Raw genomic sequence first — 72,089 nt, 5'->3', positions numbered from 1 at the left:
AAAATTTTCCATAGTGTTCCTATCATCTAGTTTTAACAGTTATCTTTAAAAAGTATCCAGAGGGCAACCAAACATGATTTTAGACCTTGTTTATGGAAAGTGTTTAGTCTGTAGTGCAATTGCTGCAACTTGCAGGAAATTGTCCACAGTGTCCCTATCATCTAGTTTGACCAATTATGTGTAAAACATTGTATCCAGAGTGCATCAAACATGATTTTAGACCTTGTTTATGGAAAAGTGGTTATTTCTGTATTTCAATGCTGCAACTTGCAGAAAATTGTCCACAGTGTCAATATCAGTCTGGTTTGAACAGTTATGTTTAAAACATTGTATCCAGAGTGCATCAAACATGATTTTAGACCTTGTTTATGGAAAAGTGGTTATTTCTGTAGTGTAATTGCTGCAACTTGCTGAAAATTGTCCACAGTGTCAATATCAGTCTGGTTTGTACAGTTTTAAGTTTAAAACATTGTATCCAGAGTGCATCAAACATGATTTTAGACCTTGTTTATGGAAAAGTGTTTAGTCTGTAGTGCAATTGCTGCAACTTGCAGAAAATTGTCCACAGTGTCAATATCAGTCTGGTTGGAACAGTTATGTTTAAAACATTGTATCCAGAGTGCATCAAACATGATTTTATACCTTGTTTATGGAAAAGTGGTTATTTCTGTATTTCAATGCTGCAACTTGCTGAAAATTGTCCACAGTGTCAATATCAGTCTGGTTTGAACAGTTATGTTTAAAACATTGTATCCAGAGTGCATCAAACGTGATTTTAGACCTTGTTTATGGAAAAGTGGTTATTTCTGTAGTGCAATTGCTGCAACTTGCTGAAAATTGTCCACAGTGTCCCTACCATCTAGTTTGACCAATTATGTGTAAAACATTGTATCCAGAGTGCATCAAACATGATTTTAGACCTTGTTTATGGAAAAGTGGTTATTTCTGTATTTCAATGCTGCAACTTGCAGAAAATTGTCCACAGTGTCAATATCAGTCTGGTTTGAACAGTTATGTTTAAAACATTGCATCCAGAGTGCATCAAACGAGATTTTAGACCTTGTTTATGGAAAAGTGGTTATTTCTGTAGTGCAATTGCTGCAACTTGCTGAAAATTGTCCACAGTGTCCCTACCATCTAGTTTGACCAATTATGTGTAAAACATTGTATCCAGAGTGCATCAAACATGATTTTAGACCTTGTTTATGGAAAAGTGGTTATTTCTGTATTTCAATGCTGCAACTTGCTGAAAATTGTCCACAGTGTCAATATCAGTCTGGTTTGAACAGTTATGTTTAAAACATTGTATCCAGAGTGCATCAAACATGATTTTAGACCTTGTTTATGGAAAAGTGGTTATTTCTGTAGTGTAATTGCTGCAACTTGCTGAAAATTGTCCACAGTGTCAATATCAGTCTGGTTTGTACAGTTTTATGTTTAAAACATTGTATCCAGAGTGCATCAAACATGATTTTAGACCTTGTTTATGGAAAAGTGTTTAGTCTGTAGTGCAATTGCTGCAACTTGCAGAAAATTGTCCACAGTGTCCCTATCATCTAGTTTGAACAATTATGTTTAAAACATTGATCCAGAGTGCATCAAACATGATTTTAGACCTTGTTTATGGAAAAGTGGTTATTTCTGTATTTCAATGCTGCAACTTGCTGAAAATTGTCCACAGTGTCAATATCAGTCTGGTTTGAACAGTTATGTTTAAAACATTGTATCCAGAGTGCATCAAACATGATTTTAGACCTTGTTTATGGAAAAATTGTTATTTCTGTATTTCAAATGCTGCAACTTGCTGAAAATTGTCCACAGTGTCAATATATCAGTCTGGTTTGAACAGTTATGTTTAAAACATTGTATCCAGAGTGCATCAAACATGATTTTAGACCTTGTTTATGGAAAAGTGGTTATTTCTGTATTTCAATGCTGCAACTTGCAGAAAATTGTCCACAGTGTCAATATCAGTCTGGTTTTAACAGTTATGTTTATAACATTGTATCCAGAGTGCATCAAACATGATTTTAGACCTTGTTTATGGAAAAGTGGTTATTTCTGTATTTCAATGCTGCAACTTGCAGAAAATTGTCCACAGTGTCAATATCAGTCTGGTTTGAACACTTATGTTTAAAACATTGTATCCAGAGTGCATCAAACATGATTTTAGACCTTGTTTATGGAAAAGTGGTTATTTCTGTAGTGCAATTGCTGCAACTTGCTAAAAATGGTCCACAGTGTCCCTATCATCTAGTTTGAACAATTATGTCTAAAACATTGTATCCAGAGTGCATCAAACTTGATTTTTAGACCTTGTTAATGGAAAAATTGTTATTTCTGTATTTCAATGCTGCAACTTGCAGAAAATTGTCCACAGTGTCAATATCAGTCTGGTTTTAACAGTTATGTTTATAACATTGTATCCAGAGTGCATCAAACATGATTTCATACCTTGTTTATGGAAAAGTGGTTACTTCTGTATTTCAATGCTGCAACTTGCTGAAAATTGTCCACAGTGTCAATATCAGTCTGGTTTGAACACTTATGTTTAAAACATTGTATCCAGAGTGCATCAAACATGATTTTAGACCTTGTTTATGGAAAAGTGGTTATTTCTGTAGTGCAATTGCTGCAACTTGCTGAAAATTGTCCACAGTGTCCCTATCATCTAGTTTGAACAATTATGTCTAAAACATTGTATCCAGAGTGCATCAAACTTGATTTTAGACCTTGTTTATGGAAAAATGGTTATTTCTGTATTTCAAATGCTGCAACTTGCAGAAAATTGTCCACAGTGTCAAATATCAGTCTGGTTTGAACAGTTATGTTTAAAACATTCTATCCAGAGTGCATCAAACATGATTTTAGACCTTGTTTATGGAAAAGTGGTTATTTCTGTATTTCAAATGCTGCAACTTGCTGAAAATTGTCCACAGTGTCCCTATCATCTAGTTTGAACAATTATGTTTAAAACATTGATCCAGAGTGCATCAAACATGATTTTAGACCTTGTTTATGGAAAAGTGGTTATTTCTGTATTTCAATGCTGCAACTTGCTGAAAATTGTCCACAGTGTCAATATCAGTCTGGTTTGAACAGTTATGTTTAAAACATTGTATCCAGAGTGCATCAAACATGATTTTAGACCTTGTTTATGGAAAAATTGTTATTTCTGTATTTCAAATGCTGCAACTTGCTGAAAATTGTCCACAGTGTCAATATATCAGTCTGGTTTGAACAGTTATGTTTAAAACATTGTATCCAGAGTGCATCAAACATGATTTTAGACCTTGTTTATGGAAAAGTGGTTATTTCTGTATTTCAATGCTGCAACTTGCAGAAAATTGTCCACAGTGTCAATATCAGTCTGGTTTTAACAGTTATGTTTATAACATTGTATCCAGAGTGCATCAAACATGATTTTAGACCTTGTTTATGGAAAAGTGGTTATTTCTGTATTTCAATGCTGCAACTTGCAGAAAATTGTCCACAGTGTCAATATCAGTCTGGTTTGAACACTTATGTTTAAAACATTGTATCCAGAGTGCATCAAACATGATTTTAGACCTTGTTTATGGAAAAGTGGTTATTTCTGTAGTGCAATTGCTGCAACTTGCTAAAAATGGTCCACAGTGTCCCTATCATCTAGTTTGAACAATTATGTCTAAAACATTGTATCCAGAGTGCATCAAACTTGATTTTTAGACCTTGTTAATGGAAAAATTGTTATTTCTGTATTTCAATGCTGCAACTTGCAGAAAATTGTCCACAGTGTCAATATCAGTCTGGTTTTAACAGTTATGTTTATAACATTGTATCCAGAGTGCATCAAACATGATTTCATACCTTGTTTATGGAAAAGTGGTTACTTCTGTATTTCAATGCTGCAACTTGCTGAAAATTGTCCACAGTGTCAATATCAGTCTGGTTTGAACACTTATGTTTAAAACATTGTATCCAGAGTGCATCAAACATGATTTTAGACCTTGTTTATGGAAAAGTGGTTATTTCTGTAGTGCAATTGCTGCAACTTGCTGAAAATTGTCCACAGTGTCCCTATCATCTAGTTTGAACAATTATGTCTAAAACATTGTATCCAGAGTGCATCAAACTTGATTTTAGACCTTGTTTATGGAAAAATGGTTATTTCTGTATTTCAAATGCTGCAACTTGCAGAAAATTGTCCACAGTGTCAAATATCAGTCTGGTTTGAACAGTTATGTTTAAAACATTCTATCCAGAGTGCATCAAACATGATTTTAGACCTTGTTTATGGAAAAGTGGTTATTTCTGTATTTCAAATGCTGCAACTTGCAGAAAATTGTCCACAGTGTCAAATATCAGTCTGGTTTGAACAGTTATGTTTAAAACATTCTATCCAGAGTGCATCAAACATGATTTTAGACCTTGTTTATGGAAAAGTGGTTATTTCTGTATTTCTAATGCTGCAACTTGCAGAAAATTGTCCACAGTGTCAATATCAGTCTGGTTTGAACAGTTATGTTTAAAACATTGTATCCAGAGTGCATCAAACATGATTTTAGACCTTGTTTATGGAAAAGTGGTTATTTCTGTAGTGCAATTGCTGCAACTTGCTGAAAATTGTCCACAGTGTCCCTATCATCTAGTTTGAACAATTATGTCTAAAACATTGTATCCAGAGTGCATCAAACTTGATTTTAGACCTTGTTTATGGAAAAATTGTTATTTCTGTATTTCAAATGCTGCAACTTGCAGAAAATTGTCCACAGTGTCAAATATCAGTCTGGTTTGAACAGTTATGTTTAAAACATTCTATCCAGAGTGCATCAAACATGATTTTAGACCTTGTTTATGGAAAAGTGGTTATTTCTGTATTTCAAATGCTGCAACTTGCAGAAATTTGTCCACAGTGTCAATATCAGTCTGGTTTGAACAGTTATGTTTAAAACATTGTATCCAGAGTGCATCAAACATGATTTTAGACCTTGTTTATGGAAAAGTGGTTATTTCTGTATTTCAATGCTGCAACTTGCAGAAAAGTGTCCACAGTGTCAATATAAGTCTAGTTTGAACAATTATGTTTAAAACATTGTATCCAGAGTGCATCAAACATGATTTTAGACCTTGTTTATGGAAAAGTGGTTATTTCTGTAGTTCAATTGCTGCAACTTTGCTGAAAATTGTCCACAGTGTTCCTAATCATCTAGTTTGAACAATTCTGTAGAAAATGTACTTCCAGAGTGCATCAAAGATTATTTTAGACCTTGTTTTATGGACAAGTGGTTATTTCTGTATTTCAATGCTGCAACTTGCTGAAAATTGTCCATAGTGTTCCTATCATCTAGTTTTAACAGTTATCTTTAAAAAGTATCCAGAGGGCAACCAAACATGATTTTAGACCTTGTTTATGGAAAAGTGGTTATTTCTGTATTTCAATGCTGCAACTTGCAGAAAATTGTCCACAGTGTCAATATCAGTCTGGATTGAACAGTTATGTTTAAAACATTGTATCCAGAGTGCATCAAACATGATTTTAGACCTTGTTTATGGAAAAGTGGTTATTTCTGTATTTCAAATGCTGCAACTTGCAGAAATTTGTCCACAGTGTCAATATCAGTCTGGTTTGAACAGTTATGTTTAAAACATTGTATCCAGAGTGCATCAAACATGATTTTAGACCTTGTTTATGGAAAAGTGGTTATTTCTGTAGTGCAATTGCTGCAACTTGCTGAAAATTGTCCACAGTGTCCCTATCATCTAGTTTGAACAATTATGTCTAAAACATTGTATCCAGAGTGCATCAAACATGATTTTAGACCTTGTTTATGGAAAAGTGGTTATTTCTGTATTTCAATGCTGCAACTTGCAGAAAATTGTCCACAGTGTCAATATCAGTCTGGATTGAACAGTTATGTTTAAAACATTGTATCCAGAGTGCATCAAACATGATTTTAGACCTTGTTTATGGAAAAGTGGTTATTTCTGTATTTCAATGCTGCAACTTGCAGAAAAGTGTCCACAGTGTCAATATAAGTCTAGTTTGAACAATTATGTTTAAAACATTGTATCCAGAGTGCATCAAACATGATTTTAGACCTTGTTTATGGAAAAGTGGTTATTTCTGTAGTTCAATTGCTGCAACTTTGCTGAAAATTGTCCACAGTGTTCCTAATCATCTAGTTTGAACAATTCTGTAGAAAATGTACTTCCAGAGTGCATCAAAGATTATTTTAGACCTTGTTTTATGGACAAGTGGTTATTTCTGTATTTCAATGCTGCAACTTGCTGAAAATTGTCCATAGTGTTCCTATCATCTAGTTTTAACAGTTATCTTTAAAAAGTATCCAGAGGGCAACCAAACATGATTTTAGACCTTGTTTATGGAAAAGTGGTTATTTCTGTATTTCAATGCTGCAACTTGCAGAAAATTGTCCACAGTGTCAATATCAGTCTGGATTGAACAGTTATGTTTAAAACATTGTATCCAGAGTGCATCAAACATGATTTTAGACCTTGTTTATGGAAAAAGTGGTTATTTCTGTATTTCAATGCTGCAACTTGCAGAAAATTGTCCACAGTGTCAATATAAGTCTAGTTTGAACAATTATGTTTAAAACATTGTATCCAGAGTGCATCAAACATGATTTTAGACCTTGTTTATGGAAAAGTGGTTATTTCTGTAGTTCAATTGCTGCAACTTTGCTGAAAATTGTCCACAGTGTTCCTAATCATCTAGTTTGAACAATTCTGTAGAAAATGTACTTCCAGAGTGCATCAAAGATTATTTTAGACCTTGTTTTATGGACAAGTGGTTATTTCTGTATTTCAATGCTGCAACTTGCTGAAAATTGTCCATAGTGTCCCTATCATCTAGTTTTAACAGTTATCTTTAAAAAGTATCCAGAGGGCAACCAAACATGATTTTAGACCTTGTTTATGGAAAAGTGGTTATTTCTGTATTTCAATGCTGCAACTTGCAGAAAATTGTCCACAGTGTCAATATCAGTCTGGATTGAACAGTTATGTTTAAAACATTGTATCCAGAGTGCATCAAACATGATTTTAGACCTTGTTTATGGAAAAAGTGGTTATTTCTGTATTTCAATGCTGCAACTTGCAGAAAATTGTCCACAGTGTCAATATAAGTCTAGTTTGAACAATTATGTTTAAAACATTGTATCCAGAGTGCATCAAACATGATTTTAGACCTTGTTTATGGAAAAGTGGTTATTTCTGTAGTTCAATTGCTGCAACTTTGCTGAAAATTGTCCACAGTGTTCCTAATCATCTAGTTTGAACAATTCTGTAGAAAATGTACTTCCAGAGTGCATCAAAGATTATTTTAGACCTTGTTTTATGGACAAGTGGTTATTTCTGTATTTCAATGCTGCAACTTGCTGAAAATTGTCCATAGTGTTCCTATCATCTAGTTTTAACAGTTATCTTTAAAAAGTATCCAGAGGGCAACCAAACATGATTTTAGACCTTGTTTATGGAAAAGTGGTTATTTCTGTATTTCAATGCTGCAACTTGCAGAAACTGGTCCACAGTGTCAAATATCAGTCTGGTTTGAACAGTTATGTTTAAAACATTCTATCCAGAGTGCATCAAACATGATTTTAGACCTTGTTTATGGAAAAGTGGTTATTTCTGTATTTCAATTGCTGCAACTTTCTGAAAATTGTCCACAGTGTCAATATCAGTCTGGTTTGTACAGTTTTATGTTTAAAACATTGTATCCAGAGTGCATCAAACATGATTTTAGACCTTGTTTATGGAAAGTGTTTAGTCTGTAGTGCAATTGCTGCAACTTGCAGGAAATTGTCCACAGTGTCCCTATCATCTAGTTTGACCAATTATGTGTAAAACATTGTATCCAGAGTGCATCAAACATGATTTTAGACCTTGTTTATGGAAAAGTGGTTATTTCTGTATTTCAATGCTGCAACTTGCAGAAAATTGTCCACAGTGTCAATATCAGTCTGGTTTGAACAGTTATGTTTAAAACATTGTATCCAGAGTGCATCAAACATGATTTTAGACCTTGTTTATGGAAAAGTGGTTATTTCTGTAGTGTAATTGCTGCAACTTGCTGAAAATTGTCCACAGTGTCAATATCAGTCTGGTTTGTACAGTTTTAAGTTTAAAACATTGTATCCAGAGTGCATCAAACATGATTTTAGACCTTGTTTATGGAAAAGTGTTTAGTCTGTAGTGCAATTGCTGCAACTTGCAGAAAATTGTCCACAGTGTCAATATCAGTCTGGTTTGAACAGTTATGTTTAAAACATTGTATCCAGAGTGCATCAAACATGATTTTATACCTTGTTTATGGAAAAGTGGTTATTTCTGTATTTCAATGCTGCAACTTGCTGAAAATTGTCCACAGTGTCAATATCAGTCTGGTTTGAACAGTTATGTTTAAAACATTGTATCCAGAGTGCATCAAACGTGATTTTAGACCTTGTTTATGGAAAAGTGGTTATTTCTGTAGTGCAATTGCTGCAACTTGCTGAAAATTGTCCACAGTGTCCCTACCATCTAGTTTGACCAATTATGTGTAAAACATTGTATCCAGAGTGCATCAAACATGATTTTAGACCTTGTTTATGGAAAAGTGGTTATTTCTGTATTTCAATGCTGCAACTTGCTGAAAATTGTCCACAGTGTCAATATCAGTCTGGTTTGAACAGTTATGTTTAAAACATTGTATCCAGAGTGCATCAAACGAGATTTTAGACCTTGTTTATGGAAAAGTGGTTATTTCTGTAGTGCAATTGCTGCAACTTGCTGAAAATTGTCCACAGTGTCCCTACCATCTAGTTTGACCAATTATGTGTAAAACATTGTATCCAGAGTGCATCAAACATGATTTTAGACCTTGTTTATGGAAAAGTGGTTATTTCTGTATTTCAATGCTGCAACTTGCTGAAAATTGTCCACAGTGTCAATATCAGTCTGGTTTGAACAGTTATGTTTAAAACATTGTATCCAGAGTGCATCAAACATGATTTTAGACCTTGTTTATGGAAAAGTGGTTATTTCTGTAGTGCAATTGCTGCAACTTGCTGAAAATTGTCCACAGTGTCCCTACCATCTAGTTTGACCAATTATGTGTAAAACATTGTATCCAGAGTGCATCAAACATGATTTTAGACCTTGTTTATGGAAAAGTGGTTATTTCTGTATTTCAATGCTGCAACTTGCTGAAAATTGTCCACAGTGTCAATATCAGTCTGGTTTGAACAGTTATGTTTAAAACATTGTATCCAGAGTGCATCAAACATGATTTTAGACCTTGTTTATGGAAAAGTGGTTATTTCTGTAGTGCAATTGCTGCAACTTGCTGAAAATTGTCCACAGTGTCCCTATCATCTAGTTTGAACATTTATGTTTAAAACATTGTATCCAGAGTGCAACCAAACATGATTTTAGACCTTGTTTATGGAAAAGTGGTTATTTCTGTACAATGCTGCAACTTGCAGAAAATTGTCCACAGTGTTCCTAATCATTCTAGTTTGAACAGTTCTGTAAAAAAACATTGTATTCAGAGTGTATCAAACATGATTTTAGACCTTGTTTATGGAAAAGTGGTTATTTCTGTATTTCAATGCTGCAACTTGCTGATAAAGGTCCATTAGTGTTCCTATTCATCGAGTTTGAACAGTTCTGTAAAGAATGTACTTCCAGAGTGCAACCAAACATGATTTAGACCTTGTTTATGGAAAAGTGGTTATTTCTGTATTTCAATTGCTGCAACTTGCTGAAAATTGTCCACAGTGTCAATATCAGTCTGGTTTTAACAGTTATGTTTAAAACATTGTATCCAGAGTGCATCAAACATGATTTTATACCTTGTTTATGGAAAAGTGGTTATTTCTGTATTTCAATGCTGCAACTTGCTGAAAATTGTCCACAGTGTCAATATCAGTCTGGTTTGAACAGTTATGTTTAAAACATTGTATCCAGAGTGCATCAAACATGATTTTAGACCTTGTTTATGGAAAAGTGGTTATTTCTGTAGTGCAATTGCTGCAACTTGCTGAAAATTGTCCACAGTGTCCCTATCATCTAGTTTGAACAATTATGTCTAAAACATTGTATCCAGAGTGCATCAAACTTGATTTTAGACCTTGTTTATGGAAAAATGGTTATTTCTGTATTTCAATGCTGCAACTTGCAGAAAATTGTCCACAGTGTCAATATCAGTCTGGTTTTAACAGTTATGTTTAAAACATTGTATCCAGAGTGCATCAAACATGATTTTATACCTTGTTTATGGAAAAGTGGTTACTTCTGTATTTCAATGCTGCAACTTGCTGAAAATTGTCCACAGTGTCAATATCAGTCTGGTTTGAACACTTATGTTTAAAACATTGTATCCAGAGTCCATCAAACATGATTTTAGACCTTGTTTATGGAAAAGTGGTTATTTCTGTATTTCAATGCTGCAACTTGCTGAAAATTGTCCACAGTGTCCCTATCATCTAGTTTGAACATTTATGTTTAAAACATTGTATCCAGAGTGCATCAAACATGATTTTAGACCTTGTTTATGGAAAAGTGGTTATTTCTGTAGTGCAATTGCTGCAAACTTGCTGAAAATTGTCCACAGTGTCCCTATCATCTAGTTTGAACATTTATGTTTAAAACATTGTATCCAGAGTGCATCAAACATGATTTTAGACCTTGTTTATGGAAAAGTGGTTATTTCTGTACAATGCTGCAACTTGCAGAAAATTGTCCACAGTGTTCCTAATCATTCTAGTTTGAACAGTTCTGTAAAAAAAACATTGTATCCAGAGTGTATCAAACTTGATTTTAGACCTTGTTTATGGAAAAGTGGTTATTTCTGTAGTGCAATTGCTGCAACTTGCTGAAAATTGTCCATAGTGTTCCTATCATCTAGTTTGAACAGTTATGTAAAAAATGTACTTCCAGAGTGCAACCAAACATGATTTAGACCTTGTTTATGGAAAAGTGTTTTTTTCTGTATTTCAATGCTGCAACTTGCTGAAAATTGTCCACAGTGTTCCTATCATCTAGTTTGAACAGTTATGTTTAAAACATTGTATCCAGAGTGCATCAAACATGATTTTAGACCTTGTTTATGGAAAAGTGGTTATTTCTGTAGTGTAATTGCTGCAACTTGCTGAAAATTGTCCACAGTGTCAATATCAGTCTGGTTTGTACAGTTTTATGTTTAAAACATTGTATCCAGAGTGCATCAAACATGATTTTAGACCTTGTTTATGGAAAAGTGTTTAGTCTGTAGTGCAATTGCTGCAACTTGCAGAAAATTGTCCACAGTGTCCCTATCATCTAGTTTGAACAATTATGTTTAAAACATTGATCCAGAGTGCATCAAACATGATTTTAGACCTTGTTTATGGAAAAGTGTTTTTTTCTGTATTTCAATGCTGCAACTTGCAGAAAATTGTCCACAGTGTCAATATCAGTCTGGTTTGAACAGTTATGTTTAAAACATTGTATCCAGAGTGCATCAAACATGATTTTATACCTTGTTTATGGAAAAGTGGTTATTTCTGTATTTCAATGCTGCAACTTGCTGAAAATTGTCCACAGTGTCAATATCAGTCTGGTTTGAACAGTTATGTTTAAAACATTGTATCCAGAGTGCATCAAACGTGATTTTAGACCTTGTTTATGGAAAAGTGGTTATTTCTGTAGTGCAATTGCTGCAACTTGCTGAAAATTGTCCACAGTGTCCCTACCATCTAGTTTTACCAATTATGTGTAAAACATTGTATCCAGAGTGCATCAAACATGATTTTAGACCTTGTTTATGGAAAAGTGGTTATTTCTGTATTTCAATGCTGCAACTTGCAGAAAATTGTCCACCGTGTCAATATCAGTCTGGTTTGAACAGTTATGTTTAAAACATTGTATCCAGAGTGCATCAAACATGATTTTAGACCTTGTTTATGGAAAAGTGGTTATTTCTGTAGTGCAATTGCTGCAACTTGCTGAAAATTGTCCACAGTGTCCCTATCATCTAGTTTGAACATTTATGTTTAAAACATTGTATCCAGAGAGCAACCAAACATGATTTTAGACCTTGTTTATGGAAAAGTGGTTATTTCTGTACAATGCTGCAACTTGCAGAAAATTGTCCACAGTGTTCCTAATCATTCTAGTTTGAACAGTTCTGTAAAAAAACATTGTATTCAGAGTGTATCAAACATGATTTTAGACCTTGTTTATGGAAAAGTGGTTATTTCTGTATTTCAATGCTGCAACTTGCTGATAAAGGTCCATTAGTGTTCCTATTCATCGAGTTTGAACAGTTCTGTAAAGAATGTACTTCCAGAGTGCAACCAAACATGATTTAGACCTTGTTTATGGAAAAGTGGTTATTTCTGTATTTCAATTGCTGCAACTTGCTGAAAATTGTCCACAGTGTCAATATCAGTCTGGTTTGAACACTTATGTTTAAAACATTGTATCCAGAGTGCATCAAACTTGATTTTAGACCTTGTTTATGGAAAAGTGGTTATTTCTGTAGTGCAATTGCTGCAACTTGCTGAAAATTGTCCACAGTGTCCCTATCATCTAGTTTGAACAATTATGTCTAAAACATTGTATCCAGAGTGCATCAAACATGATTTTAGACCTTGTTTATGGAAAAGTGGTTATTTCTGTAGTTCAATTGCTGCAACTTGCTGAAAATTGTCCACAGTGTTCCTAATCATCTAGTTTGAACAATTCTGTAGAAAATGTACTTCCAGAGTGCATCAAAGATTATTTTAGACCTTGTTTTATGGACAAGTGGTTATTTCTGTATTTCAATGCTGCAACTTGCTGAAAATTGTCCATAGTGTTCCTATCATCTAGTGTTAACAGTTATCTTTAAAAATATCCAGAGGGCAACCAAACATGATTTTAGACCTTGTTTATGGAAAGTGGTTATTTCTGTATTTCAATGCTGCAACTTGCAGAAACTGGTCCACAGTGTCAAATATCAGTCTGGTTTGAACAGTTATGTTTAAAACATTGTATCCAGAGTGCATCAAACATGATTTTAGACCTTGTTTATGGAAAAGTGGTTATTTTTGTATTTCAATGCTGCAACTTGCTGAAAATTGTCCACAGTGTCAAATATCAGTCTGGTTTTAACAGTTATGTTTAAAACATTGTATCCAGAGTGCATCAAACATGATTTTATACCTTGTTTATGGAAAAGTGGTTATTTCTGTATTTCAATGCTGCAACTTGCTGAAAATTGTCCACAGTGTCAATATCAGTCTGGTTTGAACACTTATGTTTAAAACATTGTATCCAGAGTGCATCAAACATGATTTTAGACCTTGTTTATGGAAAAGTGGTTATTTCTGTAGTGCAATTGCTGCAACTTGCTGAAAATTGTCCACAGTGTCCCTATCATCTAGTTTGAACAATTATGTCTAGAACATTGTATCCAGAGTGCATCAAACTTGATTTTAGACCTTGTTTATGGAAAAATGGTTATTTCTGTATTTTAATGCTGCAACTTGCAGAAAATTGTCCACAGTGTCAATATCAGTCTGGTTTTAACAGTTATGTTTAAAACATTGTATCCAGAGTGCATCAAACATGATTTTATACCTTGTTTATGGAAAAGTGGTTACTTCTGTATTTCAATGCTGCAACTTGCTGAAAATTGTCCACAGTGTCAATATTAGTCTGGTTTGAACACTTATGTTTAAAACATTGTATCCAGAGTACATCAAACATGATTTTAGACCTTGTTTATGGAAAAGTGGTTATTTCTGTAGTGCAATTGCTGCAACTTGCTGAAAATTGTCCACAGTGTCCCTATCATCTAGTTTGAACAATTATGTCTAAAACATTGTATCCGGAGTGCATCAAACTTGATTTTAGACCTTGTTTATGGAAAAATTGTTATTTCTGTATTTCAAATGCTGCAACTTGCTGAAAATTGTCCACAGTGTCAATATCAGTCTGGTTTGAACAGTTATGTTTAAAACATTGTATCCAGAGTGCATCAAACATCATTTTAGACCTTGTTTATGGAAAAGTGGTTATTTCTGTATTTCAATGCTGCAACTTGCAGAAAATTGTCCACAGTGTCAATATCAGTCTGGTTTGAACAGTTATGTTTAAAACATTGTATCCAGAGTCCATCAAACATGATTTTAGACCTTGTTTATGGAAAAGTGGTTATTTCTGTATTTCAATGCTGCAACTTGCTGAAAATTGTCCACAGTGTCCCTATCATCTAGTTTGAACATTTATGTTTAAAACATTGTATCCAGAGTGCATCAAACATGATTTTAGACCTTGTTTATGGAAAAGTGGTTATTTCTGTAGTGCAATTGCTGCAAACTTGCTGAAAATTGTCCACAGTGTCCCTATCATCTAGTTTGAACATTTATGTTTAAAACATTGTATCCAGAGTGCATCAAACATGATTTTAGACCTTGTTTATGGAAAAGTGGTTATTTCTGTACAATGCTGCAACTTGCAGAAAATTGTCCACAGTGTTCCTAATCATTCTAGTTTGAACAGTTCTGTAAAAAAACATTGTATCCAGAGTGTATCAAACATGATTTTAGACCTTGTTTATGGAAAAGTGGTTATTTCTGTAGTGCAATTGCTGCAACTTGCTGAAAATTGTCCATAGTGTTCCTATCATCTAGTTTGAACAGTTATGTTTAAAACATTGTATCCAGAGTGCATCAAACATGATTTTAGACCTTGTTTATGGAAAAGTGGTTAATTTCTGTAGTGCAATTGCTGCAACTTGCTGAAAATTGTCCACAATCATTCTAGTTTGAACAAATTCTGATCCTTCCACGACATTCCCCTCTCAAGGGACTAAGTCCCTTTTGAAGAATCAGAATATTAATTACATACTCAATATTTTAAAATTCAAATCCCCTTCATGTCAAATACCTTAGCTTATATGTAAGCTTTCTCCCTTCTGAAACTAAGATTTACAACCCTTATTCTACAAGACAAACTTGCACATGTTTTAATAACACAGAATAATCCATTTGAGGAAAAATAAAAACATAACATATTTATGCTCTTTAAGTTACATGAGAACCAGTGTCTAAACACAGGCCTCCTCACAACATATAGGACAGACACCCCTCTAAGTACTCATGCTCAGAAATATACTCAGGAATAGAGCATAGGGCATTGAAATCATTCATATTCCAAATAATAAGTAACAACCCAACTATTTATCCAACATTCCTCAGTGATTCAAATGGGTCATTATCACTTAAAGTAAAAACCTCAATTTAACACACATCAATATTAGCAGATTTACATACAGTATAATTATCCCATAATTCTACTATTAACTTTTTAATCATGATTTGAATACAGATCAGTATCTCAATGCATTCTTAATCTAAATTACTACAATTTACATGGTGTAGACCTCTTCAATCAATCTGATACCACAAAAGTATAAACAATTTTAATGGCACAGTTTGATTAAACCCACAGGCACGGCATCTTCTGGCATCTTCGTTTTTCTTCAGATAGCTTTACAGTTCAAAATGGACGGCCCATGATAATGTCCCAATTTCAATGTCTCATCTTTACCAGTCATGTCTTGTCCATTCGTCAACCAACATACCAGCATCATAAGAAAATGTTAGAACAGATCTTTCTCCATGATCACTCCAAGTGGACTCATCACAGTATGACAGAACCATGAAAGAAAAGCAGTTGATAGCTTAGATCTGATACTGTACACCAATTTCTGCCTTGGTTCTTTTCTCTCGGTAGAAGTGGTTTGGAAAGCCTCCTTCAATGCCTTTGTCTCTCTTCTTCAGCCAGTTAGAGGGGGTTTTGAGGTACACACACCATTCGGTCCAAATTATCTCTTCCATGCATTAAGATACCGTCTGATGTCACTTTTCATGATAACCTCGAAAGAACAGATCAGAACAACAGTTTAGTTCAGTTCATTAACTACATGATAAATGATTACTTTTACCAATTATTCTTAATACACATATCTAAACATATTTCACAGAGAATATCAAAACATTCTATTGAAACTATTCTTTCAAATTGGTTTATACTCCCCATCTCACTGTCAACTCCATCGTAGAGCCCAGGATCAAGAAATTAGACCTATATCTCTTGGGAATAGAACAAAACAAACACAACAATACAATACACTCAACAATACAATACACTCAACAATACAATACACTCATTCACATATCACTTAAATTGTATAACTTTAATTCAAACCCTCAAAAAACGGAATCCTCCCCCATGTTTTATACACATCTCTCCGTATGAGAGTAATGTAAAACAAGATTTCAGCTAACCTAATCAAATTAAAATCACTAAACTGAAAAAAAACTCCACAAAGAAAAATTATTTAACCCCTATGGTCATAGGAAAATAGACTTAAAGCAGCATACCCTTAGTTAAAAGCAATACCCTACTCCCTCTTCACACTGGTCCAAATTACACATATGGATAAGAAACATATTTACCAATTACACAAATTATTTTGAAAGCAGTATTACAAATGACCATACATTTATTATCCAAATGGTTTTCCAATGCGGGTGGTCAAGCCACAATGGAAAGTCATCAGAAGGTCATAGGTCATACAAAACCTTCAAAGCAGTGTTTTTCATCATAAAAAACAATTTGCAAACAACAATCAACTAGTTCCAGACATTTTCGTTTTTCCATGTTGCCAGAACATTCCTTTATCAAAATCATTTGCGTGTGTAATGAAAAGTCAGAAAATAAAATAAAAGTGCCCCTATAATACCTTTGCACTACAACAAAAAACTTCCCGGCCCCCTCCAATGTGGTAGTTTATGGCCTCCCTTCACTCACTCTCCCCAAGAGTATCGTCCCTGGACACATTCCAGAGAGAGACAGTGAAATATCAATTTAGTATAATCACTTAGTATTCATTACACTACATGATTCAGAAACTCAAACTCAAACGTGAAACTATAAACCAAACCTAATGATAATTCCATTGTACCTCAAATCATTAATCATAAGTTTTAATCAAATCAAATGTATATGTATGATACAATGTTTAATTAAGTTAAATCAACTCCTAAAAAAACTCTTAATCAGCAACCTAATCATTTAAATCTGTCAATATAAATTTTGTAAAAACCAATCCTGATTTTTTTTTTTTACAAATCTAAAATCCTTCAAAAGTCGGTGCTGTCTCATCATCGTAAAAATACAAATAAACGTATTTTTTTCCCCCCACTGATATCCACAAAGGTCAATACTGTTCAGCACATCCATTAATGATCTTCCTTTAGTCTGTACAGGGTCTGAAATTCCAATGTATGCAGATGATACATTGATAAAGTCATGCAAATAACAGACTACACAAAAACTCACTACTATAAATGATTCAGATGACAAAATTGCTCAGAGATGTGTACATCTCAATAAAATAAAACACAGTCTGCATGTTCCTCAAAAAACAACTACTACTAAAAAGCTCCTGGTGGTATCTGATTTTAAGTGCCAAGGCATCATACTTGATTCCAACCTCTCTTTTAAAAAGCAAATTATAAAGGAACTCAAATACAAAATTCAACCTCGCTAATTTCCCAAAACATATTGTTTTGACTATTGCGGTAACAACACTGTAATTAAAATCTATGATACTCCCCCACTTAACATACTAGTTTACTAGTTTGGCCCAATCTTGCTTTTCAACATTCATACCCATTCAGTCTTCTGTCAACAGGTTCTCATACCATTCAATCCAGCAACCATTTTAATGACCTGACATTGTTCCACATAATGGAAACATACCATAACGTTAGACTACATGAACTTTCCTGCTCAAATTAACTGGTGTTACTTAAACAATCAAACCAAGAATCAATAACCATCAGAATCTATCCTTACGATGTTTTATGATTCAGAGATCCAGTCTCCCAATTCTCATAGCCTAATACAGTAAATATAAACGCCACAAATCTATGATGCCCACCTAGCGAATCAGCTGCTAGAAATACAGAAAAAAATGTACCTGAACAACGGTCAAAACAATTAGAGTAAGGTTATTGTATATTCAAACTAATAACGCAAATTGACGTTATTCTACAACAATCTACCTGCCTCCAGCAACTTTCCCTGACAATTAGTAGCCAACATAACAACTATCTCTCTTCCATACTTTCAACTAAACTTTCCTATTTCTTTTTTTCCCCCAGTGGGCAAAAATATAACCCCTCTCATTTCAACGTTTTTCCTTACCTCCTATCGTAAGATTAAAACCCAACTTTATAACTTCCTCTTCTGCTCTCCACACTTATGAAATGTATCCTATTTCTTTAAAAATAGCACACGCAGCGCTAGAATTATAACATGCGTCAGTCAATCTATAATTCAGAGTGTCTTAGGTAACTTAGGTAACTGTCTTCTCTATTGATACAGTAATTTAAATCCGACCCAATTCTCAATACATTATTCCAGCAGATAACTTAGTGAACAGACATCGTCTTGCATCAGAATTCGCTTCTTTATTATTTTAAATTGAATTAGTCTATCAATTTAACCTAAACAATCTATTGAAAACGTTCAATTTATCTCTTATACAAACACTAGCGACCATAACTTTCCAGGCAAAACATACAAATAGATTATTTACAATCAAAAACTCTGAACAGCCAGAATCATGACTGGGAATGGAACTCAGGCCTCCCGCGGGGCAGGAGAGAATTCTACCACTGAACCACCAATGCTATTGCGAATAACAAAAATTACTCCGGATATAAACCCCATTTACAAAGTAACATCAAAACACATCACTATCGGTAATTCCCAGAAGAATAACAGCCCAATTTTAATAGTACAAATGTTACTCCAGCTATGATTCTCAAATTCCAGCTATGATTCTCAAATTCCAGCTATGATTCTCAAATTCCAGCTATGATTCTCAAATTCCAGCTATGATTCTCAAATTCCAGCCATGATTCTCAAATTCCAAATTACACATATTAGCAATTAAAGAATAAAATCGACACTAATGACTAGGAAACAGTAAAAGTAGATTATGTTTACTTATGCAACGTATTTCAATTACTTTACTACATCACATGAATCACGCAAGGATAATTAGTTTGATGGAAAACCTTAGGCTTTGTATGACATTAATAAATTACATCGAGCATCCCTCGAATTCTCTTTAACTTTATGGAAAACAGTTTATTCAATAAATCCCGCAATTTCTCTCATACTGGGAAGAAAAATTATAACATTATAACTACCTTAAGGGCAGTTTAATTTAACATGTTTCACCCAGACGGAGATAATCCAATATGCGTTCTATAGTTACATCGTTAGGGTAAGATAACCAAAAGTGGACACACTCTAATCAGTTTCTAGAGCTCAATTTCCCAGATTTTGTAGATTATTTTAATAGTGCTTAAAAACTTCATCTTTATCAAATTATCCATTTAAGATATCAACTCAAAACCTACGTACGTCTACGAATGAGTGGTTTAAATTGTATCTAATCATTCTCCGCATTACTTTATACACACATACCATTTATCATCATTTCAAATCATTCACAGAATCCATATAAAACTTTAAAAATCTTAGTTACTCACACAGAGTCAACCCTACCCCGCTCACACAGAACTTTCAGGATCCTCCACACAGGATTGGTCGGATTTTTCACATAGAATTGTTCTGATGTACACACAGAACATCAAAAGGTTTGCCCACACAGAGTAAACCCTACCCCGCTCACACAGAACTTTCAGGATCATCCACACAGGATTGGTCGGATTTTTCACATAGAATTGTTCTGATGTACACACAGAACATCAAAAGGTTTGCCCACACAGAGTAAACCCTATCCCGCTCACACAGAACGGTCCGACTCACTATTACATACTCACACAGAGTAATCCCAGGGCATACCTGGCTAGCACATTTAAAATTATTGGAATTCACCACATCTGAGGGTCACTTAGACAAATCACACAGATACACAGAATGAGGTCCTTCTTCCAATAGGGCTTCACCAAGTGCCGTGTTTCACCTAGAACACACAGACCACCTGGCCCATCACCCCGACAGACCTCACCAAATCCCCACTGTGATCACTTCGTTCCCGAAGTGTGGTTCTCCCTGAGATCCCAAGTTTAGGGGATCCCTCGTGCATAATTTATTTACCTAGATCGTAGGAACGGTCACCGAGTGAAGATTCACATCTCCTCCTCGTCGCCAAATGTCGTGGAAATTTCCTCTATTTACAAAATCATGAGCGCAAACCAAGTCAGAGTTAGTTATCAAAGTCCATCTTTAATTATATCAGCTCTATCACAATCCTGTGACTCTCAGATAAATTCAGTGTCTCCCCCTGAATTCTCTGAGAGCCCCCTTACAATGCAACTGAGTTCCTTTAATAGCAAAGAACACACATAGTCAGACAGCATAGACATAATTCATCTTTGTTCAGCTTTGTCTCCTTTCCCAAACCCCAGAACCATAAACCAATCCTCCAAATCAACAGGCATATATCAAATTGTCATTTAGATACAACCAACTCAAAATACAACCTCCTGGACAAACTCACGGAGAGGAGGGTGAGGCTATAGGTTAAGATAGAAACAACATAAGAGGGAGCATAGAATGATTCCAGACACTGCAACCCTTCTTTCTCCACTGGGAAAAAGGTAGGGAGTGAAAGATATGTTTACACATGATGACATTTTGACCTCTCCCTTCTCAGTGGCCCATGCAACTTAGTTTTGACATAGAAACAGATAACTGCAACCTCACCACAGAATTACACAAAAATACCATTCTGATGAGAAGTAACTTACACACATTTGATGAATATTAAACATCTTACAAATGTTACCAACAAATTCTGATCCTTCCACGACACTATATAGATATTCCATACAAAATCTGCAGTTTCCAGCTACAATAGTCATTTACAACATTAACAATGTCTACACTGTATTTCTGATCAATTTGATGTTATTTTAATGGACAAAAAATTAGCTTTTCTTTCAAAAACAAGGACATTTCTAAGTGACCCAAACTTTTGAACGGTAGTGTATTTCCATATTGAAGCAATGGCAGAACAATACTTTGAACAATATGGACTGCAAACATGTTCAATGTATTTAGCAAAGATGGAATATGCCTACATGTTATTTTGTTTCTGTAGGCTATTTAACAAACTAGGCTATAGCGGACTAACATTCAAATTGGCTTTGATAACAACTTAAAACATGAAACATAAATACACAACTTAGAAGCACCCACATATTTAGCCATGGACCACGTTCTGATTGGCCAGTGAGGGGACAAGCCTCCCAATTTATCCCAGCCCTTTTTCACAGGGCCAGCTACTGCGCCCATAATTTCTGCAGTGAAAATAGCAACAAAAAAAACACCTCTGGACCTATAGCGCTACCAACAGTCTTAGCCTTAGTGACTTTACCATGGCATTAAGTTTGATAAAATGAACATGAGCTAGTATAAAATGCTCTTCATTCTCAATTCTATTTTACATGACTGACTGTGGAGTGACTAAAAGAGTATTGTATCCATCCTCCATGCCATTCAAACTAAGCTGTGTTGGTAATGCTTGAGATAATGTAATACTTAACTTTCTGTTTGTGTTACATGCTCAGATCTCAGGTTAGGATTCTGGTTTGTAATACTAAGCCAGCCACAGTCACATCAGAATTCATATCCCCCATAATCTTCCTTCAACTATTCAAGCCCTATAATCACAACCACAGGCCTCTGAGCAATAACGTGGTACTTTATTTCTCTCAAAAACCCAGACCCCCGCCGATGCCACACATAGAACGTGCTTCATTTTATTAATTAGTTTGTTCAAGCACAGTTACTCTCGCGCCTGAGAGGCTAGGCTGTTGAGCGCCACATGCCACATTTGTTTCGGGAAACTCACCCAGGATAAATGACAGTATATATTGGTACTGTACTCATATGCTTGGAATGTATGTGATTGCTTTATCCCACATTAGCAACAAGAACTATTGTACCTTTCCCTGTATTGACCGAGGGTCCCAGATTACAGACCCATTTGATTTGGCAGTCCTATATAATAAACACACATTGGAGGAAACCAGCTCCTGTTTAAGTGTGGCCCTGTCTTCCCATTGTCCTTCCACCAAGCTATTTCATTTAATTGGTTTCACACAGTGATCATATAAACCAGTCTGGAACTACAGACTAGACAAGAGCCTATCAACAACAAACTCTTACATGACTTACAGTTGGTTCCCTTGCACAAGGCGATTACATCTAGATTCCTACTGTGACAGGAGCCTTGGTTTTGGTATTTAAACAAGAACGTTCTTGTAATATTGGGAGTCATCCATGGCCTTAGGCACTGAGCTCCTCTCTGCCATATTTGTTTGTCTAAGCTAAGTAGAGTCATACTGCATGCACACCCTCACACAACAGTTGTCTATATTCTGCAGTCTTTGGCCAAAAGTTGGTGTATTTCTGGGCCACTGCCTGGAGGTTTCTAGAAGCAGAATTCCAGCTTGCAAGCGATCTGGGCCTTCCGCCACTCCCCAGTTTACCTCTCTGCACTGATCTTATAGCGCAGCACAAAGTACGCGAGGAGACGGAGGGTCACAAAGAACATGCCAAGCACTATGAAGTCAAGGTACAGTTTGGCATCTTCCACATCAAGCTCTTTCAAGATGGCCTCCGACTTCTGGAAGTGGCATGTTTCATCCTTGTCACAGTGGAGGTCCTTCCGGTCCAGCCCGTAGATGGAGAGGATGACACCTTCAAAGCCATACCTACAAAATAATAGGAACTGTTTTATGGTACTGTTAAAGAGGATGAGAGCAGTAGGAGAGGTTGGGGTAAGTTGAGGCATTTTTTACATTCAGCATCCCAACGTGAATGGACATTTTGAATTATTTATAAGAAAGATATCTACATATATTTCAGGATGTTGTGCATCTCTCATAATTCATGTAAACATAACAGTTTTGAAAACATAGTTTGTCCAGGTATGGGGTAACATAGGGTCTGGGTAATTTGAGCCGCCTTGTGGTAAGTAAGTGGGCAATGGTTTCATGTGACTGTGGGTGCTGGTAGGTCAAAGTTGAATGTGGTATATTGTATATCTTAAATGTATGCCTACATTGAGATATACATCTCTCTGTTCCTTTCTATACCCATCCATTTCTTGACCAGTTGTCTGAGACAGGGATGTTGTTTCGATGTGCCAATTCGTAGGCAAGTTCTCTGAATTTGAGGCTACTATAAGGCCATGGAAGTCGTCCGTGAGATTCTTGATACGTTTAGCAAGCTCAGACTCCATGTCATCAGATAAGACCTTCCTCTCCTCTATTAATAGCATCTCTTTCGCACCTTGTGATAAAATCATTTAAATGTTGAAAGATAATGATTCAATAATTCCACTCTGAAACCTTATAATTGTATGAAATTGATTAGAATCATAAAATTATAATCTGATGATGTGTGTAGTTTTAGTCAGAATTAGATTAAACAATGTATCTGTATAGTGGAAAAACACAGACTGTCTGAGCAAAGCGTAGTTTAGGATTTGAACTTGTATGTGTGTGCATAAGAAAATACCGAAGAACAATTCAACTGTTTGAACCGACCTGGCAGGAACTCTGAGAAAACGTATGAGGACAGGGAGTACTCCTCAAGGTTTCCCTAATCTCGGGGGAACGGAACTGTCGGCTGGGTAGTGATACAACTATGGAGAAGGATAAAACTCATCTACTGTTTGTGTGTATGTATGTGCACAGCTATAAAATGGATGTCTTAGTAAAATGGATTTATTTCACCTTTATTTAACCAGGTAGGCTAGTTGAGAACAAGTTCTCATTTGCAACTGCGACCTGGCCAAGATAACGCATAGCAATTCGACACATACAACAACACAGAATGGAATAAACATGGAATAAACAAAACATAGTCAAAAATACAGTAGAACAAAAGAAAACAAAAAGTCTATATACAGTGAGTGCAAATGAGATAAGATAAGGGAGTTAAGGCAATAAATAGGCCATGGTGGCAAAGTAATTACAATATAGCAATTAAACACTGGAATGGTGTGCAGAAGATGAATGTGCAAGTAGAGATATTGGGGTGCAAAGGAGCAAGATAAATAAATAAATACTGTATTGGGATGAGATAGGTAGATAGATGGGCTGTTTACAGATGGGCTATGTACAGGTGCAGTGATCTGTGAGCTGCTCTGACAGCTGGTGCTTAAAGCTAGTGTCTGGACAACAGGCCCTCCGATTTGACACACTGAACTCTATCAGAGAAGTAGTTGGTAAAACAGGCAAGGCAATCATTTGAGAAACCAAGGCTGTTGAGTCTGCCAATAAGAATGTGGTGATTGACAGAGTCGAAAGCCTTGGCCAGGTCAATGAATACGGCTGCACAGTAATGTCTCTTATCGATGGCGGTTATGATGTCGTTTAGGACCTTGAGCGTGGCTGAGGTGCACCCATGACCAGCTCTGAAACCAGATTGCATAGTGGAGAAGGTACGGTGGGATTCGAAATGGTCGGTAATCTGTTTGTTAATTTGGCTTTCGAAGACCTTAGAAAGACAGGGTAGGATAGATATAGGTCTGTAGCAGTTTGGGTCTAGAGTGTCACCCCCTTTGAAGAGGGGGATGACCGCGGCAGCTTTCCAATCTTTGGGAATCTCAGATGATATGAAAGAGAGGTTGAACAGGCTAGTAATAGTGGTTGCAACAATTTCGGCAGATAATTTTAGAAAGAGAGGGTCCAGATTGTCTAGCCCGGCTGATTTGTAGGTGTCAAGATTTTGCAGCTCTTTCAGAACATCAGCTATCTGGATTTGGGTAAAGGAGAAATGGTGGGGGCTTTCGCGGGTTGATGTGGAGGGTGCTGGGCAGTTGACTGGGGTAGGGGTAGCCAGGTGGAAAGCATGGCCAACCGTAGAGAAATGCTTATTGAAATTCTCAATTATAGTGGATTTATCGGCGGTGACAGTGTTTCCTAGCCTCAGAGCAGTGGGCAGCTGGGAGGAGGTGCTCTTATTCTCCATGGACTTTATAGTGTCCCAGAACACTTTTTGAGTTAGTACTACGGGATGCAAATTTCTGTTTGAAAAAGCTAGCCTTAACTTTTCTAACTGCCTGTGGATATTTGTTCCTAACTTTCCTGAAAAGTTGCAGTGAGCAGTGAGTAAAACAAACTTAGGGAGTAGGCTTCTAATGTTAACATGCATGAAACCAAGGCTTTTACGGTTACAGAAGCTAGGTACTGCAGGACCTGGATTCTTCAGAACGTTCTTGTTACGGATACAAGTATCCTGTGTGTGTATCTTGAGTGTGTGTGTGTTTCTTTTCTCTCCTTCTCCCCCTCACAGGTGAAAATCATCACTCCCCAATCAGTCAACAATCCAATCATCAATCAGAAGACACACCTCCTCCTGTTTCCTACCCTATCACAGTTCCTTTCCCTTGGTTTAAAAACACTGTCAGTTGTTTGCTCTAGAGCTCAATCTCTCTGTAAATGCCATGTCTGTAGGTCGCTGTGTTTCACTCTCTCGTTGTGTATTAACCTCTCTTTTGTTTGAGCACCTCCCATAAGCACTTTGTCATCACCTGTGAGTATTGTTTTTGGTTATGGTGTTTGTTTGATTGCTGGTGGGGAAAACAAGACAAGTCGCCCATGGGCATACACTGCCCGTAGGTAAACTTTGTTAAATACAATAGTTAGAACTGGGCGGACCACCCACTGTATTTTTGGTTAGTTAGCTGTTGTTAGAGTAGGCCAGTCTAACTTAGTGGGTTTTTGAATACTTATTGTTTCTTACCTTGGGTCCAGCTCAGCCCCTTTTCCTGCTCCCCCCATTACCGTGTGTTTATTAATAAACCATGAGTTTGACGGTAGATTTCAGTAGTCGTGGTTATTTCGTTCACACTTTGTCACTTATAATTTGCATGAGTTATGTTACGGGTCTCATTACCATCCCCCCCCCTAGACTGTCGGGCCAAAAGGGATTCGTAACAGTTCTCGTGAATAAACACTTTGATTTTTGTAAGCTGGGACTCTGCTTCATTCAACCAGAATCTTACAAACTCTAGGTTGCAGACTGAGTAGATGAATTGAAGTTTATGAACAGATAACAAAATTCACATAAAACCTTGGCTGCTCTCTCAAGAACCTCAATTGGGACTAGATTCCTGGTTGTTTTACATTTGTATACACAGGGCATGATGCTCTTTAACAATAAAATGCACTCTGTTGAATTCATATGCATGACACATTGCAAAAATACCATGCATTAAACAGATTTGTATGTAATCATTTGTATGGGGTATGGTGGCCATTGGCTCAATTTACCCTATGGCCATTGGCTCAACTTACCCCAAAGCAAAAATGTTGACTATATTAGAGCACACAGTTATAAGGATGCACTTTCATGCTAGGTTTAGGACCTCAAATTGTAGCTTAAATAGACCCCAACTGAGGTATAAAACAATCGTAAAACAATACATTAATTTGACTATGTAAATTTTTTGGGGGGGCCCTAACTTGCTTACCAATTTTTCCATATGGTTTCTTCCTTCACAGACTCCATGATATCTTCCTAAATATTGGGTCACATTATTAATTTTGTGTATGGTTTCCTAGAAACAAGGAGTGGCTCAATTAACCCTTTGGCTCAACATAACCCACTTTCCCTTACTGTTCAAGTGCCAAAAAAATCAGGGCCCTTGAAATTCTGAAAAGTATCTGAAAAACTAGTTACCTGACATATGAAATGTATGACATCCACTGAAGATACCACGGAATTGTGTCAAAACTGACAAAGAAGCCAGAGAAAAGCAGCACGGGTATGGCAGTCACCGGACCTACAAACGTGGCAACCTGAGACAGGGACAAGCGCAAAATCAGAGGCAGCACGTGACTCACTGTAACCATCTTACATGTACATATTGTCATATTGTTAATCGTCTGCTTAGAATAGAATTGGGTACCACCCTGAGAAACATATAATTATATGCATATACTATAGGTTGGTACTGTGTAGATACAAAATATAGTAAAACATATATAAAGATATGTTTAATTAATTTTAAAAAGTTGTATTTACAGATTCAAATTAGAAATGTAGATGGGGGACAGGTGAGAGGGATTACAGCAGAGAGTGTGAGTGGTGGAACAGGGGATAAAAACGCTGTCTCCAGGGGCATACAGTATGTGGTACATGGGCGGCACTATGCTTAGACCAGCCCCAGGACAAAATATATATTTTTATTTGACCCCCTTTTTTCTCCCCAATTTCGATCTTTTTTTCATCGCTGCAACTCCCCAACGGACTTTGGAGGTGAAGGTTGAGTCATTCGTCCTCCGAAACATGACCCGTCAAACCGCGCTTCTTAATTAACACCCGCCCGCTTAAGGTATAGCAGTTATTATCTCGTGTTAGTATTGAGAGAATGGAGGACATGCCTGTAGCGAGGTGGAAGCCGCTCCTATCAGCAGGCCCAGAGACTGGGCCACAAGAGAGGTGAGGACTCCCAGGGCCAAGAAAAGGATGAAACGTACAGCGTCAGGCGGCTGGGACGTCATCCAGTAGACGATGCTGCAGTAGGCGACTGGGAACACTATCTGTGAAGCAAAATAAGAAAAATACTTGATTGTGTATTTGTGGACACAGAAATGGTCTTTTCAGCTTTTTTTTCTCGACCCCAACACATGCATGCACAGTTGCATACACGCCCAACCACACAATTGACAGATTGGAAGGACAGCGTCAGTGCAGCACCCCTAGGGTCGTGTAGGTGGTTATGTACCTTGGTGAAGGGCACAACACCAGGAGAAGCTGTTGCTATCTAGGCTTGTGATACGGCCACCTCACATTCCTCATGTTCAGCCAACAGTACCTCACCATGGAAAACACACTGTATCGTTGAAGCATTAAACTAAAACACAAAGCCAAGCTTTTTGTGCTTTGAAATAATAATTTTGAGTTGTTGAAAAAAAGCCAAATTAGATGTAATTCAATACAATAAATGAAAACATGCAGTAAACCTCTGGTGAAGCGTAAATTATAAAAAAATGTATTTAACCTTTATTTAACTAGGCAAGCCTGTTAAGAGCAAATTCTTATTTACAATGACTGCCTACCGGGGAACAGTGGGTTAACTGCCTTGTTCAGGCGCAGAACGACAGATTTTTACCTTGTCAGCTCGGGGATTCGATCCAGCAACTTTTCGATTACTGGCCTAACGCTCTAACCACGAGGCTACCTGCCGCCCCAAAAGCCTCCTTATGTAATGTTATTGTGGGATTTGTCTGAAATTCTGAAACAGAATTACTTTTTGACCTCGATGCTAAAGCCCCTTTGAGCTCCCATAACAGGTTTCTTTAGTTACAATACCTTTGCTCTTTTCAGTAAATGATAGAATCGTAATGTTTTTTTTGTTCTCTATTTTTGCATTTTGATGAAATGCCAACTTACAGCTTTTTTGGGACACAACACACTACTAAAAATGATCCTCCAGAGTTATTTGTGACATTGTTATTACCTGGAAGGGGAGGTCTGCCATAGTCTTGGCCAGATAGTAAGCCTTCAGACTGTACCAGTAGTTCAAGTGCTCTCTTAGGAACACTCCCATCTCCAAAGGGACTGCAATTGGAGAAAACAGGCTCATAGTAATCTCATTTTGGAAATCAGAAACAGTGCAAGGTACATCTCAGCAAAGTCTACTTCTAACATACTGTATACAATGGCTTATGACTGTTGTGACTTCATGCACTAAATCAACGCATGCAGATGTCTGTCATTAAGAAGAGCTGAGAATACTCACACGTCAGAACAGTAGGCATTAGAGCAGCAAACATGAGGAAGAGCATGGAGAAGAAGAGGAAGCCGGAGTTGCTGAGCACTTTCTTGGCATCGTTGCCGATGCCCAGATAGAGCAGGCCAATCAGAATCCCAATCCCAATGTGAGAGGTGATTCTTAGGTGAGTCAGCACCTGTAGGACCAGAACAGTCAGAGAAAAAAAATGTGTTTATATATTTTCCTATCCATTGTGCTTTTGCTATTATTCTTCTGTTATTATTTTCATATGCTTTTAATTTTATTAAAGTGTTTGGGGTTCATTATGTAACATTTGGTTATTTTAAATCAAATCAGTGTGCGGAAGTATGTCTTACTGTATCTCTAATGATGCATTGAAATGTCCTTTTGAACAGGATGCAGAACTGAGTCAGACAACTGGCTGAGAAACTGTGGCAGCCCTCACCGGAAGGGGAATCCTGAGAGAGAGAGAGAGAGAGAGAGAGAGAGAGAGAGAGAGAGAGAGAGAGAGAGAGAGAGAGAGAGAGAGAAGAGAGAGAGAGAGAGAGAGAGAGAGAGAGAGAGAGAGAGAGAGAGAGAGAGAGAGAGAGAGAGAGAGAGAGAGAGAGAGAGAGAGAGAGAGAGAGAGAGAGAGAGAGAGAGAGAGAGAGAGAGAGAGAGAGAGAGAGAGAGAGAGAGAGAGAGAGAGAGAGAGAGAGAGAGAGAGAGAGAGAGAGAGAGAGAGAGAGAGAGAGAGAGAGAGAGAGAGAGAGAGAGAGAGAGAGAGAGAGAGAGAGAGAGAGAGAGAGAGAGAGAGAGAGAGAGAGAGAGAGAGAGAGAGAGAGAGAGAGAGAGAGAGAGAGAGAGAGAGAGAGAGAGAGAGAGATGCTTTGACTGAAAATATCACCTCAATGAGATTCTTCATTTCAACCCATTGAGAGCTGTAGTAATACACTAATCCCCCTTTTACCTCAGAAGATTTGTGCCACAGGAAGGGGTTGAGGGTTCCATCATTCATGTCTGTCTTGTAGACCTGCTCACATTTCCCCTCCTGCACGGCCTTCACCAAAAGAGCCGTCTGATCACCGTACTCCCCAGACGCCACCTCCATCACTGGGATCAAATGGAGAAAGAGGTACGCATGTCACAGAAACCCCAGTGAATACTGCATGAGGAACCAATCAATCAAATGTATTTATAAAGCCCTTCTTACATCAGCTGATGTCACGAAATGCTGTACAGAAACACAGCCTAAAACCCCAAAGAGCAAGCAATGCAGGTGTAGAAGCACGAACCATCTGTAAAGTTATTCTGAGAAAATTCATTTTTGGATGAACTAATAGATATAATAGTTTCTAGAATGCTTTATACCACATTATACTTGTTTCTCATTAAACTGGTTAGAGTTTCTCACCAAAGTCTGCAGGATTGTGGTATGTTGGGCAGTTGAGCCCCAGCTCTCTAAGGTAAGGTACCAGGTTAGGCACTTTCCCTCTGTAGATACACTGGCCCTGGCTAAGGACATACAGCTAGGGAGGGAAACACAGGGGCACAAAGCAATCAGGATACAGTACATTAATTTAGCAGACCATTCATTTAGGGACCATAAGTATTGCGCCACATTTGTGGCTATTACATACATTTCCAACTGTGATCCTGTGGTTTCATTGGGCCTTTCATAGATTCCCATGCAGTAGGCTTGCTTGAATCCCAGATCTGTTTATGTTATCACGCCAATGGCGTAGGAGTTGGTAAGACAACTCAAACATAGGGGGCGGCAGGGTAGCCTAGTGGTTAGAGCATTGGACTAGTGAGCAGAAGGGTTGCCAGTTCATACCCCCGAGCCGACAAGGTACAAATCTGTCGTTCAGCCCCTGAACAGGCAGTTAACCCACTGTTCCTAGGCCGTCATTGAAAATAAGAATTTGTTCTTAACTGACTTGCCTAGTTAAATACAGGTAAAGAAAATAAAAACAGATCTGGAACTCAGGCTAGCAGTAGGCCAGGTTGGAGGCTGACCTTGTTGAAGAGCTCAAAGAGCTTGGCGCTGGGCTGGTGGATGGTGCAGATAACGGTGCGGCCACCATAGGCCAGGGCCTTCAGCAGAGACAACACCTGGAAACAGGAGGAACTGTCCAGGCCACTGCAAAACAAGGAATAGGGGCCAAGGTTAGTATATGGTGGACAATGTCAAAACAAAGAATAGATTGGCTTTTGCACACCTAAAGTAATATCTTAGATCATCATCGTGGAGAAGCAAACAAGTGAAGTGAACTGGGAGAAGAACATTGCATAAACTTGCACTATTTGGCACTTTAATGACACAGCAACATTACAGTCCCTCTTGTCCATGCCTTTCTTGAAGAACTGTTTCTTGGGGGAAAACGTTACTGACAACTAATGTGAGTTGGTACAGAATCCTGTACAGTCCTTTCCATGGCCAGTGTTTGGTTACCCCTCATCCTTTTTTCTACATCTGTTTCAAGGAGCCTGCAATCAACAATTGCTCAGAGTGGGCACAAAGGGGGCTTTCACAATGACTAACATTAGCTACTTAAGTTAACGTTCTTGTTTGTGATCTAATGGTCCTACCACTGGGCACTGATATGAATCATGTCAGTAATTTTGAGCAGGTGAGAAGATTCTTTGGATTGGGAGTGTGTAATCACAGTGCAGTTAAGCAGTCGGAGGCAGCTGAGAGAGGATAAAGAGGCAGATGAAGTGTCCGTCTTAGAAGGCATCAGAGGATTGGAGATGGGGAATAAATCCCTTTAGGAGACGCATGCTGCTGCTCTCAAAAACAGTTTCTCCTTCTTGATTGATTGAGAAGTCATTGAAAATCAAATTAAATATTTTCTAGAATATTGAATTGGAATTGCAGGTTACTTAATGAATTAGCTGACTTGAATTCAAATTGACCCCAACCCTGTTTCAGCATAATACAAAAATCCCTATAAAAATCTGTCCGTTTAAGCTAGAGAGAGCTGTATTTGCATTGGATGCGTCTCAATCCACTGCATCTGCCAATGTCACACTTCCCTATCTGCAGTGAAAGGTAACAGAGCTGAAGAGGTGTTTGTCAGACCATGAGACATCCTGAAAACTGGTATTTTCACAAAATCGTCTTGACCACCGGCGAAAGTAGAATGTGTTTTGAGTTAGCCCCACCAAGATCTAAAAAAAAAAAAAAAATTTTTTTTTAGATGCAAGCCACTACACAACATTAAACAATACATTAATTGAACTATAACGGTGACAAATGTCACCCACAAACTGTTAGGGCCAACACCTTACCACTGTTACACCTGGCTATCAGAGGATCCTTGTCTGGTAATGAAACAGTTCAGCCTTATTTACTGCCTTTAAAAAAAACATAGCTGATATGTCTGGCTTGCTTAAACAAATTAGATTTTTTTTTACTGACAATTACAACTGGCATAATGGGACGGTGAGCGGATAAGAGGCAAAATGTAATTTTGATTAAGACGTTAATGAGTGAACGAGGACGGACATAGTCATATTTGTTCAGCACTTTTGAAATGTACAGCGACAGAATTCAGAACATGGGTCATTCTTACAGTATTCTGTGTACACCAAGTCAGAACCATAGGAAAAATAAAGGGGACAATGAAAGCTCTTACAATATTCGATGATGACATTTCTCTAAAACATGCTATAGGCTGAATGTGCACCACCAAGTCAGAACAGTAGGCTAAATTATGAGGGGAAAAGGGACCAAATTATTGGGGTGAGGCACATGGGCTACTAGCACAACATAAACTTAGTATGACTTTCTTAGCTACAGTACCCCTGGCATATAACATCATTTATGCAGCAGCATTACAAGGCATTTTTGGACTCACCTTGTTGTGCTGTGCTCACTTGAACAGGAAGGTGGTGGGGCGGTCCTTCGTGGGCAAATTTTGGAGTTAGGAATTCGGAAAAAACAAGGTCGAATCATGTTAGTGATCTTCAGGTCGGAGCTCAAATAAGAGGCCAGAGTCCACGACTTGGAATTCCGAGTTGGATGACCATTCAAAATGTATTTTCCTAGTCGGAGCTCGTTTTTTCAAGAGTTCCCAGTTGTCTTGAACTCACTGAAGTCTGAGATTTCCCATTTCCGAGTTTCCAGTTGTTTTGAAAGCGGCAGAAATCACGCTGGATCTATTTAAACTTGTAAAAGAAACCCTAAAACCCAGACTTGGACCACACATCCAATCCACTGAATAGCAGGCTAGTGGGTGTTTTGCCATGCCTGCTGTTAGCCACTGATTCCCTCCAAACCACTCATTGTTGAATTTGCGATTTACATCTTGTTGTCTAATGTTTATGTCCAATGGCTGAGCACCGATACGTTTTATCTATAATTTATATTTATATGACAAGGATTGAAAAGGATTTGCCAGTAGATTGTTGACCTGATTCATGATGATGAATGCTAGCTTGCTAGCTAAGATTTTGAAAGTATGATGTTGATCAGTCCAATCAAAGCTACTGTAGATATATCGTGATTTGACGTAATTTTATCTGTGGCCATTGCCCTTGAGCCTTCTTGGATGGGCACTTCTAATGTACAGTAACTCTATCGCAGCACCCAAGTGGCTTGAATTTGAGGTCTCCCTTTGCGGTGACATAGTGTCCCCATTAGTGACAGAACACTGAGCCAATCACGGTGCATCTAGAGAACATTACCAACCCCTTCGCTCTGTATTTTCTGCTGGTTACCCCACCACCACAGAAAGCACTAAGATAGGCTGAAACACCTGCATTTTGGAGCTGCCTGACTCAAGAAAGCAAAAAAGAGACATGCGGCTTTATAAACTAAATTCTTAATTTTTGATATTGTTTGCAAACTGATATGTGACATGTATCAATCCCAATATAACATGTAAAACAGGCCATTCAGAGCCCCACCTGTTTAGCTGGCGACGGGTCGCCGCTGATTATGAACAATGTTCCCTCTAAACTGCGCATGTGCGCGGTCGCACACTTCCTCCAGGACTGCCACACAGAAGAAATGCCAGGCCGCCCAGAGATACTGTGTCTGTTACTTGAACTCTGTGAAGCCTTTATTTGGGCTGCATTTTCAAAGTTCATGATATTTTCCGCATTGACTTTTCTTCATGTCTTAAAGTAATGATGGACTGTCATTTCTCTTTGCTTATTTGAGCTGTTCTTGCCATAATATGGACGTGGTCTTTTACCAAATAGGGCTATCTTCTGTATACCACTCCTATCTTGTCACAACACAACTGAATGCAAATGAACTTTTAACAAGGCACACCTGTTAATTGAAATGTATTCCAGGTGACTCCCTCAGAACATTGAACCTCAGGAGGCTGAAGAAATTCGGCTTGTCACCAAAAGCACTCACAAACTTCTACAGATGCACAATCGAGAGCATCCTGTCGGGCTGTATCACCGCCTGGTACGGTAACTGCTCCGCCCACAACCGTAAGGCTCTCCAGAGGGTAGTGAGGTCTGCACAACGCATCACCGGGGGCAAACTACCTGCCCTCCGGACACCTACACCACCCGATGTCACAGGAAGGCCATAAAGATCATCAAGGACAACAACCACCCGAGCCACTGCCTGTTCACCCCGCTATCATCCAGAAGGCGAGGTCAGTACAGGTGCATCAAAGCTGGGACCGAGAGACTGAAAAACAGCTTCTATCTCAAGGCCAACCACTAACATTGAGTGGCTGCTGCCAACACACTGACTCAATTCCAGCCACTTTAATAATGGGAATTGATGGGAAATTATGTAAAATATATCACTAGCCACTTTAAACAATGCTACCTAATATAATGTTTACATACCCTAGATTATTCATCTCATATGTATACGTATATACTGTACTCTATATCATCTACTGCATCTTATGTAATACATGTATCACTAGCCACTTTAACTATGCCACTTTGTTTACATACTCATCTCATATGTATATACTGTACTCAATACCATCTACTGTTTCTTGCCTATGCTGCTCTGTACCATCACTCATTCATACATCTTTATGTACATATTCTTTATCCCCTTACACTTGTGTCTATAAGGTAGTAGTTTTGGAATTGTTAGCTAGATTACTTGTTGGTTATTACTGCATTGTCGGAACTAGAAGCACAAGCATTTCGCTACATTCGCATTAACATCTGCTAACCATGTGTATGTGACAAATAACATTTGATTTGATTTTCATGAAGCTGGTTGAGAGAATGCCAAGAGTGTGCAAAGCTGTCATCAAGGCAAAGGGTAGCTACTTTAAATAATGTATTTTGATTTGTTTAACACTTTTTTTGGTTACTACATGATTCCATGCGTGTTATTTAATAGTTTTGATGTCTTCACAGTGTAGAAAACAGTAAAAAATAAAAACCCTTGAATGAGTAGGTGTGTCCAAACTTTTGACTGGTACTGTACATGCCGGTTGTTTTGCTCTAGGACGCCCACAGCGTTACAAGACTCGTTTGAAGGTCCCCCGGTACCATTTGAAAACATGTATGGAAGTAAACAGTATATGGAGACTGTTTAGTGCCTAAAATGTATCCCTTTGCAGTATTAATTTAGTGCCATGTTTCATACATATGCATGTTTTGGAATATTTTTACGCTGCATTCTTCTTTTCACTCACTCATTTATGTCATTATTGCGGCGTCACAACTATGTTGTTGATCCATCCGCAGTTTTCTCCCATCACAGCCATTGAACTCTGTAGCTATTTTAAAATCACCAATGGCCTCATGGTTACATCCCTAAGCAGTTTCCTTCCTGTCCTGCAAGCTCAGTTCAGAAGGAGGACGGAATCTTTAATGCGTCTGGGTGATTACTACACCATTCACAGCATAATTAACTTGACCTTGCTTAAAGATATATTCAAATGTCTGATTTGTTATTGTTACCCACCTACAATCATTGTCCTTTATTAGGCTTTCAAAAAATATCCCTGGTCTTTGTAGTTTAATCTGTGCTTGAACTGCAATACTTTACTGAAGGACCTTACAGATGTTGTATGTATGGGGGACAGAGGGAGGGGTAGTCATTCAAAAATCACATCAAATCATATTCCTAATCCCAGGCAACAAAAACAACAAATGTACTTTACTGTAAGGTCATTTTCACCCTCGATTTATCACAGTGCCAAGAGACAATTTAGTGTGCGCTTCAGGAGTAGGCAAATCCATACAAATTGTACAAATCAGAACCAAAGGAAGATAAAAGGCTGCTTTTTGGCCATTAAGGACTTTGGGACTCATCTGTGCCCCTGATGAGATTCAGTCTTTCCTAACCAGAAGCCAACTGGGAGAAACGATATTCAATTGCATCCTCTTTTCCAAAAGAGGATAAGGTTAACCTTGGAATTGTTCTTTCAGATTTATTTTGGTGGGGACACTGTCGTAGCAGAATCAGAATTATTTAGGTAACATTTATAAGTAAAACGTTTTATTCATTTTATTGCATGCTTATGTGATGTCATTAGAATGTCTATTTTTGGATAATAGTGTTGGCCGGTTATCTCTTGGCTCCACAATGTCTGTGTGCCAGTCACTGTGTCTCTGTGATCTTGTCCAGGAGGGGTGTATTTGATATATGCTAGTGGATGAGGTAATGTCTTGGTACTATGTTGTACCAAGAACGAGAAGTAGAACCTCGTTTTAGGAGAGCAAACTGAACAATAATTTATAGCTAATGCTGTCTGGCTATGGGATACTCCTCTCTAGTAAAGTCCTCCTTTGTAATGTTCCTAAGATCTGTTATTCGTCATGTGAGTTGAGATGGGTGTGTCTTGGCTATAAATGATACTAAGAACTGTTTTGTAAGCACTCTCAGAGAATTCATTGATGGACACTGAATTGATCTGAGAGTCACAGGGTTGTGATGGAGCTTATAATTAAAGATGGACTTTATGATAACTCTGACTTGTGTTGTGGTTTGGTCTCATGATTTGGTAAATACAGGACATTTCCACTACAACACAAACACAAACAAGACAGAAAAAAACACACAAAAAGGAACACAAATAACACCTACACTCAACAATGACGTTGTATTGCCTGTACATCTCATGAAAGAATAGCATTGACTCTAAATATGGACTTTAGAGTGTGCTTAGGCCGTGGCACGTTATAATCCATTGTCACGTCAGGACTTTCCTTGCCACTGACACATTATGCATGTGTTCTATACGATGTACAATAGGACCTTCTGACCTGGTGGGCTCATCAAAGAACATGATGGGAGGGTTGTTGACAAGCTCTAGGGCGATGGCCAGCCTTTTCCTCTGCCCCCCTGAAAGATGTGACGTTCGAGTTTTCGCACACTCAAGCAGGCCCAGGGCCGTCAGGATCTCCCTCACCTTAAAAACAACACAGGAAGGTTACAAACACCTATATTGCATTCGGAAAGTATTCAGACCCCTTCCCATTTTTCCCATTTTGTTACATTACACTCTTATTCTAAAATACTATTTTGCTCTCATTAATAATGACAAAGTGATAAAAGGTTTTTAGATATGTTTGCAAATTTATAAAAAATTAAAAACAAAAATACCTTATTTACATAAGTATTCTAGACCCCTTTCTATGAGACATGACATGAGCTCAGGTGCATCCTGTTTCCTTTGATCATCCTTGATGTTTCTACAACTTGATTGGAGTCCACCTGTGGTAAATTCAATTGATTGGACATGATTTGGAAAGACACAGACCTGTCTATATAAGGTCCCACAGTTGACCATGCATGTCAGAACAAAAACCAAGCCATGAAGTCGAAGGATTTGTCCTTAGAGGTCTGAGACAGGATTGTGTGCCGTGGCACAGATCTAGGGAAGTGTACCAAAATATTTATTCTGTATTGAAGCTCCATAAGAACACAGTGGCCACTATCATTCTTAGATGGAAAAAGTTTGGAACCACTGTCGTGACGTTTGTATTATTAATGTGACGACTGCTATTCATCGAATAATAAACTATGTTTACAATTACTTAATTAAAGTAATCAGGTAACCATGAACTCAACCTGGGGCACCATGGGAAAAGTTTGTTTAATAAAGTTACTGTTTCCCAAATTAGCTAAAAAAAATATCAGACTATCGATATCATAGCAGTCACTAATTAATTAATTTCCTAATCAGTCTCATTCTGAACGTCGCATAATTTGTAAATCTGCACAAACCCGGGTCTCACTAAATAATTCCGTACCACACCAGTTGAGTTGATACTTTATTTACTAACAAGCTAGATGATAATATAAGATACGTATACATAAACAGTCTAGGTCACTGGTTAGAACTTCATACAATGGCAACAGGTCTCTAGCGGACCAACACAATATGACACGTTACACAAAATGGAGATTTAAAGAAAGAAACAGAGAGAGAGAGAGAGAGAGAGTGTACGTGAGAAAAGCACACTTGGATACATTTGTAAACTATGCTTAGTTTAGCCCTAACACCTTGCCCCGAACTGTCGCTCTTATGGGTCAGAATTATAATGAATGTATTTGAATGTACTTGTTGAAGGTCTCCATTAGGTATTTATTTAGATGGCTGCGTCTCCTTCTGATTGTCCACCCGATGTCACAATGTCCTTTTTCTTGGTTGTCTGTTTCCTTGCCCTTGTTCTGTGAGAGTGGGCTTCTGAGGAGGCTAATCAGCCCAGTAGACGCTCCCAGCTTGGGTAGGAGGGCCGTGTAGACAACCAATGACTTGAAGAGAATAACCGGTTGGTTCTTCTTGAATTCACCTTCTTAGATATAATAATCAACCGTAGCCTTGATTGTTAAGAGGTTCCTATGTCCTCTTCCTCGTGTTGTGTTTTGGGGTCACAACTAGTTGTGGACCCCGGTTGCAGCACGCGGTCAACTTAGTCTGGTATGTAAAATTCTTAACTTACATGTTTCATACCCTCAGGTCACAAAGGGGCGTTTCTGCCTTTATGACATGCTCTCTGGGTTCCCTGGGGCATGGCTCAATACAAGGCAAGGTATTAGAACTTACCAGGATCTCGTTGTAAAGTTCATCTTTACAAAAACATTCTCTTTGATCTGTATATTTTCTACACAATGCACAGTATGTAAAAATCATGTACATATTATAAAAACTCTTCAAGTTACAATGTTTTTATTATAACGTTGTCATTTAACTTATAATAACATAACAAAAACAACATTTATTTTTATATTTAATCTATCATTTTTACCACCAATTCGGCTGATGAAATATAATGTCCCAAAGTCTATTTTTTGCATGTTAAAGTTCTGAGGTAGATTATCCAGAGGGCCCACACAGACATTCCAGCCCCAAACACTAACAGAACACAGGATTCGTCGGCTGCCTTAAGATTTACAGTTGGTGGGAGGTGTCATAACCCCCCCCCCCCCTCCCATTTAGTGAGAGATTGAGAGATTTCTCTGTAGAACTGTCATCCATGGTAACCTGATCCTTACAGGCCAGTCATGACATCACCAAGACTCTTCCTAAATCTGGCCGCCTGGCCAAACTGAGCAATTGGGTGAGAAGGGCAATTGGTCGGGAAGGTGACCAAGAACCCGATGGTCACTCTGATGGAGCTCCAGACTTCCTCTGTGGAGATTGACAAACCTTCCAGAAGGACAACCATCTCTGCAGCACTCCACCAATCAGGCCTTTATGGTAGAGTGGCCAGATGGAAGTCACTCCTAAGTAAAAGGCAATGGCAGCCTGCTTGGAGTTTGCCAAAAGGCACCTTAATAACTTCTTATGGGCAACATCCGGTGAAATTGCAGAGCGCGAAATTACAGAATTATAAATATTTAACTTTCATAGAATCACAAGTGTAATACATCAAAATAAAGCTTAACTTCTTGTTAAGTCAGCCGCTGTGTCGGATTTCAAAAAGGCTTTAAGGCGAAAGCACACCATGTGATTATCTGAGGACAGCGCCCTGCATACAAAAGCATGAAAAACATATTTCAACCAGGCAGGTGCGACACGAAAGTCAGAAATAGCGATATAATAAATGCCTTACCTTTGATGATCTTCTTCTGTTGGCACTCCAAAAGGTCCCAGTTACATCACAAATGGGCCTTTTGTTCGATAATGTCCTTCTTTATATCCATAAAAACTCAGTTTAGCTGGTGTGTTTCAGTCAATAATCCACCCAGTTTCCCTCCATCAAAATGCATACAAAATTAATCCCAAACGTTACTAATAAACTTTTACAAACAAGTCAAACAACGTTTATAATCAAACCTTAGGTACCCTAATACGTAAATAAACGATCAAATTTAAGATGGAGAATCGTTATTGTCTTTACCAGAGAAAAATACCAAAGAACGCGCAATTCCACGCGCTTGGAAACACTACAGCCAAAATGGGAGCCACCTAGAAAAACTACAATTTCTGGTTAATTTTTCCAAAAACCAGCATTAAACTCTTTCTAAAGACTGTTGACATCTAGTGGAAGCCCTAGGAACTGCAATCTGGGAGGACTCCACTTTATAATAAAAGTGACAGCCATTGAAAACAGTGGTAGTGTAACGTTTTTCTTCCGTTGAAGGAGAGGAAGACCAAAATGCAGCGTGGTTAGTGTTCAGCACTAATTTATAATTTATAGACGATAAATGAGAACAGGCAACATCCGCATCGAGCTAAAGGCTATAGCTGCGTCTTTCAAGGAGCGGGACACTAATCCGGACACATACAAGAAATCCCGCAATGCCCTCAGACGAACCAACGTACAAGCAAAGAGTCAATACAGGATTAAGATTGAATCCTACTACACCGGCTCTGACGCTTGTTGGATGTGGCTGGGCTTGAAAACCAGTAAGGGAAACCCAGACGCGAGCTGCCCAGTGACGCGAGCCTACTAGACGAGCTAAATGCCTGTTATACTCGCTCCGAGCCAAGCAACACTGAAGCATGCCCAAGAACACCAGCTGTTCTGGACAACTGTGTGATAAAGCTCTCGGTAGCTGATGTGAGCAAGACCATTAAACAGGTCAACATTCCCAAAGCCGCGGGGCCAGATTGATTACCAGGACGTGTACTCAAAACATGCGCTGACCAACTGGCAATTCTCTTCACTGACATTTTCAACCTCTCCCTTACCGAGTCTGTAATACTTAAATGTTTTAAGCAGATCACCATAGTCCCTGTGCCCAAGGAAATTAAGGTAACCTGCCTAAATAATTACCACCCTGAAGCACTCACATTGGTAGCCATGAAGTGCTATGACTGGCTGGTTGTGGCTCATATCAACAGCATCCTTCCGGATACCCTAGACCCACTCCAATTCACATACCGCCTCAACAGATCCACAGATGACGCAATCTCAATCACACTCCACACTGCCCTTTCCCACCTGGACAAAAGGAACACCTATGTGAGAATGCTGTTCATTGACTACAGCTCAGCATTCAACACCATAGTACCCACAAAGCTCATCACTAAGCTCAGGACCCTGGGACTAAACACCTCCCTTTGCAACTGGATCCTGGACTTCTTCACGGGCCGCCCCCAGGTGGTAAGGGTAGGCAACAACACGTCTACCATAATGATCCTTAACACTGGGGCCCCTCAAGGGTGTGTACTTAGTCCCCTCCTGTCCTCCCTGTTCACCCACGACTGTGTGGCCAAACACGACTCCAACACCATCATTAAGTTTGCTGACAACACAACAGTATCTGATCACCGACAACGATGAGCCTATAGGGAGGAGGTCAGAGACCTGGCAGTGTGGTGCCAGGACACCAACCTCTCCCTCAATGTGAGCAAGACAAAGGAGCTGATCGTGGACTACAGGAAAAGGCGGGTTGAACAGGCCCCCATTAACATCGATGGGGCTGTAGTGGAGTGGGTTGAGAGTGCCCACATCACAAACAAACTATCATGGTCCTAACGAACCAAAACAGTCATGAAGAGGTCATGACAACACCTTTTCCCCCTCAAGAGACTGAAAATATTTGGCATGGGTCCCCAGATCCTCAAAAAGTTCTACAGCTGCACCATCGAGAGCATCCTGACCGGTTGCAGGTACTGCCTGGTATGGCAACTGCTCGGTATCTGACCGCAAGGCGCTAGGGTAGACCTTATGGCCCAGTACATCACTGGGGCCAAGCTGCCTGCCATCCAGGACCTATACATGTATACTAGACGGTGTCAGAGGAAAGCTACCATAGGGCAAGTGGTAGCGGAGCACCAAATCAAAAGTCTCCTTAAAAGCTTCTACCCGCAAGCCATAAGACTGATGAACAATTAATCAAATGGCCACTGGACTATTTACATTGACCCCCCCCATTTGTTTTGTACACTGCAGCTACTTGCTGTTTATTATCTATGCATAGTCACTTCACCCCTACCATACAAGTACAAATTACCTCGACTAACCTGTACCCCTGCACATTGACTCGATATCAGTACCCCTTGTAATATAGCCTCGTTATTGTTATTTTATTGTGTTATTTTTTATATTTTTTTTATTTTATTTTATTTATTTTCAGTTTATTTGGTAAATATTTTCTTAACTCTTTATTGAACTGCACTTTTGGTTAAGGGCTTGTAAAGTAAGCATTTCACGGTAAGATCTACACTTGTTGTATTCGGCACATGTGACAAATAAAGTTTGTCACATGCAGGTGCAGGTGTTTGTACACACGCATATACATACACACACTCTCATTCAAATAAACACATACAAGAACACACACATAGATGTAATAGTGCCAGACATGCACACAAACATATAAAGTAGGCCCTGCTGTTACGATTTCAGTTGTCCTTGATGTCCTTTGTTTTACATTTATTCATTTTTTATTTGTATTTTTTTGCATTGTTTGCTAATTTCTTCTGTCTTTTCCTTTTTTCTCTTTAGTTAAATCACTTGGTTGTTGGTGCATTGGGGGGTTCTTGGGGGTGGGGAATGGAATTCATTGTATTTTCTTTTTCCATGGGGGGGGGGGGGGGGGCTGAGGGAGGGATCTTGAATGGTTGAGGGACAGCTATTGGGGAACTGTGGGGGGATCTTGGAGGGTTCGGGTTTCACAAGATTGTGATCATGAAAAAGGAAGCTATGACATATATTTTATATCACTATCATGCACACACTCTCAGACATAAGGATGGATGGGTCTGTTGTGGAAAGATTGATACATGTAACAAAGCGTCTTGTTTGTCCTTCATGTTCTAATACTTTAATGTTACCCCTTCCTTGTGTTTATTGTTATAAAAAATAAAAAATGTATTGAATTTTTTATTTAAAATTCAAAATAAATAAAGTTTGATTTGATCTTTGCCATATAAAAGATCTTGGTATTCTTTGTGTTGGGGCTCTCAAACCAACAGTCAAGAGTGTTGTGTTGACGAGCCTCGTTATTGCAGAGCACTCAAATCATTCACTTGTGTGTGTGGTGTGACCTGCTTTCCTTATTAATAAGTGAATAAAGATTTAGTTTAAGTAGAATTGTGACTTGTGATAAATTTGTCTGCTCATTTGATAATAAAGAAAAATCACCACAACGCAGGAGTGGCTTCGGGACAAGTCTCTGAATGTCCTTGAGTGGCCCAGCCAGAGCCCGAACATGAACCCAATCGAACATCTCTGGAGAGAACTAAAAATAGCTGTGCAGTGACGCTCCCCATCCAACCTGACAGAGCCTGAGAGGATCTGCAGAGAAGAATTGGAGAAACTACCCAAATACAAGTGTGCAAAGCTTGTAGCATCAAACCCAAGGAGACTCGAGGCTGTAATCGCTGCCAAAAGTGCTTCAACAAGGTACTGAATAAAGGGTCTGAATACTTATGTAAATGTGATATTTCCATATTTTATTTTTGAAGAAAAAAAAATCTAACCTGTTTTTGATTTGTTATTATGTGCTATTGTGTGTAGATAGATGAGGGCAAAAAAACTATTTAAGCCATTTTAGAATAAGACTGTAACATAAAATGTGGAAAAGTCAAGGGGTCTGAATACTTTGCAAAAGCACTGTAACCACATCCCTTCCTCTCAGCAACTTAACATATACGTATGTCTACATTAATCACAGATCTAGGGTCAGATACCCAACCCTTATTACAAACCTTAAAGGAATACTTCGGGATTTTGGCAATGAGGCCCTTTCTCTACTGCCCAGAGTCAGATGAACTAGTGAATACTATTTTTATGTCTCTGTGTCCAGTAGGAAGGAAGTTAGAGGTAGCCCAATGGCTGGAAGTCTATGGTATTTACTAGCATGCTAGCTAGCATATACCCATAGACTTCCACTCATTGTGCTAACGCTAGTTAGCATTGGCTAGAGAAACTACCTCTAATGTCATTCATATGGGACAAATCAAATCAAATCAAATGTATTTATAAAGCCCTTCTTACATCAGCTGATATCTCAAAGTGCTGTACAGAAACCCAGCCTAAAACCCCAAACAGCAAGCAATGCAGGTGTAGAAACACGGTGGCTAGGAAAAACTCCCTAGAAAGGCCAGAACCTAGGACGAAACCTAGAGAGGAACCAGGCTATGAGGGGTGGCCAGTCCTCTTCTGGCTGTGCCGGGTGGAGATTATAACAGAACATGGCCAAGATGTTCAAATGTTCATAGGTGACCAGCAGGGTCAAATAATAATAATCACAGTGGATGTCGAGGGTGCAACAGGTCAGCACCTCAGGAGTAAATGTAAGTAGGCTTTTCATAGCCGATCATTCAGAGTATCTCTACCGCTCCTGCTGTCTCTAGAGAGTTGAAAACACCAGGTCTGGGCAGGTAGAATGTCCGGTAAACAGGTCAGGATTCCATAGCCGCAGGCAGAACAGTTGAAACTGGAGCAGCAGCACGGCCAGGTGGACTGGGGACAGCAAGGAGTCAGAGACATAAAAATAGTTCATCTGGCTCTGGGGAAGTAGATAAAGGGCTTCATTGCCAAAATCCCAAAGAATCTGTTTAAGCATAAGGGGAGGGCATAATATCTGACCCTGTATCAGTGGTTAGTAGCACTCATCATATCACTTTACATCCATTCCAGCCTGTTTAAAGCCAGTACTGACTGCACTAGTGGCAACACTCCAGTGCTGAAATAGTAACTGGTCCTAGTTTCCAGTTTGAGGATCAGGAAACATGCAGGAGATTAAGGTGAGGGAGGATTCTGGAGCCGTTCCCATACAACTCTCTTACCATGTCTCTCTTGCCCTCGTCCTTTTCCTGGAGCTTCAGATTAGCAGACACCTAGGAGACAGAGAGGAAGATTTAGTTCACACTTTGGCTGCGTCCCAAATAAGAGAAACAAAGTCTACGTGTGCAGGTGCATGCAATCTTTCATGTCTCAGAAGCAACCATGTAGAGAAGGTGTATCTTATTAATGAAAAGAAAGCCCAAGTTTAGGAGTACACAATGTTACATATAAATGCATTGTTTAGAAAAGATCATGTGGAATAAGGAATTCTGATGCCTCTAATACATAGCATTTCTATCTGCAGCGTTCTAAATGGTCCACCCTTTTAACTTATTGTTTACTTCCGGAGCATAAATTTCCATTGTGTATGCACTGTAATGTGTTTGATCTATTGACTTGCCCTCTTGGCCAGGTCTCCTTTGTAAAATAGGTCTTCTGACTTCAATGGGACTTCCTGGATAAATAAAGGTTAAATAAATGTCAAACAATTACCATCATGGCCTCCTGTACTGTGAGGTGAGGCAGAAGCATGTCGTCCTGCATGATGTAGCACGAGACCTTCCTGAAAGAACGCAGGTCACGAGGCTGTCCATTGATCAAGATCTCCCCCTTCATCCCCGTTTCCCTACAGACAGAGGGCAAAGCCATACATGGGTTATGCATTTGATCGATATGATAGACTTGATTTATATCTGTGTTTAAAAGAGAAGTGAACAATAGAAATAGAAACAACAGAGAACATAGAGTAATGTAAACAACATGAACAACACGTATTTCCCAAGTGGTCATCGCTTGGAAGAGGACTAACCAGTTCAAACATGAAAACATACACATAAAATAAAAATGGAATATATACAAAAAGACATAGTAATCATTCTCAAAAATGTATTTCATGACATGGGTCAATGTTAAATTATTGCGAATGAACGTGCCGCTTGGCGTCACCCTGCGAGAGTCACATCAAGGTAAACACCAAGCTGCAGCAAGGCTTTTTGTAATGACAACTTTTTAATGCCCAGAACTGTAGGTGTGGTGTGATTCTTGTAAGTTACTCATCTATCAACGACCTTTACACCAATTGGGTGTTAAGTGTCAGGCCTGTGGCTCACCTATAGCCGGACAGAATATTCATCAGCGTAGATTTCCCAGCTCCTGAGGGACCCATGATGGCCACCAGGCAGCCGCTGGTAAATTTCCCAGAGATCCCTTTCAGCAGGGTCTTGTAACCTGAAAGCCGGGTACAAAAGAAAGCAGAACCATATAAAACCCTCAATCAGCCTCACAATGGCACTTCAGGCTTTCAACTTCACACAGTACCTGCTTAAATATGTCTGTGTTTTCCCTCCTCCTCGAATAAAACCCTCTGTGTTTTGGGTTAAAAGGACATATTTGTATTTTGTGTTTTCTAAGTGAATGCACCTATCTGGGTGGGTGTATATTACATTGTAATCTCCTCATTCTCACATTTCAGACCACAGAACATGCTTGGTATTAGAAGGGTTCCCACCCAAACATGCTCATGGTGTGATTCAAATCAACCCACACTGTGGGAGTAACGTTTTTTGGGATGCTTTTTGTGAAGCATTTTGCTGCATTTATAAAATATGCTTTATAAATGAAGTTATTCTCATACGTTTTAGAATTCATTCCATTTTTACATGAGCTGTTTATCTATTCTGTTTGAACAGCCTATTTGTGTCAACGGTGAACACATTGTTGTTCTAGCCCAGCACTAGCACACCCGATTCAAGACCTTGATTATTTAGATCCGGTGGGTTAGTGCTGAGCTAGAACAAAAATGTGTAACCCAGTGGCCAAGGTCTCAGTACTAGAGTTGAGAAACATTGCCTCACTCTAAATCAATCATATATGCTAAAGCTGTAAATAAAATGTAAATGAAATCATCCCCTAGTGGAATGGCCTATAGTAACCTGCTATTCACCTAATGGACACAGCTAGCTGAACGCTAATCCAGTTGATTGCGGTGGCTACCAGTTTAATTGGATTTTCTGTTATAATCCTTCAGAGCGATACACAAATACCTCTGACCTTTTCTGTCCTCTTTTAATGGAACCTAGTGTTCCCTGCTAGGAGGAGAGGATGCACTTTAGTAACCTCTCCCTTGTGAGGACACAGCATGTAAGCCATGCAGTGTGTGCATAGACAGTAATTGACTGGTTCACGAAGGGCATGTTCATAACTTGTTCACTGGTTCACGAAGGGCATGTTCATAACTTGTTCACTTGGTTTTTCTTTATTTTTACTATTTTCTACATTGATAATAGTGAAGACATCAACGCTATGAAATAACACATATGGAATAATGTAGTAACAAAAAAGTATTAAACAAATCAAAATATATTTTATATTTGAGATTCTTAAAAGTAGCCTCCCTTTGTCTTGATGACAGCTTTGCACACTTATTTCATAGTTTTGATGTCTTCACTATTATTCTACAATGTAGAAAATTGTAAAAATAAAGAAAAACCCTTGAATGAGTAGATGTGTCCAAACTTTTGACTGTTACTGTATGCCTAGTTGGTGTTGAATCCCACTATAAATGGTAGCTATATCCTTCAACAGACAAGCAAAAATATATCCAAACCCTGGTTCACTATACTCATGTGATGAGTAAATGCCTAGTCTTTAGCTCAGCAGGCTAACATGGTTTGAGTCGTGACAATTGTCAGCATGTTACAGAAAGAGAACTGAACAAACATGTGAGAAACAAATTCAAGTTCCATCGATCTATCCTACTCGGAAAGGGAGTTGGAGGTAAACAAATATCATGTATTTACAAAATCAATTCCTTTCAATTATTCGAGTCCAAAGCATGACCCCATGAAACGTCACAGTTGTCGGTGTCCATATCTGCATGGTATCGGACAAAAACGGACCAAAATGTTTTTCAAACAAACCTGGTAAAAACAAAGCAGGTAACCAAATTCTGCAAAGACTTGTATTCACACCCAATGAGCACATGTAAACAATAGGATTAATCACAGTTCATTGAATTGGTTGCATTCACTGAAATACCCTTTGGCAAAATGCCCTTTGGCAAAATAATGACAGAGTAGGTCGAAATCACATACTCTGCATTAAATCTGAGCTTTGGAAGAAGATAAGAAGTATGTACAACCCATTTAATATGAGTTCAACAATTTGGTTCAACAGGTTTTAGGGTGGGCAGCTAAATAAGTGGGTTGGATTCGTCTTAATACATACTCCCCTGAAGTTAAAATTACGGCAATAAAGTTGCATTAAGTGCTTTTCAACTGACCTGTATGGTCCAAATATATATTTCAGATGTGTGTGGGGAAAACTAAAGATGGTCTAAAAAGAGGTAAAAGAGTTCATATTTAATGCATGTCCATCTGCATCAGTGAGCAGCTGCAAAAAAACAGAGGGGAGATGATGAGGGAGCAAGAGAGGTGAGCGCGAGGGAGGGAGGCCAGAGAAAGCTGTGAAGGGGTTTAAAAGGAAAAACACGTGGCGGGCATAGCTACTGCCGCAGTACTCCAAGTGTTTCTGTTTGTGTTGGTGATGCTGAGGAAGGATGAGAGAGGAGGGCTTCCCCTCCCCTTCTCTTCCTGAGAAAGACTAATGCCAGGAAGGAGATGGAGAGCAGCCAAGGAGGATGATCACCCGATGTCTCCCTTCGCTGCTCAGCTTATAAGGCACAAACACCCAGTGTTCACACTGTGATTCTTGAAATTGGACGAGACCAAGATGAGTCATAAAACTAAGAGCCATTCCACTAACTTAGAGAAATGATAGAGCAAAGAAACAGTCAGCCGGGATTTGATTAAAAGTCAATTAAACTTTTTAATTCCTTTAATTGAATGTACTAAGTTAGGCCTACTCAATAAACACAATCTACAGTTCATTGTCAGTCCTTTCCTGTCTCATAACAGTTCTCCGAAAGCGGTCTTTACCTTCGAAAGAAGGTAGAAAATGTTGTTTGTTACCAAAAGTTATGTGTTTACTCATAACAAAATATTAAATGCATATATGTAGTAGCAGATCAACAAAGTTAGGACAAAATTCAAAGTGACAGTAGGATGTAGAAGTAGGTAAAAAATAAAATAAAATAAAAAAATAAAGGAACAGAACCGATTCTAGTTTAGCACGGGTGTTCCTGTGTAGTGGGGTAATATTTATCATGTGCATATTATATATCAGGGTTCCCCAACTGGTGCCAAATCTGGCCCACCAGCAATATTATTTTCCCCCCCAAAGGCCCCAAATGAATTATTAATATTTTTTCATAAAAATAAATAATAATAACAAAATAATCTCAGACTCGAGATGCAAATACTCCCAAATGCAATGTCCCAAAAAGGAAGTTACCCTACCTAAAATAATGCAAAAAGTTACATTTGAACTTAATTAATGTGGAGAGAGAATGCAGGAGACAGTCAACTAATAAAGCAGGTGTAACAGTACTCTTCTTGCGTTGTGTACAATCAATCATTGACACGAACTCCAACTTGTAGCACCAGTCATGGAGCTTTATTCTGATAGGAACAGCACAAAATTGCACATCATGCAATGCACGGCTCACCATCCAACTCTGCACTCACGCATGCTGGTTTGGTGCTTGTTCACTGGGGATGTAGTTACCAAAATAATACAATTACAATATACAATATACAATATTATAATATCTTTAACAATGTACCTGATAGGAACAGCACAAAATTGCACGTCATGCAATGCACGGCTCACCATCCAACTCTGCACTCACCACGCACTGTACAGAATATATGAACCCCTGTGTCACCAGACACAGTAAGTTGCTAGCTAGTATTAGCCGGAATTCATTACAACAAAATGCACAACAAATATTCTCCAAAAAACACTGCATTTTATGTGTGATGTTCGAATAACATTTATAAACAAATTGATATAAAATTGTACGTTTAAATCATCACTTGGGAAGTATAAAAATCACTTTTGACGTACAGTGCTTTGCAACCAACAACTTACCGCTGGTTTGGTACTTGTTCACTGGGACGATTCTAACTGACCTCGTAAGCAAGCTACGCAAACCAGCCAATAAGATGCCATGTTGAGTAGGTGAAGACAAGACAAAACTAAAACCAAAAACCCATTGGCTTAACAATAAAGTGGCATGGGGAATCACCAATATAACCCTGTTACACGGGAAGCAGGCAATTTTGTGGTGCTGAAACGTAAAGATGCAGCCGCAGCACAGTCAATAGGAGGTGAACAGCGCCTGGTGCTGAAAATATATAACAAATATTTAACTTGTCATGCAAGTGTTGCACAGCAACAGATGGAGAAAACCTACACTAGTCGAGTAAAATATTTCTACAATTATTTAATTTTAATTTCACTTTACAAACAAGAGGGCTTAATTGGTATCTATTTCTTCCGAGCCTAGGCTTATGTAGACCCGTCATTCAGGGCAGAGCTCCACCTGTTTTGAGCTCCACCTGTTTAGCTATGAAAAATATACAGTACAAGGCCAAAGTTTGGACACACCTACTCATTCAAGGGTTTTTCTTCATTTTGACTATTTTCTACATTGTAGAATAATAGTGAAGACAATCAAAACTATGAAATAACACATAAGGAATCATGTAGTAACCAAACAAGTGTTAAACCAATCAAAATATATTTTATATTTGAGATTCTTCAAATAGCCACACTTTGACATGATGACAGCTTTGCACACTCTGGGCATTCTCTCAACCAGCTTCATAAGGTAGTCACCTGGAATGCATTTCAATTAACAGGTGTGCCTTCTTAAAAACTAGTTTGTGGAATCTCTTTCCTTCTTAATGCGTTTGATCCAATCAGTTGTGTTGTGACAATGTAGGTGGGATATACAGAAGATAGCCCTATTTGGTAAAAGACCAAGTCCGTATTATGGTAAGAACAGCTCAAATAAGAAAAGAGAAACAACAGTCCATCATTACTTTAAGAACTTTTAAAGTTTCTTCAAGTGCAGTCTCAAAAACCATCAAGCGCTATGATGAAACTGGCTGTCATGAGGACTGCCACAGGAATGGACAAGACGAACTGGCACAAAGAGACAGGAAACACAGGGATAAATACACTGGGGAAAATAAGCGGAATCTGGAGGGGGTGGAGACAATCACAAGGACAGGTGAAACAGATCAGGGCGTGACAGCCTCAGAAATTGCAAACCAAATAAATGCTTCACAGAGTTCAACAGACACATCTCAACATCATGTTGGTTCTGTATTTTCTGTGCTCTGTTTAATTTACATAACAAATAAGGAAAACTCCAAATGTGCACTTATAAATCATAACAATTGTAATCAAAATACAGCTGTAGACAGAAGTCAAAGATCAAACATCGCACATACAATGATGTCTCTCCTGAGTTCTGCCCCATAGGACGTCCCAAGTAAGTCCCAAATTGTATTAAGCCCGAAGTCCAGCCCTAGTGATGTAACTGCATACGCCATTACCTGTTACTCATCCAACCAAGCTCATGCATACAAAGCTATACCAACTTGCAAGAGAGATACAATAGTTCCATTGTTTTCTAAAGCCTCCGTAGTAAATGTCCACCCCCCCAAGTTGATTTATAAAAGTATGTCTGACTAGCCTCTAATATATTTTACTCCCCTGCAGGGCTCTATGTTTATCTTTGAAGTGCTTTCTCACAGACCCCATGCAATAATTCACACATTTCTCAGACCATTTCTTTATAAGATGCAGAGACTTTGAACAATTGTGAACAACACTGTGAACAATTTTAAAACCTTATAATGAATATACATATTGTTCATCTGTAGTCGAGGACCCTATACATGTGGAGGAGGAGAGGTACCATAGCCCCTCCCCTTCTAGTAATACAAGATAAGCATAATCAATTATTATATTACATCAAACATTTGGTGCAGCCCCTGTCATGACCCCAATTTGACCCCATCAATTAACTGTTCAGAGAAGACTGTGTGAATCAATCCTTCATGGCCGAATTTCTGGAAAGAAATGAGTACTAAAGGATGCCAATAAGAAGAAGAGTCTTAGGCCTCCTGGGTGGCGCAGGGTTAAGGGCGCTGTACTGCAGCGCCAGCTGTGCCACCAGCTGGCGATAGTAGATAGTAGCTACTAAAAACAATTGGATACCACGAAATTGGGGAGAAAAAGGGGTCAAATTCAACAACAACAAAAAACATCAAAAACAACAAAAACAAAAAAAGAAGAAGCGTCTTGCTTGAGCCAAGAAACACAAGCAATTAGACATTAGACCGGTGGAAATTTGTCCTTTGGTCTGGAGTCCAAATTGGAGATTTTTGGTTCCAACTGCCGTGTCTTTGTGAGACGTGGTGTGGTTGAACGGATGATCTCTGCATGTATATTTCCAATACAATACAGCATGAAGGAGGAGGTGTTATGGTGTGGTGCTTTGTTGGTGACACTGTCTATGATTTATTTAGAATTCAAGGCACACTTAACCAGCATGGCTACCACAGCATTCTCCAACGATACGCCATCTCATCTGGTTTGGGCTTAGTGGGAGTATCATTTGTTTTCAAACAGGACAATGGGCCAACACACCTCCAGGCTTTGTAAAAGCTATTTGACCAAGAAGGAGAGTGATGGAGCGATGCATCAGATGACCTGGCCTCCACAATCCCCCGACCTCAACCAAATTGAGATGGTTTGGGATGAGTTGGACTGCAGAGTGAAGGAAAAGCTGCCAACAAGTGCTCAGCATATGTGGGAACTCTTTCAAGACTTTTTAGAAAAGCATTCCAGTTGAAGCTGGTTGAGAGAATGCAGAGTGTGGGGCAAAGCTGTCATCAAGGCAAAGGGTGGCTATTTGGCAAATCTCAAATATAAAATATATTTTGATTGGTTTAATACTTTTTAGTTACTACATGATTCCATATGTGTTATTTCATGGTTTTGATGTCTTCACTATTATTCTACAATATAGAAAATAGTCAAAACAAAGAAAAACACTTGAATGAGTAGGTGTTCTAAAAACTTTTGGTAGTGTATTGTTTAGCTGGAATGGAATGTTCATATCCTGTGTACACAGAGTGTACAAAACGTTAGGAACACTTTCCGAATATTGAGTTGCACCCCGTTTGCCCTTAGAACAGCCACAATTCGTTGGGGCATGGACAACAAGGTGTCAAAAGAATTCCACAGGGATACTGGCCCATGTTGACTCCAATGCTTTCCACATTTGTGTCAGTTGGCTGGATGTCTTTTGGTGGTGGACCATTCTTGATACACACACAGGAAACTGTTGAGCGTGAAAAATCCAGCAGCGTTGCAGTTCTTGACACACTCAAACCTACTAACAGGGGTTCAAAGGCACTTAAATATTTTTTCTTGCCAATCACCATATAACTGGCACACATACACAATCCATGTCTCAATTGTCTCAAGGCCTGGAAATCCTTCTTTAACCTGTCTTCCCGCCTTCATCTTCACGAATTAAAGTGGATTTAACAGGTGACATCAATAAGGGATCATAGATTTCACATGGATTCACCTGGTCACTCTATGTCATGGAAAGAGCAGGTGTTCCTAATGTTCGATACAATTAGTGGATTTGACTGTGATATGTGGTAGTCTCACCTAGCTATCTTAAGATGAGTGCACATACTGTAAGTCGCTCTGGATAAGAGCACCTGCTAAATTACAAAAAAAAATTAATCTAAATATTTTATACACAGATCTCATATTACAGAACTTAATTATTATAATTTTTTCAAATTTCAATATTGATTTGTACATTTATTTATAAAACATGTAGTTATTTGTTACATTTCACTGTGTAAAATTGAAGTCGGAAGTTTACATTTAGGTTGGAGTCATTAAAACTAATTTTTCAACCACTCCACAAATTTCTTGTTAACAAACTATAGTTTTGGCAAGTCGGTTAGGACATCTACTTTGTGCATGACACAAGTAATTTTCCCAACAATTGTTTACAGACAGAGTATCACTTATACCTAACTCACTGTATCACAATTCCAGTGGGTCAGAAGTTTACATACACTAAGTTGACTGTTAAACAGTTTGGGAAATTCCAGAAAATGATGTCAAGCTTCTGATAGGCTAATTGACATAATTTGAGTCAATTGGAGGTGTACCTGTGGATGTATTTCAAGGCCAACCTTCAAACTCAGTGCCTCTTTGCTTGACATTAAGGGGAAATCAAAAGAAATCAGCCAAGATCTGGGAGAATTTTTTTTTTAGACCTCCACAAGTCTGGTTCATTCTTGGGAGCAATTTCCAAACACCTGAAGGTACCACGTTCATCTGTACAAACAATAGTACGCAAGTATAAACACCATGGTACCACGCAGCCTTCATACTGCTCAGGAAGGAAACCATCTCCTAGAGATGGACATACTTTGTTGCAAAAAGTGCAAATCAATCCCAGAACAACAGCAAAGGACCTTGTGAAGATGCTGGAGGAAACAGGTACAAAAGCATCTATATCCACAGTAAAACGAGTCCTATATCGACATAACCTGAAAGGCCGCTAAGCAAGGAAGAAGCCACTGCTCAAAACCGCCATTAAAAAGCCAGGCTACGGTTTGCAACTGCACATGGGGACAAAGATCGTACTTTTTAGAGAAATGTCCTCTGGTCAGATGAAACAAAATTATAACTGTTTGGCCATAATGACCATCGTTATGTTTGGAGGAAAAAGGGGGAGGCTTGCAAGCCGAAGAACACCATCCCAACAGTGAAGCATGGGGGTGGTAGCATCATATTGTGGGGGTGCTTTGCTACAGAAGGGACTGGTGCAGTTTACAAAATAGATGGCATGAGGACGGAAAATTATGTGGATGTATTGAAGCAACATCTCAAGACATCCGTCAGGAAGTTAAAGCTTGGTCGCAAATGGATCTTCCAAATGGACAATGACCCCAAGCATACTTCCAAAGTTGAAGCAAAATGGCTTAAGGACAACAAAGTCAAGGTATTGGAGTGGCATCAGAAAGCCCTGACATCAATCCTATAGAAAATGTGTGGGAAGAACTGAAAAAGCGTGTGCGAGCAAGGAGGCCTACAAACCTGACTCAGTTACACCAGCTCTGTCAGGAGGAATGGGCCAACATTCACCCAACTTATTGTGTGAAGGTTGTGGAAGGCTACCCAAAACATTTGACCTAAGTTAAACAATTTAAAGGCAATGTTACCAAATACTAATTGAGTGTAAACAAACTTCTGACCCACTGGGAATGTGATGCAATAAATAAAAGCTGAAATGAATCACTCTCTACACTATTATTCTGACATTTCACATTCTTAAAATAAAGTATTGATCCTAACTGACCTAAAGACAGGGAATCTTTATTAGGATTAAATGTCAGGGATTGTGAAAAACTGAGTTGAAATGTATTTGGCTAAGGTGTATGTAAACTTCTGACTTCAACTGTATAATTTTGAATAAAAAAAATGATTATTTGTCTCTCTGAAATTAAACCATCAAGTGATATATTTTAAACAAATACATGTATGTCATTGAACAGCCCCATGCCATGATTAGATAGTGAAAAGCACACCAATCTCTTTCATAATTCATTTAAACAACAACAACAGCTAATTAACCAACATTTCTGAAAATGGATATATAGTGTTCTGGAATGAAACTCTTCAATTGTCATTTCACTCTCAATATGAAAATACACTATTTTGTACCAAAGGATTCTAAAGTAGGTAATAGTCATTTGTTAAACCATCAAAGCTATTTTTAGTGAGAGGAGGTCCTCATCCATGTCTCCTGACAGCAGGTTTAGTCTTCATGTATCTTTCATGTAGAAAGAGATCTGGGGCAGTATTCACAAAGCATCTCAGAGTAGGAGTGCTCACCTAGGGTCAGTTTAGCCTTTTAAATCATAATGAATAAGCGTGAGAACCTGATCCTTGATCAGCACTCCTACTCTGAGGTGCTTTGTGAATGTGGGCCCTGACCCCGTTATTGAGACACAAACCATTCTGATGCAAATTCCTTTTGGATGAGAGGCACAGATCGCAGATTATCCTACAGAGTCTTGAATCCCTCCAGGGGAGAGAGAGAGAAAATGACAGACATGATGCTACAGCACACAGACTAGTCAAAGAAACTAGACCATACAACTCTGATACTATATATTTGTCCAATCTGATTTTGCCACTGCCACTTTTAGCTTTGAGAAGGGGATAGAGACAGACAGACAGTCAGTTTCCTTTTCGTATTGACTACAAATATTTGCTGGGATAGCTTGATGGGCCAGTTTCCATTTCAGTCAAGCAGGAACAATACAGGCTGTAATGTTTTTGAGACCTAAAGCCTGGCAGGGACAATGGTCAATTCCATGAGGTCAGACAGAAGTTCCCATCATCTGAATCAAACGTCAATTCAATTTAGACCTACATTACCTACATTTCCTTCATGCTCATTGTTGATGTGTTTTTTGATAAGTAGAATACATGTGCGTCACTGCATCTTACTGAAGGCTGCCTTTTAATGATTAGGTTACATGTTAGATTAGGTTACATGTTTGTATTCTCTTCACTTCTATATCTTAATGTTGTCTGTATGTTTCTCTGACCTAAACAGATGGACAGACGCACAGACAGACAGAAGGTGCAGGTCTGCATGCCAATGAACATCCAGAAGGAGAGTGCTAATGAAGACAACAGTGCCGTGCTATGATGGGAGGAGGGTACCTCCAGTAAAAACGTGCCAGAGCTTCTAGCCAGCTGTGCAGTTCCAAATGCAAAGCAACCTTGCTAACAACTCTCTCTCTCTCTCAGCTCTTGTGGGAGAGTATTCACTTACCCAGAGGGAGAAAGGATGTGCCTATTCAAAGGCTAACAAGTAATAGCTTACTTTGTTTATAGTAATTTGTATGATGGCACATCTTTGAAGCAATAGCCTTCCGGCCCTCTCAACATCAAATCAACTTTTATAATGGTTGGGCAGCTTATTCCTCTAAAAAGTGATTTGGGGTCCCTAACTGGAGCTGATACTTGTTATGTGTTATCTGAACACGAGATGTTACAAGCTTCATTGAACCTCAAAATAAGATCCCTGCAAAATCAATCTAGTGGCTATTTCTGCCTATATGCAAATCCACATTTATATATGATAATCCACAAGACATAACAATCATTGCGTAACATCATGCAGCTCTGCGAATCCGTGTAAAAATGGCTCTTGCTATACAGTTGCTAGTAAAAGTTTACACACTCCTTGCACAATCTTCATATTTTTCTGCCTTAAAATAACATCAAAATAGGCAATATCTTTTTTTTTATCCTACCGATCTACACAACCTACTCCAGATTTTCAAAGTGAAAGAGAAAATATAAATATTAATATAAAGTAATATTAAGATGTTTGATTGCATATGTTTTCACACCCCACAGTTAATACTTGGTGGATGCATCTTTGGCAGCCATTACAGCTGTGAATAATTTAAAATAAGATTCTACCAACTTTGCACAACTCTTAGGGCAACATTTATTGATTGTTTTTGTCAAAACTGCTCAAGCTCAGTAAATTTAGTCGGGAATTATTGATGGACAGCATTATTTAAACTTTCAATTTCAAGCAAATGTAAGTCAGAAATGAGACTGGACCACTCAGAAACACTTAACACCCATTGGAAAGCTATTCTGGTGTGTCTTTGGTACTAACATTTGTGCAATTGTCCCACTGAAAAATTCAACTCTATACCAGGGTTAAGTTTTCAGAAGAATGAGGCAGGGTTTTACCTAGGCTTTGCTCCTTTCATATTTATTTTTATCCTGACAAACTCCCCTGTCTCTTTCGGTAACAAGTCCGCCCATAAGGTGATGCTGGAACATTCGGCAGCTCTAACTAAAGGCTAGAGATGCCGCTTTCAAGGAGCGGGACACTAATCCGGATGCGTATACAATATTCCGCTACGACCTCCGACGAGCCATCAAACAGGCACAGCGTCAATACAGGACGAAGATCAAATCTTACTACGCCGGCTCTGAAGCTCGTCGGATGTAGCAGGGCGTGCAAACTTTCATGGATTACAATGGGAAACCCAGCTGTGAGCTGCCCAGTGACGCCTGCCTGCCAGACAAGCTAAATATCTTCTATGCTCGCTTCAAGGCAAGCAACACTGAACCATGCATGAGAGCGTCAGCTGTTTCAGACTACTGTGTGATCTCGCTCTCCGTAGCCAATGTGAATAAGACCTTAAACAGGTTAACATCCACGAGGACGAAGGGCAAGATGGGTTACAGGATGCATACTGAGAGTTTGCGCTGATCAGCTGGCAAGTGTCTTCATGGACATTTTCAACCTCTCCCTGGCCCGGTCTGTATTGTTTCAAGCAGACCACCATAGTCCCTGTGCCCAAGAATGCCAAAGTAACTATCGCCCAGCAGCACTCACATCTGTAGCGATGAAATGCTTTGAAAGGCTAGTCATGGCTCACATCAACACCATCATCCCAGACATCTTGGACCCACTCCTATTCGCATACTGCCCCAACAGATCAACAGATGACGCAATCTCTATTGCACTCAACACTGCCCTCTCCCACCTGGATAAGAGGAACACCTATGTGAGATTGCTGTCACTGACTGCAGCTAAGCATTCAATCCCATAATGCCCTCCAAGCTCATCACTAAGCTCAGGACCCTGGGACTGAACACCTCCCTCTGCATTTGGATCAGACAGAAGTTTGACGGACCGCCCCTAGGTGGTGAGGGTAGGCAACAATATATCCGCCATGCTGACCCTCAACATGGGGGCCCCACGACTGCGTGGCCGTGCACGACTCCAACACCTCATTAAATTTGCTGACAACATGACGGTGGTAGGTAGGCCTGATCACAGACAACAATGAGACAGCCTATAGGGAGGAGGTCAGTGACCTGGCAGTGTGGTGCCAGGACAACAACCTTTCCCTCAACATCAGCAAGACAAAGGAGCTGATTGTGGAATACAGAAAATGGAGGGCCGAGCACGCCCCCATCCACATCATCAACAGGACTGTAGTAGAGGGGGTTTTGATTCAAGTTCCTCATTGTACACATCAATAAGGACATGGTCCACACAAACACACTCCAACACAGTTGTAAAGAAGACACAGCAACACCTCTTCGCCCACAGGAGGCTGAAAAGATTTGTCATGGGCCCTCAGATCCTCAAAAGATTCTACAGCTGCACCATTGAGAACATTTTGACTGGCTGCATCACCGCTTGGTATGACAACTGCTAGGCATCTGACTGCAAGGCACTACAGAGGGTAGTGCGTATGGCCCAGTACATTACTGGGGCCGAGCTCCCTGCCATCCAGGACCTCTATACCAGGACCTCTAGGCCCTATATATGTCAAAGACTCCAGCCACCCAAGTCATAGACTGTTCTCTCTCTACTGCCGCATGGCAAGTGGTACCGATACACAAAGTCTGGAACCAACAGGACCCTGAACAACTTATACACCCCCAAGCTATAAGACTGCCTAAATAGTTAAAGTGGCAATATGTAACTTTTCAGGCGACCCGGCCAAATTCACATAGAAATGTGAATTATAGATCTATCATTCTACTTGAATTATAGATATATCATTCTAAGAAGCAGTAGATCAATTCTATAAGCACTATTTCAATGCTTCCCTTTCTTAAGTTTTGTTTTTGCATTTTTTACTTTCAATTTTGTACACCAGTTTAAACAACTGAAACAACAATATTGTTGTTTATGGGAAATATATTTCACAGCGGTTTAGATAGTACAATGATTCTCTACACTATACTAGCTTATTTGTCACATAAACTAGGTGACCTATTAGAGTTTTAGCAACCAGGAAATGGCAGATGGATTTCTGCATAGTGCAACTTTAATCAAATAGCTACCCGGACTATCTGCATTGACTACCCTTTGCACTCTTTTGACTCATCTGCTGCTACTGCTTATTATGTATCCTGGTGCCTAGTCACTTTACCCCTACCTATATGTACATATATACCTCGATTACCTCGTACCCCTTCAAAGCGACCCGGTACTGGTACCCTGTGTATATATATACTCATTGTGTATTTATTCCTTGTGTTATTGTTTTTCTATTGTTTTTCTATTTTTCTCTCTGCATATATATGATATGACGTCAATAATGCACCCACCTTTCTTTCCCCACCATGGTCCCTCAGGAACTGAGTAGCAGACATCTTTGAATTCAATGTTAACTGCTGGTCGACGTGGCAGGTAGGAAAAACGTTGGGCTTCAGTTAGACTGTTCTCCACTTTCTTGAGATGCCCATGTAATAATGGAGTCTGTTGACTTCTCACATGATTGGATACCACCTCATCGATAGATACACATACAGTTCTGGGGTCCAGCATCAGATCAGGAGGCCCATTGGTGTTCTGGTGATGATGAAGAGAGAGGTAAAATAGGTGGTTTGGGGTATAAAATTTTTGAATTATCAAAAAGTTAGCAAACAAAATGCGGCAGGTTTACACTGGCCACCTCACCACTTGTTTTGATAACAATCATAGACAATTCTTGTGATGCAAGGAATGACAGTCCATGACATCCAAATGATGTTTCAAACATTTGAGGCTATACATTGTTTGTTTACGATCTTCTTATTAAAAAATAAAATTGAGTAAAAAAACTTTGGGTTATTATAGACCAAGACAGTTTTGTTAAGACTGAGAGGCATTTATAAGTTATATTCTTCAAGAATCAATATCAATAATTGTAATTTGACCACTAAACAGATCCCAGACAACAATAAAACTTGAATACAATAAAGATATCTTAAAAAACAATTAATTGATAAGACATGTACATGTCTGATCATTTCACCTTTCAGATTACGATTTAGGCAAAGTGCATATTGGCATAGGCTACTGTAGGCTACTGCAGAGTCGCCTAATCTGTTTCTATCTATATGCAGTGTGCCGGGGGTTACAATCGGACAAAGCTTAGCTTACTCTGAGCGCAAAGAAAAACAACAGCCAAGCAAAATAATTAGCCTGATACTGATGAACTACATGGTATGTGTTAACTACATATTCAAATTGAGTAATTCAATATTGATTATTGAAGAATGAGGGCAGCCATTCTATCTATGGTTCATACACAAAATAATGCTGTGTTGTTTGGTTGACCCAACTGCTGGGTTAGAGGCAAATACATTTGATTGAGTTATAATTTCAGAACAAAAATATTGTCATACTGAAGTAAGAACAGACAAACACCAAAGAAAAGACACGGTGTATAAATACATTTGATTGATTGAGTTATTTTCAGAACCAAAATATTGTCATACTGAAGTAAGAACAGACAAACACCAAAGAAAAGACACGGGTGTATAAGGTAATGTCAGCTAACTGTCAGTAACTGTCAGCTAGTTGGATTGTTTTCTTTAAAAAGAGCACGGTTGGGTTGTTGATGCTGGGTTATTGGTGCTGGGTTATTGGTGCTGGGTTATTGGTGCTGGGTTATTGAGACATGTAGATATGTACTATATGTAGTTCAGTGGGGGGTGTGGCTTTCAGATTGTTGTAAGAGTAAATGTCATTCTTGTTCATCTGTTCTGTTGTATAGTTATCACATGTTATGGTAGAACATTTACATTTTTTGTAGCTTCAATGAGCCTTAAGTTCCCTTTAAAGCCTACACAAATTCCATTGTCGGGATAGATACCACCTTATTATAATATGTAATAAACAATCTTAATATTCTAGAAGAATGTGCAAAATAATAAAGATTTTAAGGAGACATTTTATTTGCAGTATCTAAACTTAACATGGTGAGAAGGAATGACATTTACTCTCATGAATAATATCTATCAGAAAGCCACACCCTAATAAGCCACGCCTCCTGAAAATAACCTAGTTACATAAAAAAAACACAGCTGCTAGGTCAACCCAGCATGAAATTAAAAATACCCAATTGATGGTTAAATTAACACATGTTTAGGTAATCCCAACAACCCAACATGTTGAGTTATTCACGCAACCCAACTGTCTTGGTCAAAATAACCCAGCATATGCTCTTTCCAATATTTACCCAGCCCTGGGTTACCAAATAACCCAAATTGGGTTCTTTTTAAGCCAGCATTTCTTTTAAGGTCCATAAATTAAAACAAAAAGCCTAAATGAGAAACTCACACACTGATATAGTCATGTTGCCTAATAATCAACAAATATTGTTATCAATATTGAAATTATCATGATTTGAAAAGGAAAAACATCTATTAATGTATTTCCCACAGTATTGACACAATCATAATGTGTTTCCATTATTTGTAGAGGGGTTATTCTCATCTAGGCTGCCTATTATGATGAACAATTTTGGATGAGCAAAACTGATCGGCTATGAAAAGCCAAATGTAATTTACTCCTGAGGTGCTGACCTGTTGCACCCTGTGATTATTATTATTTGACCCTGCTGGTCATCTATGAACATTTGAACATCTTGGCAATGTTCTGTTATAATCTCCACCCGGCACAGCCAGAAGAGGACTGGCCCACCCCTCATAGCCTGGTTCCTCTCTAGGTTTCGTCCTAGGTTCTGGCCTTTCTAGGGAGTTTTTCCTAGCCACCGTGCTTCTACACCTGCATTGCTTGCTGTTTGGGGTTTTAGGATGGATTTCTGTTCAGCACTTTGTGACATCAGCTGATGTAAGAAGGGCTTTATAAATACATTTGATTTATTTAAATTGGATTGATAGAAAAATGCTGATCAGACATGTTCATTTATAGAAATGCATTGAAAGAAATGCACAAGGCCAACATTGTAAATAAGCATTTGCTCATAATCAACTTGCCTGGTTCAATAAAGGTTCAATAAAATAATGAAATGATGTCATTTAAGAAAATACCATCAATATTACCACAATACATTGTCACAATCACGTTATTCATGTTTAATGAATAAGAGTTTTCTTACCATTATGATGGAGTTAGTGACAGTGGCGTTATTAACAGAAAAGGCTGCCATAACACAATCCATTCCCCCTCGATTTTTTTCTCCAATAAAAGGACAAAAATATCCCACCTAATAACCTGCAAACATCTGTTGCATCGCCGCTTCGTGTGCACTGCGCTCGATGTGTTCACTCTTTCTATTTTTTCCCGCGTGTCTAGCCCTGTGCCCAGGACGAAATAAGTAGCCTATTTGTTTACAAGCGCACAACCAACTACAGTGTTAGGAATGTGACGTCACAAACTGGACTGGCGACAACTGGAGGTGTATGGGTTGAAGGAGCATACATGGACAAAGACACTCGCCTCTCTCCAGAGTTGTTGTTCGTCGAATTGCACAATACGCACCTAAGCTTCAATTTGCCAGACACGATGTAGGCCTACAATACAAACATTATAATAGGCTAAATAGCTGAGCTGAGATTACGTTCTCTTACGCTTCGAACACACCAACAGCTCGTACACCAGAATTACATTCATTTCCAATGAAACGCTGCGTTTTGCCTTGCAGCATTGCGTTGCAGAGGCAGTGCCTTCGGTGTGGTACATAAATGGAATTTATCGAACATATGTGTCTAACTGTATGCGTAGACGGCTTGACAGAAATGGTAGCAGAAGGTGAATGTTGAACTTTTGTTGCATACATATCCAGATGATGCTGAGTATTCTTTTGAGCAAAACACTGTCGGTGTGTTGGAAACGTTATGTTAACAACAACATTGATACTTGTAAAAATGTCAATTCTGAAAACGCTTATCGTTTGTCTTGTACAACTGGGGTGCTGAAATTCTAACGTTTAATAAAAACTTTGATCCCCTGCTGATTTTGTACGTTTGCCCACTGACAAAGAAATGACCAGTCTATAATTTTAATGGTAGGTTTATTTGAACAGTGAGAGACAGAATAACAACAACAAAAATCCAGAAAAACGCATGTAAAAAATATTATACATTGATTTGCATTTTAATGAGGGAAATAAGTATTTGACCCCCTCTCAATCAGAAAGATTTCTGGCCCCCAGGTGTCTTTTATACAGGTAACGAGCTGAGATTAGGAGCACACGCTTAAAGGGAGTGCTCCTAATCTCAGTTTGTCACCTGTATAAAAAAAAAGACACCTGTCCACAGAAGTCAGATTCCAAACTCTCCACCATGGCCAAGGCCAAAGAGCTCTCCAAGGATGTCAGGGACAAGATTGTAGACCTACACAAGGCTGGAATGGTCCTACAAGACCATCGCCAAGCAGTTTGGTGAGAAGGTGACAACAGTTGGGGCGATTATTCGCAAATGGAAGAAACACAAAAGAACTGTCAATCTCCCTCGGCCTGGGGCTCTATGCAAGATCTCACCTCGTGGAGTTGCAATGATCATGAGAACGGTGAGGCATCAGCCCAAAACTACACGGGAGGATCTTGTCAATGATCTCAAGGCAGCTGGGACCATAGTCACCAAGAAAACAATTGGTAACACACTGCGCCGTGAAGGACTGAAATCCTGCAGCGCCCCAAGGTCCCCCTGTTCAAGAAAGCACATATACATTCCCGTCTGAAGTTTGCCAATTAACATCTGAATGATTCAGATGGCAACTGGGTGAACGTGTTGTGGTCAGATGAGACCAAAATTGAGCTCTTTGGCATCAACTCAACTCGCCGTGTTTGGAGGAGGAGGAATGCTGCCTATGACCCCAAGAACACCATCCCCACCGTCAAACATGGAGGTAGAAACATTATGCTTTGGGGGTGTTTTTCTGCTAAGGGTACAGGCCAACTTCACCGCATCAAAGGGACGATGGACGGGGCCATGTACCGTCAAATCTTGGATGAGAACCTCCTTCCCTCAGCCAGGGCATAGAAAATGGGTCGTGGATGGGTATTCCAGCATGACAATGACCCAAAACACACGGCCAAGGCAACAAAGGAGTGGCTCAGGAAGAAGCACATTAAGTTGCTAGGCCACTCCAGGACGTCTCCAGACCTTAATCCCATAGAAAATCTGTGGTGGGAGCTGAAGGTTCGAGTTGGCAAACGTCAGCCTCTAAACCTTAATGACTTGGAGAAGATCTGCAAAGTGGAGTGGGACAAAATCCCTCCTGAGATGTGTGCAAACCTGGTGGCCAACTACGAGAAACGTCTGACCTCTGTGATTGCCAACCAGGGTTTTGCCACCAAGTACTAAGTCATGTTTTGCAGAGGGGTCAAATACTTATTTCCCTCATTAAAATGCAAATCAATTTATAACACTTTTGACATATGTTTTTCTGTTTTTTTTGTTGTTATTCTGTCTCTCACTGTTCAAATAAACCTACCATTAAAATTATAGACTGATCATTTCTTTGTCAGTTGGCAAACGTACAGAATCAGCAGGGGATCAAATACTTTTTTCCCTCACTGTACATCCGCAAGACGAATGGGTGTGTTCCAATTGGGAAAGAGGGATACCTAAATCCAACGTATGCACTGCAACTGCCTCGGCAACGCAATGCTGCAAGGCAAAACGCAGCGTTTCATTGGAAATGAATGTAATTCTGGTGTATGAGCTGTTGGTGTAGGCCTACAATACAAACCCACTCGTAGCACGCACTCCAGCAGGTATATCTCACTGGCCACCCCCAAAGCCAATTCCTCTCCTTTGGTCGTCTTTCCTTCCAGTTCTCTGCTGCCAATGACTAGAACGAACTGCAAAAATCTCTGAAGCTGGAGACTCATATCTCCCTCACTAGCTTTAGCCAGCTGCTCACAGATCACTGCACCTGTACTGCCCATCTGTAAACAGCCCATATATCTACCTACCTCATCCCCATACGGTATTTATTTATTTATCTTGCTCCTTTGCACCCCAGTATCTCTACTTGCACATTCATCTTCTGCACATCTACCATTCCAGTGTTTTAATTGCTATATTGTAATTACTTCGCCACCATGGTCTATTTATTGCCTTAACTCCCTTATCTTACCTCACTTGCACTCACTGTATGTAGACTTTTTGTTTTCTTTTGTTCTACTGTATTATTGACTGTATGTTTTGTTTATTCCATGTGTAACTCTGTGTTGTTGTATGTGTCGAATTGCTATGCTTTATCTTGGCCAGGTCGCAGTTGCAAATGAGAACTTGTTCTCAACTAGCCTACCTGGTTAAATAAAGATAAAATAAAAATTAACTTCCTCTGCAACGCAATTCTGCAAGGCAAACGCAGCATTAAGATCTAGATTATGTAAGATCTAAATAAGCAGCAGCCACTTGTATTTAAATCAAATCAAGCTTTATTTATATAGCAATTGTCAGACATGAATCATGCGCCAAATACAACCTTACAGTGAAATGCTTACTTACAAGCCCTTAACCATCAATGCAGTTTTAAGAAAAATAAATAAATAATAATAATTAAAGAGCAGTAGTAAAATAACAATAGCAAGGCATATACAGGGGGCACCGGTACAGAGTCAATGTGCGGGGGCACCAGTTAGGTGACATAATAGTGGTAATAAACTCAGCAAAAAAAGAAATGTCCTCTCACTGTCAACTGCATTTATTTTCAGCAAACTTAACATGTGTAAATATTTCTATGAAAATAACAAGATTCAACAACTGAGACAAACTGAACAAGTTCCATAGACATGTGACTAACAGAAATGGAATAATGTGTCCCTGAACAAACTTGCAAAATCAAAAGTAACGGTCTGGTGTGGCCAGTATCTGGTGTGGCCATCAGCTGCATTAAGTACTGCAGTGCATCTCCTCCTCATGGACTGCACCAGATTTGCCAGTTCTTGCTGTGAGATGTTACCCCACTCTTTCACCAAGGCACCTGCAAGTTCCCGGACATTTCTGGGGTGAATGGCCCTAGCCATCACCCTCCGATCCAACAGGCCCAGACGTGCTCAATGGGATTGAGATCTGAGCTCTTCGCTGGCCATGGCAGAAAACTGACATTCCTGTCTTGCAGGAAATCACGCACAGAACGAGCAGTATGGCTGGTGGCATTGTCATGCTGGAGAGTCATGTCAGGATGAGCCTGCAGGAAGGGTACCACATGAGGGAGAAAGATGTCTTCCCTGCAACGCACAGCGTTGAGATTGCCTGCAATGACAACAAGCTCAGTCCAACGATGCTGTAACATACCGCCCCAGAACATGACGGACCCTCCACCTCCAAATTGATCCTGCTCTAGAGTACAGGCCTCGGTGTAACGCTCATTCCTTCTACGATAAACGTGAATCCGACCATCACCACTGGTGAGACAAAACCGCGACTCGTCAGTGAAGAGCACTTTTTGCCAGTCCTGTCTGGTCCAGGGACGGTGGGTTTGTTGCCGACGTTGTGAAGTTATTGGGATTTTTACGAATTATCTTTGAAAGACAGTGTCCTGAAAAAGGGATGTTTCTTTTTTTGTTTATATATAGTTTATATACAACACAATGCGCTTCACAGGAAGAACCAAATAAACAATTAAAATAAAAACTGAAACATTTTCTACACAATCAACATAAGAGTATAAAAAGCTGAAACACTAAAAAAGCACCCTAAGGAAAAGCAAAGCTTTGTTTTTTAAGATCCCTTTTAAATACAGTGCCTTGCGAAAGTATTCGGCCCCCTTGAACTTTGCGACCTATTGCCACATTTCAAGGTTCAAACATAAAGATATAAAACTGTATTTTTTTGTGAAGAATCAACAACAAGTGGGACACAATCATGAAGTGGAACGACATTTATTGGATATTTCAAACTTTTTTAACAAATCAAAAACTGAAAATGGGCGTGCAAAATTATTCAGCCCCCTTAAGTTAATAGTTTGTAGCGCCACCTTTTTCTGCGATTACAGCTGTAAGTGGCTTGGGGTATGTCTCTATCAGTTTTGCACATCGAGAGACTGCCATTTTTTCCCATTCCTCCTTGCAAAACAGCTCGAGCTCAGTGAGGTTGGATGGAGAGCATTTGTGAACAGCAGTTTTCAGTTCTTTCCACAGATTCTCGATTGGATTCAGGTCTGGACTTTGACTTGGCCATTCTAACACCTGGATATGTTTATTTTTTAACCATTCCATTGTAGATTTTGCTTTATGTTTTGGATCATTGTCTTGTTGGAACACAAATCTCCGTCCCAGTCTCAGGTCATTCTTCCAGAATGGTCCTGTATTTGGCTCCATCCATTTTAACCATCTTCCCTGTCCCTGCTGAAGAAAAGCAGGCCCAAACCATGATGCTGCCACCACCATGTTTGACAGTGGGGATGGTGTTGAGCTGTGTTGCTTTTACGCCAAACATAACGTTTTGCATTGTTGCCAAAAAGTTACATTTTGGTTTAATCTGACCAGAGCACCTTCTTCCACATGTTTGGTATGTCTCCCAGGTGGCTTGTGGCAAACTTTAAACGACACTTTTTATGGATATCTTTAAGAAATGGCTTTCTTCTTGCCACTCTTCCATAAAGGCCAGATTTGTGCAATATACGACTGATTGTTGTCCTATGGACAGAGTTCCCACCTCAGCTGTAGATCTCTGCAGTTCATCCAGAGTGATCATGGGCCTCTTGGCTGCATCTCTGATCAGTCTTCTCCTTGTATGAACTGAAAGTTTAGAGGGACGGCCAGGTCTTGGTAGATTTGCAGTGGTCTGATACTCCTTCCATTTTAATATTATCGCTTGCACAGTGCTCCTTGGGATGTTTAAAGCTTGGGAAATCTTTTTGTATCCAAATCCGGCTTTAAACTTCTTCACAACAGTATCTCGGACCTGCCTGGTGTGTTCCTTGTTCTTCATGATGCTCTCTGTGCTTTTAACGGACCTCTGAGACTATCACAGTGCAGGTGCATTTATACGGAGACTTGATTAAACACAGGTGGATTGTATTTATCATCATTAGTCATTTAGGTCAACATTGGATCATTCAGAGATCCTCACTGAACTTCTGGAGAGAGTTTGCTGCACTGAAAGTAAAGGGGCTGAATAATTTTGCACGCCCAATTTTTCAGTTTTTGATTTGTTAAAAAAGTTTGAAATATCCAATATCCAAACATAATTGTGTCCCACTTGTTGTTAATTCTTCACAAAAAAATACAGTTTTATATCTTTATGTTTGAAGCCTGAAATGTGGCAAAAGGTCGCAAAGTTCAAGGGGGCCGAATACATTCGCAAGGCACTGTATGTCCACAGTTTCGGCCCCCCTCAGGTTCTATGGCAGGCTATTCCAGAGGCAGGGGGTATAGTAACTCAAAGCTGCCTCTCCATGCCTCTTGGTCCTAGGCTTTGGGATCGTTAAAAGGCCAGAGGACCTGAGGGACCTACTGGGTACATAACTTAAAAGCATGTCTGAAATGTATTAGGGTGCTCAATAGTAGATAGATTTTGACAACCAATAGAAGCATCTTAAAATGAATTACAAAACTCACAGGCAGCCAATGCAGAGACTTTAAAACCGATGTAATGTGTGCTCTCCGTCTGGTCTTGGTCAGTACCCAATGGCTTTCTTGAGTAGGCAACACAGAAGAGCATTACAGTAGTCAAGCCTGCTTGCAATAAATGCATGGATGAGTCTCTGTATCAGCCTGAGATAGAAACGTCCGCACCTTGGCAATGGTGGTAAGGTGGTAAATTCCTAATGTGGGATTCTAAATTGAGTTCAGAATCTAAACTTACACCCAAGTTTTTTACCTAGTGTTTTATCTTTATTGCCCGTGAATTAAAATGTGCGGCCAAATTCTTTCTCTGTGCTTTGGCTCCAATAATAAGTACCTCGGTCTTGTCTTGATTTAGCTAGAGGAAGTTGTGAGCTGTCCAAGTGTTTCAATTACTAATACAGACTAATCATTTATCTGTGGAGCTAAAATCATTTGGTGACACAGACATTTAAAGTTGTGTTTTGTCTGCGTAGCAAGTGAAAATCAATGTTGGGCCTTCTGATAACACTGCCAAGGGGTAACATGTACAGAACAAAAATATAAACGCAACATGTAAAATATAGGTCCCATGTTTCATGAGCTGTAATTAAAGATCCCAGAAATGTTCAATATGCACAATAAGCACATTTCTTTCAAATTCTGTGCACAAATTTGTTTACATCCCTGTTAGTGAGCATTTCTCCTTTACCAAGATAATCAATCAACCTGACAGGTGTGGCATATCAAGAAGCTGATTAAACGGCATGATCATTACACAGGTGCACCTTGTGCTGGGGACACTAAAAAGGCCACTCTAAAAGGCCACTCTACTTTTCCCACATTTTTTTGTGTTACAGCCGGAATGGTATGGGCAGGCATAAGCTACAAACAACAAACACAATTGCATTTTATCAATGGAAATTTTAATGCACAGAGATACCGTGACAAGATCCTTAGGCTCATTGTCGTGCCAGTCATCTGTCACCTTCACCTCATGTTTCAGCATGATAATGCACGTCCCCATGTTGCAAGGATCTGTACACAATTCCTGGATGCTGAAAATATTCCACTTCTTCCATGGCCTGCATAATCATCATTCTTGTCACCCATTGAGCAGGTTTGGGATGCTCTAGATCGACATATACGACAGCGTGTTCCAGTTTCCACCAATACGCAGCAACTTCGTACAGCCATTGAAGAGGAGTGGGACAACTTTCCACAGGCCACAATCAACAGCCTGATCAACTCTATGCGAAGGACGTGTTGCGCTGCATGAGGCTAATTTTGTCACACCAGATACTGACTGGTTTTCTGATCCACGCCCCTACCTTTTCTTTTAAAGGCATCTGTGACTAACAGATACAAATCCGAATTCCCAGTCATGTGAAATCTATAGATTAATGAATTTATTTCAATTGACTGATTTCCTTATATGAACTGTAACTCAGTAAAATCATTGAAATTGTTGCATGTTGAATTCATATTTTTGTTCAGTACAGCTAGGCTAGCCTAAGCATAGAGCAGAGCTGTGTGACAAAATAATTGCACTAGTTTTTCAAATTAGATAAGGCATACTTTCACAAACTGTCTCTATTCCTGTCTCTTGTTCTTGTGTTGGGTACTTTCCTCTATCATGCGATCTGTGTGTATCTAAACTAACAAGTCCTGCAAACAGGATGCATGTTTTGGAATATTTTTTTTTTAGTACAGGCTCCCTTCTTTTCACTCAGTCAATTAGATTAGTATTGTGGGGGAGTAACTACAATATTGTTGATCCATCCTCAGTTTTCTCCTATCACAACCATTAAACACTAACTGTTTTAAAGTCACAATTGGCCTCATGGTGAAATCCGTGAGCGGTGTCCTTCCTCTCCTGCAACGGCGTTAGGAAGGACACCTGTATCTTTGTAGTGACTGGGTGTATTGATGCACCATTCAAAGTGTAATTAATAACTTCACCATGCTCAAAGGGATATTCAATGTCTGTTTTTCTACCGATCTACCAATAGGTGCCATTCTTTGTGAAGCATTGGAAAATCTCGCTGGTCTGTGTGGTTGAAATTAACTGCTCGACAGAGGGACCTTAGAGGTAGTCATTCAAAAATCATGTTAAACATGATTGCACACAGTGAGTCCATGCAACTTATGTGACTTGTTAAGCAAATGTTTACTCCTGAACTTATTTAGGCTTTTTATATATAAACAAAGGGGTTGAATACTTACTGACTCTCAAAACATTTCAGCTTTTATTAATTTGTAAACATTTCTAAAAACATAATTCCACTTCAACATTGTGGGGTATTGTGTGTAGGCCAGTGACAACTGAATTTAATCAATGTTCAATTCAGTCTGTAACAACAAAATGTGGAAGTAAATGGGTGTGAATACTTTCTGAAGGCACTGTAATGTGATGTGAATTAGGCGTGAGTGAAATCCTTGTCAAACCCGCAAGAGATAGGCCTACTGTTACATGTATGTCTAGATTGTTTAATTTCTATATGATCAACTCATAAATATTCTTTCAACTCCAATGAAATGTCCTGTCTGTGGCACAGAAACCAGACTTGCTGCCTTTTTATCAAGACACCGGCTGGTAACTCCTAACTGGTTAAGACTGCTCATGAGGACTCCTAAATATCTGTCGACTAGGTGGGACTCGATTTAAGGCTTCATGCATAGCTTTCACTTATACCCATAAGAGTAGGAGTAAAACAGTGCTACTCTCAGCACTTACGAGCAATTTTCTACTCTGTGACACTGTGGATACAGGCCCAGATCAGCACTCCTATTCATTGAAACACAGATCAAAAAGTAGACAATGTAAAAATGCCTTC

General features: G+C 39.0%; 2 protein-coding genes across 2 annotated transcripts in view; both read right to left on the bottom strand.

Annotated features, from left to right (window-relative positions):
• Positions 1–14,957: 14,957 nt before the first annotated feature.
• On the bottom strand, positions 14,958–63,157 carry LOC109909931 (ATP-binding cassette sub-family G member 1-like). The gene is made up of 15 exons (XM_031796851.1): positions 62,848–63,157; positions 60,068–60,311; positions 46,051–46,168; positions 45,434–45,566; positions 44,944–44,994; positions 37,016–37,161; positions 30,821–30,944; positions 30,216–30,330; positions 29,772–29,914; positions 29,179–29,280; positions 28,829–28,997; positions 28,547–28,647; positions 27,468–27,626; positions 26,764–26,882; positions 14,958–22,784 (listed from the first exon to the last, which is right to left on the bottom strand). The coding sequence occupies exons 1-15, from the start codon at positions 62,908–62,910 to the stop codon at positions 22,556–22,558; spliced, it is 2,016 nt and encodes a 671-aa protein (XP_031652711.1). The 5' UTR covers positions 62,911–63,157; the 3' UTR covers positions 14,958–22,555.
• Positions 63,158–72,076: 8,919 nt separating this feature from the next.
• Positions 72,077–72,089, bottom strand: part of spcs2 (signal peptidase complex subunit 2) — a 12,156-nt gene continuing 12,143 nt past the window's right edge. The window contains exon 5 of the mRNA XM_020507562.2: positions 72,077–72,089. This exon is cut by the window's right edge and continues 1,321 nt beyond it. The gene's annotated coding sequence lies outside the window, so the exon portion shown is untranslated.

The sequence above is a fragment of the Oncorhynchus kisutch genome, linkage group LG18 (genome assembly GCF_002021735.2).
Source record: "Oncorhynchus kisutch isolate 150728-3 linkage group LG18, Okis_V2, whole genome shotgun sequence".
Classification (NCBI taxonomy): domain Eukaryota; kingdom Metazoa; phylum Chordata; class Actinopteri; order Salmoniformes; family Salmonidae; genus Oncorhynchus; species Oncorhynchus kisutch.
Note: the sequence above shows the minus strand (reverse complement) of the source record. Positions and strands in the feature narration are given on the sequence as shown.

Bases quoted from the DNA above. Each gene is read 5' to 3' on its own strand.
- LOC109909931 (XM_031796851.1), bottom strand. From the start codon at position 62,910: ATGGATTGTGTTATGGCAGCCTTTTCTGTTAATAACGCCACTGTCACT. The intron at 60,312-62,847 runs GTAAGAAAACTC...CATCATCACCAG, and splicing joins TCACTAACTCCATCATAATG to AACACCAATGGGCCTCCTGA. The intron at 46,169-60,067 runs GTGGGTGCATTA...CCCGGCTTTCAG, and splicing joins ACCATGGTGGGGAAAGAAAG to GTTACAAGACCCTGCTGAAA.